A 72089-nucleotide genomic window follows, 5' to 3' on the forward strand; every position below is an offset into this window, starting at 1 on the left:
AATCGAATAAGGGGGGTTGATGACTTCGGACTCCGCGTCCAAATCACCATCTTTGTCATCTTTGGGTTCCTCCTCGAGACCTCCTTCGGCTTCCTCTTCTTACTGGTCCACCACTGCCTCAGCAGGTCCATCCTCGGCTTCTGCCTCAGGTTCACCTTCGGATTCCTCCTCGGGGTCTTCCTCGGGTTCCTCTTCAGACTCCTCCTCGGGGTCCTCTTCAAGTTCTTCTTCGGATCTTCCAACCATCCGTTATTCCCCTGATTAGGGAAATAAGGATCTCCGGGGTGATGGAAACCAGCCATGCTGTCTGCGAGAGCGTATAAATATGCTAGTATTATTCCTAAGGTGTTTTAATTAATGTATAAATTGAGTTGATGTTCTCCTCTTGGTGATAAAGGGGTATGCTTTTAGGTTTACCTACCATCGCGATTACCTCGGGGCATGTGATAGTTGTACCTCAGAGGAAATGTAGTTGATCATGCTACATTCACTCCTTAATACGACTATGAACAGTCCTGGCTTAACCGAGAAGCTAGCATTATCTTATTTGATTTGGTATTATGTTACTTTTCCTGTGTCTTACGAATAGGGGTGTTTTATCATTGTGTTTATTTGTTTTTTTTGTTCAGAGTTGTTTTCTCCCTCTTTGGTTTATAGTTGCATATCAATGTGTGGTTAGATATGCTAGTTCACTATAAACAGAGCTCTGATACCAACCTGTCACACCCCCGAACCAGACGGCGGAAACGTCCGCGGGCTCGTGTGACTTAAATTGAATATCATCACGATAAATATACATGAATCATAACATAAACATCACCATGCATCAATATATTACAACTGACATTGTTCACATCAAGTACATTGTTTTAACGTTACAAATCCATACATAAAATGTTTGATAGTTTTCAAAAGCAAAACACACTAACATACTTGGTACTTATTCCTCAGCTTACCTGTTACCTAAGAATACAATTTATTTTGAAAAATGGTCAACATATGGAATGTTGGTGAGTTCATAAGCAGGTTTGATATGAAAATGTTTTGTGTAGTTTGAACGAAAACAACCCAGAAAATCCGATATTTTCTGAAAAGACCATTGTTTATAAAATGGTGTGAAGATCCGTAAATATATGCATGATGATTTCAAAACATGTATAATTGAAAAACTTTGTATTAAACGTACAAGTGAAAATGTTGAACTTCCCCGGAAAACCCAATGTTTTCGAAAATAAAAATTATCATATAACGGTTTGAATGATTATCCATCGCGTGAATGATTTTGAATTACATTGATTACTTGATTTATATTGGATTTATTTATGTGAGTCGTTATAACCATGTATGATAATGACTAGTTCGTCTGTCTTGGCACTCTGGTGAACGCCGGAATCGATCTTAAGATTTTGTCACCCTAGGCTGGCTGAGTCTAACTGTAGCGAACAGCTGAGGTTTAGGGGAGTCACCCCCGTATAAATCTATACGCAAACTCTCGCTCTCCCTCCAGGAGACTTTGATTATAACTACAGACTACGACCGGCACATATTGGTGCCACCCATTATTACTCACTAAATCCTAATTGACTTTGATTACTATTGATTAACGACCTGTATTTGTTTACTAGGACCTTACTAGCAGTACTAATGGGCCACTAAGTCTCAATAGCACTTCAAAGCCATTGAGGGTCCCTTAAATATGAAATTGGGTCGTAGGAGGACCAATAACATTTATTACTATTCCTTGGGCCCAAAATTATGTTAATGGGTCACGAAGGCCCCAACAAGAATGATTGAACTTTCAAGCCCAAAGTTTGGATTGTTTACTTGTTTTTAGGAATTGTATAATTGTTGGAGGTTTGATAGGATGATTGTTATTTTGGATTGGCACGAGGCCGCTCGGTTGTTGTTAACGATTCTTGGAATTATACATATATTCATCTTCCAGAGTTGTAGTTTGTATTTTTTTATTTTTTTGACTCAAACATCTTGATAGTAAAAGGATTGATTCAAAAAGTTGGTTTGACCCATTTTAGCCCTTCTTTAATAAAGCTGACAATTTTAGTCCCTTTTATAAAAAAAGAGATTTTAAGTCCTTAAATCATTTTCTTGACACATTGGACCTATTGTTAGGTGCATTTCATGCATTCATTTTGTAGTTTTAGTTCATAAAAGTGCATTGCATTTAAGTTTAAACTCATGCATTTTGCATATTTTTCGGGATTTTTCATGATGAGATTCCATTCACACACTTTTATGATATTTCAGGGACTTTTGAAGGTTGGATCTTGATGGAGGAAGTTAAAAGGAGTTGGAGACAATGTTTCAGAATTTTTGGAGCATTTGAAGAGAGAGAATAAAGAAATAAAGAATTTGGCTTCATAGGAGTTTACACGGCCGTGAAAATGATAGCTTATAGTTTACACGGGCCGTATAAACGCATATACAAGAGCATTCTACTTTTCTTGTTTACACGGTCGTGTAAATGGCACCCTTTAATTTACACGGGTCGTGTAAACGTCTCGACAGTTTTTAAAGTAGTTTTACTCTCATATAATTCAGACAATCAGTTTTGTTGGAAGTTAAGTCAAATTCTGGGCAGAGAGAAGGCGATTTTCAGAGCTTTTGGAAGTAGATTAACACTTGGAATCACTTTAATTTCCTTTTTGTAAGTCAATTTGAAGTTTAAACTTGTTTGATTTGTAGTTTAACCTAGACATGTGTGGTTGATTTCATTATCATTTCCGAGTCTGAATTCTTAAGTATGTGTTGTTAGGTTGTAACTTGAACTTGATTTGTGTTTAACATCTAGTAATCTTTGATTTGATCTTAATCATGTGTTTGGTTTATTCTCTTTTTCACTTGATCAATGAATTAGGGTTTTTATCAATCTAGTTAATCAAATTGTAAAATTCGTATATGTTTTATGATTTGATGTTAGTAACATGCACTTAATTGATTGTAATTAAATCAAAATGAGTGTAATCAAAGATTAAATGTTCATAATCCCAAGCTTATGAGGAATATTGAATATTATCGGTAATTGTTGCAAGAACTTAAAGTCATTTAATGATTTGATGAAAGAGCTTATTTGAATTAAATCAATTAAATGAAGTTTTATTTTTAGAACATGTTTTGAATAAAACATTTTTTGTCAACTTGGATATTAGAGTTTATTAGTATCTAAATTACCAACCTAAATAGAACATAATCATATTCATTTCGCATTTTTCAACATAATACATGTATAAGAATCAGAATCGGAAATGTATTTGTTTTACTAAATTCTGTTAACAATCTTGTTTATTTATGAAGTTTAAATCTAGTTCAAACACAATCCCCCATTTTAATATTATTTGTATTATGTGTGAAAATATGGCAAGATAAGAAGTCATGTATTCATGTGGACCGACCCTGCTTACTCTATACTATCTTTAGTGTATGAAATAACAGTGATTTGAGCTTTATTAATATTATTTTATCCCATTATTTGTTGGTTTGACAGCCAAACAAATTGGCGCCGTTGCCGGAGATACGATAGTACTAATTGTTTATGCCAAGATCTTTTCGCACAGGTACACCTTTACCAATTTATTTGGAGATAGAGAAATCTGCTAAACAAAGAAAGAAGCAAGCCAGACTTTTAAAGAAACAACAACATTCTGGAGCTTCTTCATCAAATCCATCAACCCCATCTTCACCAACATCCAAAAGTACCACCTCATCATCTTCACCTTTACCTGAATCTGAAACCTTTATCCCTACTCCTACCATGGGAGACAACCGTGGCCAAAATCCTCCACGTCCACCACCTGAACAAACCTTTAGACAATGGGCCACTCAAGATGATGAGAATTGTAATCGAGAATTAGAAAGCAATGATGATTTAGATGAATGAGTAATGAATGATATGAACACCAGATCTAAATATTAATCAGCAAATTTTGTATTGAACAGAGAATTCGAATACAATACTGATTACAAGAATAAGCAGAAAGACTCATATCTCTACTTCTATCCTCAGTCCCTATTTATAAGAAACATGAGTGTACAAAAAATACTAAGTCTAGACATTAAGCTTCGACATTAAGTGACTTAGTAAATAAACATGCGAAATAGTCATGACAAGGCTTCGACTTAGTAAATAAACATGCGAAATAAACATGCGAAATAGCATTGTCCTTCGTATTTCAGAATACCAAGTAATTATCTTCTTCAGCTCCTTCCTGTCTCCATCATTGTTCTTGGTGCAGTTATTCATACGAACAATAAAGTTCGTATATTGCGAAGTTGTATATCTTTCAATATCAACAACTTGAAACAAGAATCTCTTTGCCTTTCCCCTTGTGTCTTTCCCTGTGAACACCATTGCAAATGGTTTGAGACAAATTTCACCAGCCGCATATTTCATCAACTCTGGTTGTGGCTTCGTAGGTTCCATAGCAACATTAACCTTTCTTCCAACACCTGAAGCGAGTTCTTCATCGGTTAAGGCCAAACAATCATAGTAATTATCTATGAATATCTTGAGATGCCCTAGACCAAGTATGAATACATCTAAATCAACCTCCTTCAGATGGTTTTCTTCCATATCTTTCAGAATCAGGGCTACTTGAATGAGATCATTGATATTCATCAAAGGAAAATTAGCAATTGAGAAATTAAATGGTTTGTTGTCAGCTCGAACAACAAAGTATCGAAAGTTCTGAAGTAGATTCTCAAACATGACATCTTTCTTGATAGCCGTTACTCTTTTTATCTTTACCAAAGACCAAACTTCATCTTGATCTTTCCCAAGCACAGCATGAAACCGAATTTTCAAGTATGTGTACTCATCAGGATCTTTGAATTATTCACTGACCTTGTACTGTGTTGTGATAAACATCATTTCGTTAATTGGGAAGTCAAGTTGGCACATGTCTGAATTTGCAGTGGCATAGCTTTTCCTTGGCTTTTTCTCAAAGGCATACACGTGATTCCCCAACACTCTGAATTCAATTGATTCGAACGAATATAACTTCACAGGATCTCCTTTATTCATTGTCGGAGGGTCATTTTCCCTTAGCCTTAAAATGCTTTGAATATGCCTCTGTTTCTCAATCTCATCATTAATTTCAGCTTTCTTATCCTCCTTCGACTTTTCTTGAACAATGCCTTTTCCTTTCCCAGTATTTGAAGTATCAGGCTTCGCACTTGAACTTCCTGTATTTGTTGAATCAATTTTAATTCCCTTAGGAATTACTTTTGTAATTGGTTTTGATGTTACAACTGTTGAAGGAATGGAGCTGGTATTCATAGGTAATGTTGTTTTCAGTTGAGTTGAATACACTTTCCCAACAACTTTCGCATCCTCCCCTTTACTTCCTTTTACTTCTCCCCCTTGCACCCCTGTGACAACAGGTGGGGCATTCTTTGGCAAAAGAGAAGTAAAATTTGCTATGGGAGCCAAAGCCTTTTGAATTGCCTGCTCCAACGAAGTGACTTTCAATGTAATAAATTCAAGAGTTAAAATTGTTTGCGAAGTAGGCTTGGATACAATTGCTTTTAGTTCAGTTAACAACTCAATGACCTTAGCGAACTGCTCCTTGTCATTTTTTCTCTTGGCTTCGATAGTTGGCGCAGTTGATTGAAAGTCTTTAACAATCTGTGTAAGTGCATCTGCCACAATATCAACCCGTTTTTGCACTATCAAATTTTGCAAAGTTATTTGTTGAAGCTCTTTTGCCATCTCCTGCTTTAATTCTTCGACTTTTAAGTTTACATCCTCCCTTAATTTCTTGACATCTTGGACAAAGAGAACATGGCGTTCTTTTGCAACACTTTTCAATTCTTGTAAGGCACCATCAAAGTTTTTTTCTTGAGCTTTAAGCCAAAGCTCATTGTTTTTATCATTGCCATCTATCTTCTCAAGTCGTCTTCTTTCAGCTGCTTTGATCATTGCATCAACCTCCATACCAAAAAGTGTATGCTTCGCACCAAAGTCAGCTTGTGACTGAAGGATGGTGTTTCATTTGCGATTCAAGATTTTGAATTGTTTTCCCGACATAAGCATGTGATCAGGTATCTCCTCCTCCTCTGAATTAAAATGTAGTTCTTCAAATGTTCCTCCGAAACCACCTCATTTTGTTTCATCATCGGAATGAGCTTGAGAATATATTGGTTGAGGATTCTCAGGGGATTGAGATGGGAAAAAAGTTGTGAAAGGATGTTTCAAAACGTGATCAAATATGGGTGAAGTTGTAACACAAGGGTTTGGAATGGGAAATGGTGGTAACGAAGTATTTAGGCTTTCAGATGAGATAGGTAACGAAGCGGACAAAACAATAGGTAATGAAGTGTCGACACTCGTGATAGGTACCCCCGTATCAGATACGTTGACAACCATATCAGAAGTACGTACCTCCTCATTAAATGATTCAGTAGAGACTACTTCGAGTGGAAATGTAGCTGTGGTAGAAACATGCGAAGTGATAGTTGAGGATATATTGGAAGTAGTTACCATCTCTGATGTCGAAATAATCGGAGTGTCAGGAACAACTTCATCTTCTAAAGAACCATCTCTAACAACAGGCTTCATTTTCTTATACAACTTCTCAGTAATGTTCTTCGCAACATCATGGGCTCTCTTTTTCTTAGACATTGGAGAAGTAGGTGCAGGAATTTCTCTAAAGACAATTCCCTTACTACTCACTTGAGTCTTGCGAAGCTTCTTTAAAACTCCTGATTTTGAAGGTATTATCTCCTTCGTAGCCTTGTCAGATCCAATTTCCTTCTGAATATATTCCCCCACTGAAGACTTAGGTAATTCATTCTTTGTTTGTTCTTCATTCTTCGACTTCTTTGCTTGCTTGGAAGATTCACCTTCAACATTCAACAAAACTCCAGTTCGAACATCTGGATTGATAGTCTTCATATATCTGATGAGCACTTTATGAGTAGAATGTACTTTGCGAAGCATTGTATCAGGAATTCTCGCAATGTTCGTAAAGATGTTTTAATCATCCTCCACAACCTTAGGACATTGGTACTTAGTAAACTTTGCAACCTCGACACCTTCAGGAAATTGAATGCCTGCTTTTTCATAAACTTTTTGAAGAATTAAGCTCCAATAACGAGCACATGAAATCCCCTTTTCAACAGTTGTATTTTCAAGACTCTTAATGAATTCCTTCCATAATTGAGTCCCATAATCCACACTGAGATCATAGTATAACCCATTACCATCGCATAAACTTCCATCCTGCCTCTGTCAAGACCTACACTTCGTCCTATTAAACATCGGAGGAAAATTCCAAAGAGAAAATTCTACATACGTGGAAAGCCTGACTTTCTGAAATCACTTATTTTGTCTAACGGTGGGTGATGTCCCATCTCATCGAACATGTGAACAATTTGTGCATTATGAGGTTTGAAGAAAGGAGTGGTGTTAGGAATCTCCAAGAAACTGATGAACATCGAATTTGTCAATCGAATCCTTTTATCATTCACCAAGTTGAAAGTGATGATGTTTGTTGCTTTGTTGTATGAAGCTGTAGAAGCCTCCATTGATAACCATGTCATCGGAACGGAAAAAGAATTAAACATCACCGTGGCTAAAGGTGATCTTTTCAGAGCAACAATTAGCATCTTACACTCCTATGGATACGTAGACACAACAACATCAACCTGATAATTGGTACTTTGAATTTTCATCAGAGGTTGTGAGATAATTTCTTCAGTGTTGGATTGATTGGCTGCCATTGTTGAAAACTTTAGAATATCTTCAGAGAAGAATTCTAGGGTTTTTGTTCATCTGAGAATTATGAATTGTGTAAAGATTGTAGTGAAAAATTCCCTTTTTATATATATATTGCCCCAAAATTGAACAGTAGATGAATTATAGACTAGGTTACATGTTCCTGAAAACTCGTAATTACGCGCCATTGTAATGATCATGCCCTATTAAATTCCTTGAAACTAGGGCCAACGGTTACTTTAAACCCTTCGCAATCTCAACTGTTAAAATGAACCCTTCGTTTTTGAGGTTAGGCTCTTTCGTTTATGGGATGTTAAACGAAGTCATATGCCAGACTTGTGAAATCGTCAGCCTAAGTTGGTAGTACTTAGAACCTCAAGGATTTCGTAAGTGCATGTGATCCAAACGAATGAGATAAGAAGCAATTTTAAGAAAAATTTGGGATTCTGTGATGTCAAATTTTATTGACACGGAGCAGTAAAACCCCGGGAAAAGGTTACTTTATTAATTACCAAGAGAGGTAATCAACTACTTTCATGTGTTCCCGTGATATATAATCGACTACTTATAGAGAAGTATCGAAGGGCTTCTTTTATAGGGTCAATTTGGTGGTTATGCGAATTTTGTTACATATCATCCTAAACATAAGGTGAGTAATTGTAACTGAAATTACTTGTTTGATCATTGAAATCAAAGACAAGTTTGCTTTGGATTATTTTGAAAAGTGACAATGGATTCAGATATATACTCACACGGAAATCATATTCATAAAAAAAAATTAAGTGTTGGATCCTGTTGGGAAACAAACCTCATGGGCTTCGAGCATTTGATCGGGACCACTCATGCGAATGAATATGATTCGGAGTATATGAAATATCAGGTACAGAAACAAAGGTTTCGTATAATTCTGGAACATAGTTCCCCGTCAATTCCTTAATGTGTGAGGATTTTGGGTTTTACTTACTTCACGGACTCATGAAATAAGATCATTAACACAGATTGATGACATGTTTAAATCACGATTGGTTTCATCAAGTGATCTCAAGGACATGTGTCTTTGTGTGTGCATTGTGTTAAGAAATTTTGTGATGAAAAAGATTGTTTGTAAGATCGAATGTACCTCTGTTATTTTTGGACCAAACAGAAAACTCTTAACTCATGTGAGAAGAGCAAGGTATCTCGTTGGACTTATGCGAATGTAAGCCGAATTGGGAAGAAACTTTCGTAAAAAAAAATTCATTAAGGCTTTCGTTTGATACACATAGAGTCATTTGAGGCTTGGGTCGACATGCAGCAGCATGCTTCTAGGGACACCCTAACTAGTATATAGTTCAAAGAAATAATACCTTCCCATAGATACCTAAGCATGTTCTCTTCGAATTTTGCTCCCACTAGTACTGAAAAACACAAATCTAAAAGAACAAAATTAAAAGAACAAAAATCTTTTTGTATTTTTTTTTTCAAAACAAAATTTAAGAAATTAAAAAAAAATTAAGAAAATGTTTTTGGAATTTTTGAATATTTAGAAAATGAAATACAAAGCAAAAGAAAATCTAACTACAAACAAATGAAAATATTTTTGGTTTTTCGCGTTTTCTCAATGCTTAAAAAAATTAATTGAAGTTACCCAAAATGCGAATGAGAATCATAGCGAAGCCACTTAACGCACAGTAACTTCTGAATGATTCCGACTTAGATCCGCTGACTGAACATTTCTTTACTTGACAAACTCCTTTCATCCTTGAGTGATGTTATTTGACACTGAATTCGCATCGAGCATTCCTAAACCTGCTAAAATTCTCACAAAAGATTTTTCATCAAGAGCTTTAGTAAAAATATCAGCAAGTTGTTCAGTGGTCTTAACAAAATGTACTTTAATATTCCCTTCCTCGACATGATCTTTGATAAAGTGATATCGAAGAGCAATGTGTTTTGTCTTTGAGTGCTGTACAGGATTATGACAAATGCGAATTGCACTTTGAGAATCACAGTACAAGGGAATCTTTTTCATATTTATTGCATAGTCACGAAGTTGACTTTGAATCCAAATAATTTGAGAAGTACAGACAGCAGCTGAAATATATTCAGCTTCAGCAGTGGAGATAGCAACACAAGTTTGCTTCTTCGATTGCCAACTCACCAGCTTCCCATCCAAAAGTTGACATCCACCACTTGTGCTCTTTCGATCTAAAGTACATCCCCCTAGGTCAGCATCTGAAAAAGCTTGAATGAAAAATCCCGAATTCGAAGGATACCAGAGTCCTAAAGACATTGTCCCCTTAAGATAGCGAAAAATGTTTTTCACTGCAGTTAAGTGAGGTTCTCTGGGATTAGCTTGGTACCTAGCACAATTACACACTGAAAACATAATATCGGGCCTACTTGCAGTTAAGTACAATAAAGACCCTATCATGCTTCGATAAAGTGTTAGATCAACAGCAGGGGCATTTAACGAAGGAGTTAGTCTTGTTCCCACTGCCATTGACACTCTAAGCTTTGCACTGTTTGTCATTCCAAACTTCTCGAGTAGATTCTTCGTGTATTTTTCTTGATTGATAAAAATTCCATCCTTATTCTGTCTTATATTCAACCCAAGAAAATTATTTATTTTTCCCATCATGCTCATTTCAAATTGACTTTTCATAAGATTTTCGAATTCAGTAGACAATTTAGGGTCAGTTGAGCCAAAAATAATATCGTCAACATAAATTTGAACAAGCATTAGATGATTACCCACTTTCTATCGAAATAGTGTGGGATCAACTGATCCTTGCTTACATTTTGACTGTTTCAAGAAATTGGTAAGAGTTGCATACCATGCTCGTGGTGCTTGTTTTAACCCATAAACTGCTTTGTCTAGAATGTAGACATGATCAACATAGACCGTTTCTTCTAGCTCCCCATTCAAGAATGCACACTTAACGTCCATTTGATAAACATCAAAATTTTTGTGAGCTGCATAGGCTAAAAATATGCGAACTGCCTCGAGTCTTGCGACAGAGGCGAAGGTTTCTTCATAATCAATTCCTTCTTGTTCTGAATATCCTTTTACTACAAGCTTAGCTTTGTTGCGAATAATATTGCCATCTTTGTCGGTTTTATTTTTGAAAATCCATTTTAATCCGACAATCAAAACATCAGAAGGTTTAGGAATAAGTCTCCAAACCTTGTTTCGTTCGAATTCAGCCTATTCAGATTACATGGCAACAACCCAATCTGAGTGTTCCATTGCATTCTTTACTATCTTTGGCTCTATTTTCGAAATAAAAACATTAAACATACACAATTCTTGATTCACATTAAGTACCTCATTTTTGGCACGAATCTGAGCTCTAGTCAACACACCTTCTTGAGGATTCCCTATGACCTGTTTTTTTGGATGACGTTTTTTCCATTTTTCCATTGGTGGATATGCCGGATCGAAGTCTAATGGTGCATCCTCATACACCTCTTCGTTTTCAGTTCTAGCAACTGAAATGTTGTCATCAACTTCATACTCCCCCTCAACTGAACCTTCAAGCTCCCCTCTCAACTTGATTATCTTCATTCCTTTTCTCCCCCTCGAAAGTATGTCCATCTTGAACATTGATTTCATCAGTCGTATGCTCCCCCTCCATACGAACTTCAGGCATGCTTTCGCTACTATTTGAATCAGACGTATGAGGAGAGTCATCAATATGTTTTGAGGGTTCTGGTGATTGATTATCAGCAGCATGAATTTCAACATCGATCACCCTATCAGGAATACCAAAAATTAATTCATAATCAAAATCAATAGTATTTTCATTTTCAACTGGATTATTTGAATCAGCAATGATGGGCTTTTGTTCAATTTTGCGATCTATCTGCTTAAGAAAATAGTCATCAAAGGTTAAGTTGAAATTCTCTTCAACTTTTTGTGTTCGCTTGTTTAATACTCTGTATGCAACAGAATTATGTGAATATCCTAAGAATATGCCTTCATCTGCCTTCGCATCAAATTTGGAGAGATTATCTTTTAAGTTCATTATAAAACACCTGCAACCAAAGACATGTAAAAATTTTACATTAGGTTTTCGATTGTTAAGTATTTCATATGGAGTAATATTGAATCTTCGATGAATAAATGAATGATTATGAGTAAAACACGCAGTTGACACAGCTTCTGCCCAAAGATATTGAGGTAAGTTTGCATATGTTAGCATAGTCCTTGCCGCTTCGCATAGAGACATATTCCTCCTTTCAACCACGCCATTTTGTTGTGGTGTATATGGTGATGAAAAAATATGCGAAATTCCCTTAGCTGTGATAAAAGAATCCAGCTTTTGATTTTTAAACGCAGAACCATTATCGCTTTTGATCTTGCAAACATTCTTTTTAAGACTCATCTCAATCTTCTTGATAAAGTCGATCATCATTTGAGCAACCTCAGATTTTAACCTGAGAAAAAATACCCATGTAAATCGAGAAAAATCATCAACATTAACTAAAATGTACCACCTTTTATTGAGTGTCTCAACAGTCGACGACCCACATAAGTCGATGTTAAGAAGTTCCAACGGTTCTACGATATTCAAATCTATAATGATTGGATGTCCTTTTCTGTGTTGTTTTCCCTGTTCGCAAGCTGCACATAAAGTATCATTATCAAATTTAAGCACAGGCAAACCTCAAACCAAATCTTCAGTGACAAGTTTATTGATATTGCGAAATTTCAAGTGAGACAATCTGCGATACCATAGCCAGCTAATATCATTTGAAGCCTTCGACAAGAGACACACTATTGGTTTTCCCACAATCGGTTTGATGTCGAGTGTGAACATATCGCCATATCTTTTTGACTTGAGAAGCACTTCATTTGTATTCACTTTTGATATGATGTTGCCTTCTTCATTAAACACCACCTGATTTCCAGTTCCCACAACAAGTTGCGAAACACTAATCAATTTATGTTGAAGACCTTCGACATAAGCAACTCTATTTACTGTGAATTGTCCATTTGTGACTTTTCCATAGCCCTTCACTTGACATTTATGATTGTTGCCAAATTTGACTACTCTAGCATTTTCCAAGCTTTTATAATCTCGCAAGTTCTCCTTTCTTCCAGTCATGTGACGAGAGCAACCACTGTCAATATACCATTTCGAATCATATTGTTTATCACACATCATCTACAATTAATGAAAAATTTTAGGAACCCAACATTTTTTGGGTCCTTCATTAGTATCATTAAACAGATTCTTAGAATTTAATAACCAGGTTTTTAGTTTTTCCTTCACACTTTGAATTAAATCAACATCATCTAATCTAGATATTGAAATAAAGTTGTTCGATAGTTTTGGGTTTTCCTTGATTTTCACCTCAGCATTTGCAACCTGCTTAACTTTCATAACTGGTTTCCATTTTTGTACTGGAATGGTTGAACCATTAGATGATAAACTTTCAGCATAAGATTCATTCACATATTTTTCGAATGCAGTCTTGATTTGTTGTTGTGAAAATTTGTCATTTTGAAATTGTTTTCCTTTTCCTTCTAGCCAACTGTTGATCGAATTTACATTAGATTTTCCTTTTGTGTAAGAAACTTTGGTTGGTTTTGTGATTGAATGATTTGGAAAATTTGGTTGTTTAGGTGAAAATCTTGTTTTTGTTTGGGATGTAACATTCAAAATTGGTGAATTATTCGTTGATTTTCCAACATTTTGAAACTTACGATCATTCACAAAGTTATGCGAAGTCTCATATTTTCTAATGTTATCATATTTTTGAATAAATCCCACCTTTTTATTTTTCAAATCCTGTGTTTTAACATCATTAGGCTTTTCGTTAGACACTATTTGCCAAAAAAATTGCCTTTCGTGCTTTTCTTTTCGAAACATTGTTTTCACATGAAAATTTTCCAACCATCACTTTAAATTCGTGAGAATTCAATTTCACTTCAGATTTTGTTTTACCATCTTTTTGAAACACTTTCTATTCTTTTGCATTTTTAACCACCCATTTTTGTGATGATTTCTGATTTTGAAAAACATAAGGGTTTTAAGTTAAATTGTTTTCTACCACGTTTTGATTTGCGTAGAAACCTTTGGTAGTTAATCGTTTGTTATCAATTTCAACCATTTTGTTAAATTCAGGCTTTATTTTCTCAACATTTCCAGTAGTTACGAACACTTGGTTTGGAAAAACCGTTTTATCAGTGCATGTAAAATTCGGATAGACAACCGTGTTGGTTTCCAAGTAGTGTGCACCTTTGGCATTAAGAACTTGGTGGAATTCCTTCGAGTCACCATATACTTCCTCAACAAAAACGCGTGTAGGTGATGTTTCAGTCGAAACATTCTTCTCTTTCTTACATTCACATGAAGTTTTCATTTCTTCATCATCATCAGTGTCATCTGTTTGGCTACTTCGAACTTCCACATCATCAAAGTCAAAAAGTTGCGAAGTTGAGGGTTTGTTAGTGTCAACCTTCACTATCGAATCAACTACAATTTCTTTACCTTTGACCTTAGATGTTATATTAATTACAGACAGTTTAGAATAATCAATCTTTTCTTCCTCTTCGATTTCACTAATTTCACTCACATTATCTGAATTATCATCGACATCAGCATAATTGAGTTGAGAATCAAGAGTCGAAATCTCAGTTTTCTTTAAGATCCTAATTTGTTCATTCTTTGTTAAACTATCATTTACAATATCTACCAATTCATCAGCATCCAGAAATTCTGACAATACCATATGCAAATCTATCATCAGGTATTTTGTCAAACTGAGCAATAGTATCTTCACAATCATAAGATATAACATCAACTTTTTCACGTTCAAAAGCAAGAAAAGGAAGTAATTTTCTATGTTGTTCTTTGCTTATTTCAGATGAATGATGTAAAGCAGTTAACCTTGCATAAAGTCTTTTAGCTGAATTACAGTAGATGTTTCGTTGAGCTAACAACAATCTAACGTCTTTATCTAACCTATCCCTATCAGAATTAACATTTTTCATCTGAAGTTCAAGATAGTCTACCCTGATTTGCTTTATGTCTAATTGTCTACGTGTCTCAGCTAGTTGTGTTTTTAGATTTTGAGCCTCAGTACTAGCAGACAAAATAACAGCATCAAAATAAGCAACAGTGTCATCGAAAGCAGTTATTTCAGCATCATAAGCAATTAAAGGAATATTAAAAGATTCAAGAATAGCACGTACCTTGGTGGTCATAAGAGACTTATCAGTGGATTTGGACACGAAGCAATGTCCAGAGATTTCTTCTTCTTCTTCGCTATTCTTCTTTAAACTAGCGAACATCGCACTGTGGGTAAGGTGCCTCATTTCTTCGTCATCTGAACCTGACGACCAGATTTGGTAGGTTCCACTTTCATCATTGTCCATCTCTCCCTTCGCAACCAAAGACAACCCTTTTTCTTTTGCTCGAACTTCCTCAAGCTTTTCAGCATAGTAAGCTTCATCTTTAACTTTGGATTTCTTTTCATCCTTCTTCCTTAACATGCAGTCAGCTGCGTAGTGGTTAGCTCCACTACAGTAATGACAATTGACTCCTGAGTCACCTTTCAGCTTTTTCTCTGCCTTCAATTCCTTCACATTTTCATCTACCTTCTCATACTTCTCATACTTCTTCTTTTCCTCACCTCCAATCTTTACTCCAGCTTTTTCAAAACTACTTCGCATCTCCTTGCATACTCTTTGGTTTGAATGGCTTCTTAAAAAAATTTCTTTACTCTGTTGTTAGAGTAAAATGGAACTGCCTCATCATCAGAATTCATCAGGAACCCCTCATCATCCGATCCTTCCTTTTCAACAGACTCAACTTCATTCATTTTCAACACCAATGCCAGTGGTCCACCCAAACTTTGTTTCGACTCTTCTAACATTTTAGCCACTTCGTTTTCGTGTGTCTTTAGCTGATTGTATAGATCATTCAAACTTGAAGTGTCAAAGCTCTGCTGATTCTTTATCACCATGCTCACACTTCGCCATTCTTTGCGAAGCCCCATGATGAATGTAAGATTAAATTCCATATGGGACCTTGTGATTCCATACCTGCTGCATCGATAAATGAGTTCATTCAGACGATCATAGTAATTTTCAATTGTCTCATCATCCTTCTGTCTGAACTCTTTAAGCTCAACAAGACATTTTTTAACAGAGTTGATCTTTTTCTTTTCACTTCCCTGGTATTTTTCTTTCAAAGTGATCCAGGTATCTTTTGTTGTTTTACAACCACGAATGTAATTATAAACCACAGGTGGCAAAGCACCTCTCAGCTCTCGCATACATCTCTTCACATTCTTTTTCATATGATCACCTTGATTACTGAATTGATCTGAAGTTCCAGAGGCACCTAATGTTTGAACATTCGTAGGAGGTAGAACTGATCCATTGATACAGTTCCAGAGCTCCTCATCAATCCCATTCAGATAATCTTCCATTCTGTCAGCCCATTGATCATAATATTCTGGAATCAACATTGGAATTTTAGTAGAAGAACCAAGCAAAAGAGAGTATAAGTTCATAGTGTTCATGTTAAAGTTCGCCATTGTTGAACACAAAGAATTTGATGAAAAACTTGAAAAACTTGATGAATTTGTTAACCGATCAAATGAATTGATCACAAATTGCTAATCGAATACTCGACTAAACAATTCAGATGCAGAATCAATTCAAATCTGAAGATCAAGAGAGATTTTCAGAACCAAAAGCGCGGAAATATTTTGAATAAACTTGTAACTCAAAATGCAAATGATTCTAGAATGAAAATCAGATCAATACAGTTTGAATCCTGCTCTGATACCAATTGATGAGAATTGTAATCGAGAATTAGAAAGAAATCATGATTTAGATGAATGAGTAATGAATGATATGAACACCAGATCTAAATATTAATCAGCAAATTTTTTATTGAACAAAGAATTCGAATACAATACTGATTACAAGAATAAGCAGAAAGACTCATATCTCTACTTCTATCCTCAGTCCCTATTTATAGGAAACATGAGTGTGCAAAAAATACTAAGTCTAGACATTAAGCTTCGACATTAAGTGACTTAGTAAATAAGCATGCGAAATAGTCAAGACAAGGCTTCGACTTTTATAACAATATGACTCAACACAAGATGTCACCCAACAACCTTTGTGCATAAATTACCCTGCAGCAATCAACTATGAACTCAAGTCTGGACTAATCCATTTATTACCCTCATTCCGTGGTCTTGAGAATGAAGACCCACATAAGTTCCTTAAGGAATTTCATGTTGTCTATGTGGGTATGAAGCCACATGAAGTTACAGAAGATCAAATCAAGTTAAGGGCATTCCCCTATGCTTTACAAGATTCAGCCAAGGAGTGGTTATATAATTTACCACCGGGGTCAGTCACAACATGGAATGAACTTGCAAGGATGTTTCTGGATAAATATTTTCCAGAAATGAGAGCTTCAGCTATACGCAAAGAGATAATTGGTATCAAGCAACAAAAGAGAGAAGCCTTGCATACTTATTGGGAACGGTTCAAGAAATTGTGTTCAAGATGTCCAAAACATGGGATTACAGAATATCAATTGTTGCAGTATTTTTGTGAAGGAATGTCATCTTGGGATAGGAGATTACTCAATGCATCAAGTGGTGGATCTATAGCTGATAAGACTCCAACAGAAATCAGAGTTCTTATCAAGAACATGGCAGAAGAGTCCAAGCATACAGTCCAAGAAGAAGAATAGTACAGTGATGCACCAAGAGGAGTGAAAGAAATTTCTACCCCAAAAATTGAAAGTCAACTTTCTGAGTTAACTAAAGCAGTGATGATGCTTGCAAAGGACAAGGGTGTGCAACCACCAACAGTTAGACCTTGTGGTATTTGTACACAAGTTGGATATCCCACTGATATGTGCCTAATGTTACAAGAAGATGTAGAGCTAGTTCAAGCTATGGGATTTTCAAGTCAACAACAAGGAAACTTCCAACCAAGAAGCAATCCAAATTTGCATCAACCTAATGCCAATTTTCAGCCAAAACCACCACCTTATCAACCAAGACCCCCATTTCAAAATCAAATGCATCACCAACAAAGTTATCAACTACATTTCCAGCCAACTCAAACTCCTCATCAATCTCAATTCCATCCTCAAAACATGCATCAAGGAAGTAGTTCAAGCGGATCGGGAATGTCTTTGGAAGACATTGTTAAGATTTTAGCCACAAGTACTCAAACATTTCAAAATGAGACCAAGGCGAGCATCAAGACTTTGGAGCAACAAATGACTCAACTCGCCACTTCTATGAGTAAATTGGAGTCACAAGGCAAACTACCCACGCAAACCGAGAAGAATCCAAAACATAGTGCATGTGCCATCACTTTGAGGAATGGCAAAGAATATGAAGGTCCTAAAATGATTGTAGAGGAAGAAGAGATGGAGCTAGATAAAAAAGAAGAGAAGTCAAAAACACCTTCAAAGCAAGTTCCTATTGAGGCAAAAGTCACTCCTCCCCTATTTCCTTCAAGGTTAAGCGAGTCAAAGCGAGAGAAGGAAGACAATGAAATTATGGAGATGTTCAGGAAGGTTGAGGTAAATATTCCTCTTATTGATGCCATCAAACAAGTACCTAGGTATGCTAAATTCCTTAAGGAATTATGTACATCCAAGAAAAAGTTGAAAAGGAATGAAACTGTTAAAGTAAGAGCAAATGTGTCTGCAATGTTACAGAAAAAACTACCTCAAAAATGTAAGGGTCCGGGTGTTTTCACGGTTCCTTGCAAATTAGGTAATCTTCATGTTCCACGGGCTATGCTAGACCTTGGAGCTTCTATCAATGTTTTGCCATATTCCATTTTTAAAACTTTAAATATTTGCACATTGAAGAAGACTGGGGTAATCATTCAATTGGCTAATAGATCTTTAGTACATCCCAAAGGTGTGCTAGAAGATGTGTTAGTCCAAGTGAATGAATTAGTGTTTCCAGCAGATTTTTATGTCCTTGACATGGATGATGATGACTCACCAAATTTGAGTTCAATTCTCCTAGGAAGACCCTTTTTGAAAACAGACAGGACAAAAATTGATGTTTATGATGGTACATTGTCCATGGAATTTGATGGGGAGGTGATAAATTTTAATATCTATGATGCTATGAGATATCCAAGTGATATTTCATCTTTGAATTTTGTGGATGTCATTGAACCATTGACAGAGGAGTGTTTTGATTTGTCCAATCTTGATGTGTTAGCTCTCATTTTAGACAGGAATCTTCAAAAGGAAAGAGTGGAAAAACTTGCCAATCTATTTACAATTGATAAAGAGATTATGGAGGTTGTGTCTTGCATGGATGAGAAGAAGAAAATGAGGTTTGATGTTCCAAAGCTGAAAATACCAATTTCTAATGAGAAACTTGTTCCTTCTATTGTGCAGGCACCGGAATTGGAGCTCAAAACTTTATCCGAGCATCTCAAGTACGCATATCTTGGAGACAAAGAAACTTTGCCAGTGATCATCTCCACCAAGTTGTCAACAAAAGAAGAGGAAGAGCTTGTCACCACTTTGAAAGAGTATAAAGAAGCTATTGGGTGGACTATAGTTGACATCAAAGGGCTAAGTCCTTAACTTTGCATGCACAAAATCCTTATGGAAGAAGACTACAAGCCTTCCAAAGAAGCTCAAAGGCGTTTGAATCCTCCAATGATGGAGGTAGTGAAGAAAGAAATTTTGAAGTTGTTGAATGCGGGGATGATCTACCCTATATCAGATAGCAAGTGGGTAAGTCTGGTCCAAGTTGTGCCTAAGAAGACAGGTATTACCGTTACAAAGAATGACCAAGGTGAGTTAGTCCCCACCCGTGTGCAAAACGGGTGGAGAGTTTGTATTCATTATAGAAGACTTAATTCCTCAACCCGGAAAGACCATTTCCCACTTCCCTTCATTGATCAAATGTTGGAAAGGTTAGCGGGAAAAACACATTATTGTTCCTTGGATGGGTATTCCGGTTTCCATCAAATACCCATTGCACCCGAGGACCAAGAAAAAACTACTTTCACATGGCTGTGTAAACTTATGCCTATAGTTTCCATGGGCCGTGTAAACGACCAGACCATAGTAGATCAGACGCAGCGTTTACACGGGTGTGTAAATGCTACCCTTTAGTTTACACGGGCCGTGTAAACGTAAAAACAGAGTTGGACGATTTTAAGGCTAAAACTCGATTTTTTTTACCTCATTCTTTTCACATAACCTGCGATTCTTCTCCTCCCTACTGCCCCTTTCGAAAAAAAACCCCTTCAAAATACTCAATCTTCCTCAATTTTGCATCAAAAATCAAGCTCCAAGGTATGGATTCTTCTCTTTTCTTCATCTTCTTTATCTTCCACCTCTATTCCACCCTTTTCACGGCCGATTTTGGGGTTTTTGAGCAAACCCTAGAATTTTTGAACTTCAAAATCTCGACCTAATGCTTGATATTTCTTGTAGGATAATCTTGGGGAAAGCATGGGGAAGCATTGGATATCACCCTACCACCATTTTCAAGCACAAATTGGTATAATTGTTCCAAACTCTTACTTTGTGCATTTAGATGAACCATATTCCTTTTTGGGTGATTTTTGGTGAAACTTGCGAGTTCTTGTGCTTCAATTGTCCTAAATTGCATGCAATACTTTGTTGATTCATTTGGGTAATGGCTTCCCGGGGTAAAAGACCTAGAATTGGAACTTCACATGATGAACAAGACCCACATCCCATGGATAACCCTTATGAATTTGGTATTATTTTTGAGACCAATCGACAAGAGATCTTGTTAGCAGAACAATGGGAGATCAAAAGTTTGTGGACATCCAAGCTCTCAACGATTTACATATCTATAAAGGTGTCCACAAGATCTTCAAAAACATAGGACGAGAAGGTCTTTCGAATCTACATGCAGTCAGTTATCAAACACCAATGTTGGAACTATTTTCCTCAATCACCTTTGACTATCAAACCCATCTCCTTACTTTCCGTTTGCTCAATCAAACCCATCAATTTCATGCCAACATCCTTTGTGATATCATTGGTGCTTATAAAGCAAGAAGGGATGTATACACAGCAAAGGGCAGAAAAAATGTCATTTTTGAGCAAAACTGTGCAAGTTTTTGGAGAAGCATCTCTTGTGAGTATGAGTATCATTCAGGCACAGCCAAAGCTTCTAGCATTATTCATCCGGTCTTGAAAGTCACCCACCGGATCATTGCTTCTCTCTTATTTCCTCAAGAAGAGATTAGCAAGGCTAATAAGAGAGAGTTAGATGTTTTGTGGTGTATGATTAACAAGCCTGTAGAAGTCCCTCATTTTGGGTGTTGGGTAATTCAGAAAATGCTCAGAAGTGCTACGAGCAATGGTGGGCAGCTACATTGTGGAGGCATGGTTTCTATTATTGTTGGGCATCTTGGCCTCCATCTACCCAATAACCCAACAAATATAGTCACGGGCCGTACTCGTCTATCAATTGATGTTATGGAAACAATGCATCTTTTCCACCGCCTTCCCACTGGGGATGTTCATTGGACAGTAGATGGGAAAGAGTATCTACGCATTGACATCAGAAACAAGAAGATACTCAATTTAGCCAATGACATTGCATCAACCACTTGGAAACTCAAATCCAACTTAGGTGTTGTAGTAGACCATATTCCTCCACCATCTCCTCCTACTGCTCCTACTGCTGGTGCCTCTAGCTCATCTCACCCCATTCTTTTTCCTGAACACAATCTTTACATGGGCGAGTTTGCATGCTTGAACCACCGTTACACCAGCATACAGCGGGAAGTCGGAGAAATTTATACGGGTGTCGCTGAAATCACTTCTGAATATTAGGACTACCGTAACTTGTAAGAAGAGCATTGGGCCCAACAAGAGCTGTGGTGGGCTGAACAAGATCAGAGATGGGTCGCTCAAGAGCAGCATAACCGCAACATTCATCACCTACTAAGCGATTGTTTGGTTGTCAAACCAACAAATAATGGGATAAAATAATATTAATAAAGCTCAAATCACTGCTATTTCTTATACTAAAGATAGTATAGAGTAAGCATGGTCGGTCCACAGGAATACAGGACTTCTTATCTTGCCATATTTTCACAAATAATACAAATAATATTAAAATGGGGGATTGTGTTTGAACTAGATTTAAACTTCATAAATAAACAAGATTGTAAACAGAATTTAGTAAAAGAAATACATTTCCGATTCTGATTATTATGCATGTATTATGTTGAAAGATGCAAAATGAATATGATTATGTTCTATCTAGGTTGGTAATTTAGATACTAATAAACTCTAATATCCAAGTTGACAAAAAATGTTTTATTCAAAACATGTTCTTCAAATGAAACTTCATTTAATTGATTTAATTCACATAAGCTCTTTCATCAAATCATTAAATGACTTTAAGTTCTTGCAACAATTACCAACAATATTCAATATTCCTCTTAAGCTTGGGATTATGAACATGTAATCTTTGATTACACTCATTTTGATTTAATTACAATCAATTAAGTGCATTTTACTAACATCAAATCACAAAACATATACAAATTTTACAATTTGATTATCTAGATTGATAAAAACCCTAATTTATTGATCAAGTGAAAAAGAGAATAAACCAAACACATGATTAAGATCAAATCAAAGATTACTAGATGTTAAACACAAATCAAGTTCAAGTTACAACCTAACAACACATACTTAAGAATTCAGACTCGGAAATGATAATGGAATCAACCATACATGTCTAGGTTAAACTACAAATCAAACAATTTTAAACTTCAAATTGATTTACAAAAAGGAAATTAAAGTGTTTCCAAGTGTTAATCTACTTCCAAAAGCTAGGAAAATCGCCTTCTCTCTGCCCAAAATCCGACTTAACTTCCAACAAAACTGATTGTCTAAATTATATGAGAGTAAAACTACTTTAAAAACTGTCAAGACTTTTACACGACCCGTGTAAATTAAAGGGTGGCATTTACACGACCGTGTAAACAAGAAAAGTAGAATGCTCTTGTATATGCATTTACACGACCCGTTAAACTATAAGCAATTTTACTCTCATATAATTCAGACAATCAAGTTTCAAATAGTTTTAACCTTAATTTTATTTTCTTTTATTCTATTTTATTTTCTCCAGTTTAAATCTTCTTGTTCTTTCTTGAGGACAAGAAAGGTTCAAGCCTGGGGAGATTTGTTAGCTGCATTTCATGCATTCATTTTGTAGTTTTAGTTCATAAAAGTGCATTGCATTTAAGTTTAAACTCATGCATTTTGCATATTTTTCGAGATTTTTAATGATGCAATTCCATTCACACACTTTTATGATATTTCAGGGACTTTTGAAGGTTGGATCTTGATGGAGGAAGATAAAAGGAGTTGGAGACAGAGTTTCAGAAGTTTTGGAGCATTGAAGAGAGAGAATGAAGAAATAAAGAATTTGGCTTCACAGGAGTTTACACGGCCGTGTAAATGATAGCTTATAGTTTACACGGGCCGTATAAACGCATATACAAGAGCATTCTACTTTTCTTGTTTACACGGTCGTGTAAATGGCACTCTTTAATTTACACGGGCCGTGTAAACGTCTCGACAGTTTTTAAAGTAGTTTTACTCTCATATAATTCAGACAATCAGTTTTGTTGGAAGTTAAGTCGGATTTTGGGCAGAGAGAAGGCGATTTTCAGAGCTTTTGGAAGTAGATTAACACTTGGAAACACTTTAATTTCCTTTTTGTAAGTCAATTTGAAGTTTAAACTTGTTTGATTTGTAGTTTAACCTAGACATGTGTGGTTGATTTCATTATCATTTCTGAGTCTGAATTCTTAAGTATGTGTTGTTAGGTTGTAACTTGAACTTGATTTGTGTTTAACATCTAGTAATCTTTGATTTGATCTTAATCATGTGTTTGGTTTATTCTCTTTTTCACTTGATCAATAAATTAGGGTTTTTATCAATCTAGTTAATCAAATTGTAAAATTCGTATATGTTTTATGATTTGATGTTAGTAACATGCACTTAATTGATTGTAATTAAATCAAAATGAGTGTAATCAAAGATTAAATGTTCATAATCCCAAGCTTATGAGGAATACTGAATATTGTTGGTAATTGTTGCAAAAACTTAAAGTCATTTAATGATTTGATGAAAGAGCTTATTTGAATTAAATCAATTAAATGAAGTTTTATTTAAAGAACATGTTTTGAATAAAACATTTTTTATCAACTTGCATATTAGAGTTTATTAGTATCTAAATTATCAACCTAGATAGAACATAATCATATTCATTTTGCATCTTTCAACATAATACATGTATAAGAATCAGAATCGAAAATGTATTTCTTTTACTAAATTCTGTTAACAATCGTGTTTATTTATGAAGTTTAAATCTAGTTCAAACACAATCCCCCATTTTAATATTATTTGTATTATTTGTGAAAATATGGCAAGATAAGAAGTCCTGTATTCCTGTGGACCGACCATGCTTACTCTATACTATCTTTAGTATAACAAATAGCAGTGATTTGAGGTTTATTAATATTATTTTATCCCATTATTTGTTGGTTTGACAGCCAAACACCTATAGACTTACTCAATTGATATTTTTAGCCCAAAATTTATTCTTTGACAGTTTCAGCCCTTCCAGAAAAGTATTTTTCAGTCAAAGCCCAAACTTTTGCAACTTTTGCAACTTTTACAATTTTGGCCCAAAATCCAAAAAGTTTACATTTTTGGTCCTTTTTAGTAAAGAAACGCATTTTAACCCTTGAAATAATTTTGTTTACCTTTTTATCCCCTGTTTTAAGAAAATTTTCAATTTAGCCCTTTGAACATCAGAATTTTCGCAACTTTGGGCTTAATGGGCCGAAAAGCCTAAAAATTGGCCCATTGAGCTATTATTTACATTTCAAGTCCTTTAAAGAGCATAATTTTCACAAAAACATTTATTTTAACTGTTTTGACTCTTTTGACCCTCCACAAAACCCTGAATAGCAACTTTTCACCCAACTTTTGTTTATTTGACAATTTAAGCCCCAAAATTTGTTTTATGTTACAATATGTCTATTTTAAATCTTAGAGGGTATTTTTCTTGACTTGTTTAGTGTGGTATACCTTAGATCATGTTTGTTTTCCTTCTTATGTCATAGATCTCGAGATTACTTCTCTTTTTGTTGCATATTTACCACATAAACACTTACAATCACACATACATGCATAAAATCATACATAGCACACACATACACATAGATCTACACATTTTACTTGTATTCTCCCCCACAAAGCTAAAAAACCGAAAAATAGGGGTATGAACTCACATTGAGGTTTGGATTTGTTTTGATGAAGATTTGAGAGAAGATTTCATCCTGACAAGCTTCCTTAGAAGTCCTTGAGCTTAGATTGCTTCTAAGGAGTATGATCATGAAGTTGAATGAATTAAAAGATGATTTTTGATGAGGTATAGAAGTTAAACTTTGGATTTAAGTAAGAACTTACCAAGACTTGAAGTGATTTTTGAATGAAAAACTCCTTGGAATGCTTCTAATTCTCAAAAATTTGGATGAAAAGGAGAAGAGAGTTCTTATGTGTTTGAGAGAGATTTTTGAGAGTGTGCATGTGTTTTTCCTTGGTACTCTCGGCCGAAGAAGAAAAGAGAGGGGAGAAGAGAGATATAAGGATGTGATGGATGCATAGGAACATGAGATGGTTACATGGAAGACCAAAATATAATAAGGAGGTGGCTAACCCTCCTTATTTCATCAATTTCCATTTTTTTTGTTTTCTTCTTCTTGGGCCGAGAAAGGGATAAGAGAGAAGAAGATTTGGGCCTTGCATGCTTAAGCCCATATTATGGTCCAATTAGATGATTTTTGGGCCAATTGGTCTTTGGAGAGGGTTCACGGCCCAAAATAAATCAAGGAATGATTTTTATGGCTCATTAGGGCTAATTAGGTTAGTTATGGCCCAATAAGGTCCATTAGGGTATTTTATTTCATTCTAGGCCCAACATGGCCCAAATTATTAAAATAAATGGAAGTGGGTCCAATTAGAGCCCATTTAAGAGTTCTAAGCCCAAAATAGTCAAATTGGAAACTTGTTGGCCCATTAGGCCCAATAAGGAAGTCCTAGTTTAAAATGGACTTAAACCGGGATTTCTAGGGTTTCCAATTCTTTGATGACTATTTGATGTGCTTGTATAAAGTGTTTGATGGGTGTTTTGTTGTTATTAAATAAGCATCATACATGCTTTCACATTTTTGGTTCACATTTGTTATCATTGTTGTTACAAAGCATCAAAATTCCTAATTGTGACATTTGATGATTGTTCTGTTGCAAGTTTGATTGGGTATGGTCGCAAGTTATGAGGAGCCCTTTCTCCACAACCTGAGCGCATCTTCTTGTTTGCTTGTTTGAATTTTTATACGCTATTTCTGCTGCACTTTGAATTCTACTTTCCTTTCCGCATCCTTTATTGCTTTGAACATTTGGAACATTGATGTCAATGTCTTTTGGAATAGTTATGCCCATAAGCTTTCCTACCTCTTCAACATCTGTCCAATTTTTCTGCAATTCATTTGTAGGATCGTTTTCATATTCCTTCAGCATTCTTTCTGTTTTCTTAATAAACAAATCCATTTTTTCCTTATTTTTTGTTACGTATTCCAAACATGCTTCAAAGTTGTAGTATGCTTGATTGACAGATCTGTTAATTTCAATGTCTCCTGTATCATATACATGTCTACCAAAATTATAATGTCTTGATATCACATCCTTTCTCAAATCGATTCTCAATGTATTGTTCAGGTATCTCCTTAATTCCATGTTTCATGAGTATGTTGAATGCATGCCTGCACAAAGTCCCAAAGCGGTTGAAGTCTTCACATGTACATTTTACATCATTTGTTGGAAGTCTTATTTCTACATGTTCAAAATAAAATTAAAGCATTAAGTGTTTTATAAACATAAATGAATATTTTTTATATTATGCGTTGATTCAACAAAAATTAAAATAAGAATATATTACCTCAAATTCTGTTTTTAGATCACTATTTTTGTTCAGTTGTTCCATTTTGTATAACTCCCATTCATTTTTTGTTGCAAGATGTTAATATTAGCAGTACCATGAACCTTTATAGATTTCTTTTTGTACTTCATAAAACAATGTACTTGTATAAACTTTTGCAGCATGTTTTTCTATTGATCGTGGTGAAATAAATTTATATACCGCCTTCTTTGTTTGATGATCAAGCTCTTGTTGTGTATTTCTTTGTTTTTGAATTGCTGTGTCATAGTTCATCATGAAATGTAAAAGTAAATTTCCAGATTGAGAGTAAGTGTTGAAGAAGGAATTCATGCTTTCTGATCTTAAAGTGGTTTTCATCAATCCAGACATTCTTGTGTCACTGAAGTATGCAGGTATCCATTTGTCACGTAATTCAAACATATCATTGAACCATCTTTTATCTTTCAGATCGAATTCATTAATAATCAAATCCCACTTCTTTTCAAATTCATCAGGTTTGATATGCATGTTCCAAACAAGCTTGTTAAATCTTTTCTTAAAGTCTTTGTTTTTAAATAAATCGTCAGTAACCTATGAATGAACAATTTTGCTTATATAAGTATAAATTATATACCTATTTCGATATATCATATATGATTACTGTAATATAGGATATATCATCTATGATTAATCATATATCATATATGTACTGTATATGATTATTTAATCATATATGATTAATCATATATCATATATGTACTGTAATCATATATTTTTAATCATATACGATTATATAATCATATATCATTAATCATATATCATATATGAGTAATGATATACGATTAATCATATACGATTACTGTAATGTAGGATATATCATCTATGATTAATCATATATCATATATGTACTGTAATCATATGTGTTTAATCATATATGATTACTGTAATGTAGGATATATCATGTATGATTAATCATATATGATTAATCATATATCATATATGTACTGTAATCATATATGTTTAATCATATATCATATATGTACAGTAATCATATATGTTTAATCATATATGATTATATAATTGTATATGATTAGTCATATATCATATATGAGTAATCATATATGATTACTGTAATGTAGGATATATCATCTATGATTAATCATATATCATATATGTACTGTAATCATATATGTTTAATCATATATGATTAATCATATATGATTACTGTAATGTAGGATATATCATGTATGATTAATCATATATCATATATGAACTGTAATCATATATGATTAATCATATATGATTATATATGATTATATATTGTATCATCATAATCATAGTATGATATATGATAACTTATATTATTATAATCATATATGGTTAATCATATATAATCATATATGATTATATAATCATATTATTAACATACTTAATTATATATCATTATATCAATCATATATGATTTATCATATATGATTAAGTATTTTAATAATATGATTATATAATCATATATGATTATATATTGCATGATCATATTACATACTATGTAATCATATATGTTTATATAGTATGGTATCTGATAATTCATATTATTAGAATAGTTAATCATATATGGTTATATAGTATGATATTTGATAAGTCATATATGAATCATCTGTCCTAATACTATATAATCATATATGATTATATAATGTATTTTTATTATACCTTTGCTTGCAGTTTTTTCATTATGTGCCACATGCATAGTCTGTGTCTTGAATTTGGTAAGACAGATTCCACTGCTTGTTTTATTGCTACATCTTGATCAGTTAGAACAATTTTTGGTGCTTTCCTTTCATGAGCTCTAAGAAAAGCTTTAAGCAGCCATTCATACGACTCAATTGTCTCTCTACTCAGCAACCCAACACCAACAGTAACTGATTTCTTGTGGTGGTCAACTGTTGTGAATAGAACAAATACCATTTTATACCTATATAAAGAAAATGTGTTTAGTACAATCATATTTGATTAATAGTATGTTTGAATTTATATACATTAACTTACTTGTTTGTTCTAAAAGTTGCATCAAAAGATATAACTTCTCCAAACTCTGCATAAAAAGCCTTTTCTCTTTCATCTACCCAAAACATAGCAGCCAACAGATCTCCATCACGTAGGAACTCAAATGAATAATTTGGTTAATGATCTCTACGATCTTTCATTTTGTTTATCATTATTTGAGCATCCTTGTAACATAAGATTCTATTTACTCCTCTCCTCAAGTTTTTGTAGTCTGTTACTTTCGCCCTTACATATTCATATCCTCCTTTCAAAACTGCTCGTATTTTGTGAGCCATTGTGGGACCAATTTTAGCTTTTGATGCACGTACTACAAACTCTTTTTCAGAATATGACATCTTTCTTGCCTTTTCGTATAAGGTATTTCCTTAATACTTTCCAGTGGGTGGTTGTGCATTTCAAAGAATTTCTTAACTTTGTAATCTGTTGTTCCATAAACATTTTCAAATATAATCTTTGTTGTACACCCAGTAATTATCTTGTTTGAATTTGGTTTCCTCTTGACAGAACTTGTAGCCAACGTATCACAAGGTTTTGGTTTATCCTTGTCACCCGTATTGCATATAACATATTTTTCTTTTATTATTTGGCTATTGTATTTTGATTGGCTACTCAGTCTTGTATGAAAACCTTCCATTTTCTACATAATCAATATACATTTTTACTGCCAAATTTAGTGATTTGAAAACACTGTTTACAATTGGTACAAATTCTGTAGGGACATCTGGTTTATATTCAGATTCTTCAATTATGTTACTACAATATGATTAATTTGTTGAATTGGAACTTTCATCTGATAAAAGAAGGGAATGAAAAATATGTTATTATATATTTTTATGTTGTAATAATCATAAGTGATTAACGATATGTATTTATATTTTAGTATAAAAAATCATATATGATTTTGGATATTAATATATTATTAGATGTTAAATCATATTTATTTGTACATTGTATTATATGATTGATCATATAATATAATGTGTAATCATAAATGATTATAGGTATCAATTTATAAATAATCATACTTGATATTGTTTAATCGTGTATGATTAATCATATGTATTTGTAGTTTTTAATATATGATTAATCCTATTTTATGATGTATAATCATATATGATTATTCATCCAAATGTAATATTAATATAGATTTCAATTTGAAAACATATATGATTAATCATAGATATGAACAGTCATATATGATTATTCATCCGTATATGATTAAATCACATATTGTATTGTATAATCATATATGATTATTCATAATTTATATTGTATAATAAAAGAATCAGAATGAAATGTAGAAACTGTCATGTAATTTGTAGTATTAAAACGAATTAGTTGTACCTTCAATACGAATCGTATTTTGAAGTTCTTCAGAAGTGAAAGAAATTGAATCGATTTGTTCGTCGTTAGGAGATGTATAATAGTATCAGTTGCGATCGACTCTCAGTTTCTTTTGGATGCAACATCATTTATGAAAATTGATTTTGATTCGATTTTCAAATGCTTTGTTTACGATTGCGAGGTGCTTGTTTTTTCGATTTGAGGTTTGTATCTCGTATTTATGAGGATATGAACTGATGCTCTGTTTCGATTGTTTTTTTCTCTTTGAAGATTGCGAATAATTTGATAACAGATTCAGTAAAAATAAGATCTTTTTTATTATATTGAATGAGTTGTTGAAGATTGGATGATATTATTACGTGACTGATACTGAAAATCGATGATTTAGCGATATGGTGGTTTTTAGAGAAGGAAGGTGTCCGCTTTCTCAACATTAATTTGAAGTTTACTATTATACCCCTTAATCATTTAACAGTTGGCGTTAAATTCCATTGGCTGATATTTAATCTCACAATCTCTAATTTTTTATTAATCTTAATGGAGTCATCCCATATATATATATATATATATATATATATATATATATATATATATATATATATATATATATATATATATATATATATATATCAATTAAGTTATAGTCGTTCAAAAAAATATAAAATGAAAAAGAAATAAAACATCTTTAATTATATATAAAAGAATTTAATCCTAATTTATGGCCTATAATATGTCTGCGGGAAATGTTTTGTTGTATATAGATTTTGGTCCGTGTTTTTAGAGAAGACACGCACATAAATATTGACGTTTATGGTCTTCAAACTTTTAACAGACAAACATTTTACAAGAATATACAAACATAAATGTCTTCTCACCTGCAGACATAAATTTTTTAAAAAAAGTTTATTTATTTATTTATTTTAAAAAAACACACACACATCACCTTACATATAAGTGAGAAATAACAAAGGTTTAACTAAACTATTCAAGGGTAAAAATATTAAAAATAAAATAAAATCTTTTTTACATGGTTTTATATTCTTCCAACTTTTGTAATAATGACATAAAAGCCTTTTAGTTTGACAAAAATGAATAGATTACCGTTTGTGGATTTTAGGTTCACTAATATCGGATACTTACAACTTTTTTTTTTCGATTTTACCATTTTTGCATATTTACACGGTAAAACCGAACATTTACTTAAAGGCTTTAATGAACCAGAAAACCAAATTTAAAGGTTTTTATGAACCATAAAAAAGAAAAATCCGAATTTTTCTATAAAATGTATGAGCTTTAATAAACCAAAAATACACAAAAGGATAAAATCGAAAAAAAAAAAAAAAAATAAAAAAAAAAATAATTGCAGATATCCAGTATTAGCAAATCTAAAATCCAAATAAAAGTAAAATCGTGCATTTCTACCAAGCTTAGGAGTTTGTATGTCATCCTGCGTATATACTACAAGAGAGGCAAAACAATTGGGAAGAAATTAACATATTTGAAGGATAAAAGCCAATGTAGAAATTATGGCAAAATACGAGTGACCGTTGTGTACATATAAAAGATCGATGCTAGAGTAAAACTATGGGAAAGATGAGGGGCCATTTAGAAAACAATTTAAACAAGTGAGAAAATTGTGGCAAAACAAAGAGTCACGCCCGAAGCCCCAAGGTTCCAAGTGCTTTAAATAAATAAAACTCGGTAATAAAATGATGAATCCGCTGGCTCTCCATTATCACGTCATCCCGATTCTAACAGAAATAACCGTCGTCAGCCATGAACACTGAAAGCCTAGTCCACTACGTTTCCGCAATCGTCACCGTCTTACTCGCTTCGACGCTTGTTCTTATAACCACCAGCGACGTAACGCCGCCTCCATCTTCGCCGCCGCCTGGAGGCTGTGCCGACTCCGTCATCTCCTTCTCGCCTTGCCTTCCCTTCATATCCGCCCCGCCAAATGATCTCTCCGACGAACCTTCATCCCAATGTTGCGACATCTTCAACGGAGCCTTTGCTTCCGGCAAAGCCGAATGTCTCTGTTATCTTGTTCGTCAGAACACGCTCCTCGGTTTCCCTCTTAACGCCTCCAAGCTGCTTTCCTTATCAGATCTATGTCTACTCAACAATGATACCCAAGCTTCCCACGCGAATAATGCTAGTACATCTCTCCAGTCGATCTGTTCAGGTATATCGGACTCTGTTTTTGTTCTTTCATCTTCATCGTTTTATTTGTGCGTTTTTTCTTTTCTGGAAGTTTCGACGAGTCACAGTGAAATAGCAAAATCAATTTCTATCAGCATTTACGAAGTATAAACTGTAGCCAATTGAGAAATTACGAACCTAGGGTTTTTGAAAGTTATCGACTGGAGCAAGGGCGGGATTTTTCATCTGAAATTTTGAGTTAAGAACAAATTCATATCCATGTATCAATGTTGTAGTTTGATGACTGAAAGAAACAAAAGAAAATGACCATGATATCCTTTGAATCAACTATTTGAAACGTTACATGAAATTTAGATATTGATTCCGTGTTTTCAAGATCAAATACAACAAAATAGTTTATTTCATGTCTGGATCCTCTTCTTGCAATTTGGGTGTTCATTTTGTTTCAATTTCGTGTTTGTGAATTTCAGTTCCATAATTTTGTGTTCTCTTGATTCAGGTTCAACAACTCTACCTCCTTTGATCAGCATCACAAGAAAACCCCGTTCAGGTTTCTATTGACAATTTTATCTCCCAAATCTTCTTCCCATTCTTTCATGGATCTTGTTGTCATCAATTTCAATTTTGTTAACATAAAGCACGACATTATTGCAGGTTCTACTGCCCGTCGCTCACCCCCTTCATCACCCACTCTCCGGTCTCCTCCTCCACCACCACCACCAACTTCCGCCTCCAAACAACCGATCCCCAAGCCACCAAAGTCAGAGCGGAGCAACAATGGTAACCATCTGGCACCTGCTGTTGCACTCATGCCCATTTACTTGGGGTTTTTTGTTTAAGTGTCTATGAAGATCTTGAACCATTTTACAGCAGGTATGGCACACTAGATGAGAGCTAGTAGTATGTTCTATTTTTGTATCAATTTTGGTACAATTTGTGAATTAGACCACAGGATGTAATGATGATTTGATGTATATGTTAAAGATGATGAGGATATGATATCTCAATGGGTTCAATAACACTGTTTTTGTTACACCGGATCGGATGATTAGATTAGACTGGGTAGTATTAATAACGAGTCGTGTAATTGTTTTGGTATAGAATTACCCATTAATAACCAAGTTTTTAGGGTTATTCACATCTTTTTCTTTTTGTACAGGTCAGATATGTTGTTCTTACTTTTTTGATGTGACAAAAAATTATAGTATTTGTGGTATTCATATCATTTTGTGTCCGGTGTACATCAAATACAAATACTGTACAAAGCCAATCATATAATGTGTATCATTTCATTTCATGCATAAAATATGCTATAGAAGATGCAATTAATTATTTAATTATGTATGAAGAGAGCCTTTTTATTATTCTGCATACCTTCCAAGTTCCAATAAAATCAACATCATGTCAATGGGTAAAAGTTTTGTCGAATATGGGCAATTCCCAATTGATGAAGCAATGAGATTATGACTTAAACCATTAGCAAATGGATCCTGATGTGGCTAATAATACGATTAATGTATATAGATAGATTTGGCGGTACAATGAATAGATTCTTTTACCATCCTATCCTAGATAGCTTGTTGTCATGGAGATGGGTCAAATCTGTGAAATTATTGATGTATCAGAATTTTAGGTAACTATGAGACTCCTATATAATTAGATTTTTATAATACTAATAGCAAAAAATATCAAAGTTTAAATAATAAAAAATAACCCACACTTGTATTCACTTGTATTCGGATGGGACGGATCAAATTCTTTGGTGCGGCTATTGTTATACCTAAATCACTTATGGGCATCCCGGATCAGAACACATGAAAATTTTGGAACTTATATGCATTTTATATTTGATTTTAACCCTAGTTTTTTTTCTTAGAACTCTTATGAATTTTTTTAACTAGGGATGAACATTGAAACTAGGTATCTGCTACCGGAACTATTGGTTTCAAAATTGGAACCGCCTTAAACGGTTACGATTCTGATTCTCATATTTTTCGAACCGATATCTGTTGGATACCTACCGGAACCGCTTTATATATATATATATATATATATATATATATATATATATATATATATATATATATATATATATATATATTGGCAAGTTTATATGCGTTAATGGTGGGTTCCTTGAGCACCTTTCTTTTTATTTTTTATAATAAGTTATGTATAATCAAAATATTGTGACATACGTTAGAAAATGAAAACCAAACCATCTTAATTTGTTGGCAAAAAGAAATATATAAATTTGATTTTTAAAACTCATATTTTATATTTTATATTTTAATAGCCCAATATTTTTAGGATAAAATCTAATATGCATAACCCAATACACATTAAACTAAAAAAAAAGTAAATCATGAATCCCAAAAAAGTAATGTTGTTAACGAGCACATGAAGTTTTATCTTTCATTCACAATCGCGGATCCTATTGCACATTACCGGTAAATTATTCAATTTTGTTAATTTTGTGAACATTAAATAAAATATATAGAAATTTTATTTCTAATTTCACGGGCATCAAAGTTGTCGGCGATCATTAATCAGTGATCAACAAATCACAAATTCCTTCACTATATGTTTAATTCATTAATTGCATCCATTGTAAGGTTTTTTTTTGTCTTTTTTTTTACTTTTGCTTCATCGTTTATTTGATATAATTTTTAAGATTGTTAATTGTTACTATTGTTAATATTGAATAACTTAAGAGTGAATTCTTTTTTCCACTTTTTTGATTGTTTTTTTCCCTAATTTTACAATAGGCTTTTTTATATTGTTTCAAATTTTCAATGTTACTTGATTATTTGATTGTTATTTGTTAATTGTTATTTGCTTATAGAAATTCAATCAAGAATGTCTTAGAAAGTACTTGTAATGATACAATTGTGAAACTATATCAAGATATAAGAGGGTATAATCGTAAGAACTTTAATTTTTTTTTTTTTTTGCTTATACGATTTGACCTGATCCGAACCCGCAAGTAGTATTTTTTTGCTATTTTTCTTTTCTATGTTTTTTATTTAAATAGTGAACCATATGGTTTTAGTTTTTAGACTAGCCTTTATATATATATATATATATATATATATATATATATATATATATATATATATATATATATATATATATATATATATATATAATATAGATTGTGAGATTAAACATCAACCAATTGATCTTAACGTCAACTTCCGTCAACTGTTAAATGATGCAGGTGTACAACAGTAAATCTCAACTTAGAAGAAAGCGCACATATTGCTTCTCTAAAAATTATCTTATCGCTAAATCATTGATTCTCAGTATCAATCACGTAATCATATCATTCAAGCTTCAAAAATCATTCAATATCATCTTAAAGTTCATATTTTTACTGAATCTGTTATCAAACTAATCGCAATCTTCAAATCGAAAAAAAACGATTGAAACAGAGCGTCACTTCATATTTTCATAAATACGAGACATAATCCTCAAATCGAAGAAACAAGCATATCGCATGCATCAACGCAATTCAAGAGAGCGACGGAGCATTTAAAAATTGAATCAAAATGATATCGACTTCAAAAGAAATTGACAAGTCGATCGCAACTGATACTATTGTAGCTGAAATCAATTCATCTTGTAACGACGAACAAATCGATTCAATTTTGTTGACTTCTGAAAATTAATACGAAGAACTCAAAATACGATTTGTATTGAAGGTACAAATAATTCGTTTTAATATTACATATTACATTACAATTTATAGAGTTCATTCTAATTTTTTCTATACATGCATAAACAAAAAACATAACTGATCTTGTATTAATAATATATTACAATGCATAATCATAAACGATTATATGTTGTAACTTATTATACAGTATAAATTATGATTAATTATATATTAGGATGTATAATCATATATGATTATACATAATAAAATTTGATTAATCGTATATAACAGTTTAAAAAAAACATATGATCTATCATATGTGTTCATAGATCTAAATATATGATTAATTATATATTAAATAGTATAATCATATATGATTATACAGTATAATATGTGATTAATCATATATGACATTATACAAACAAATATAACTTATCATATGTGTTTTCAAATTAAAATATATAGTAATCATAGATTAGTATAAATAATCATATATGATTATACATCATAAAATTAGTATAAATAATCATATATTATTATACATCATAAAATATGATTAATCATATATTACAATCTATAAATACATATGATTAATCATGATTAAACAGTATCAAGTATGATTACCTATAAATTAAGACGTATAATCATTTATGATTACATAGTACAATATATGATTAATCACATAAGACACTGTACAAACACATATTTTATCATATGTGATTCTACATTGAAATATATAATTATTAATATATTAAGATCTATAATCATATATGATTATACATCCTAATATATAATTACTATTATTTTATAAATTATAAATGCATATGATTAATCATAAATGATTAAACTAATATAACATATGATTAAGTATATATTACAACATATAATCATATTTATCATGCATGATTGTGCATTGAAATATATAACTATATATATATATATATATATATATATATATATATATATATATATATATATATATATATTAAATTCTATAATCATATGTGATTTTTAATCCTAAAATATAATTAATAATATATTACACTATATAAATACATATCATTAATCGCATATGATTATTAAAGCATAAAATTATATAATAACATATTTGTCATTACCTTATTTTATCAGGTGAAAGCTCCAATTCAACATGTAACACCGTAAATTTTCAAACAAATTTTTCATTTTTAAATCACATAATTCTCATAACACATTTTATAAAAATCTCATTTATTTAATTTACAAAACGCAACTCCATGTTTGTTTGATTAATAATCCAGGATCCTCGAAACATAACTCTTTCTCTGGTGTTTATAATCAAGTCGGTGCCTTCCCGCGATCCTGAGAAAACCTGAAACACATAACACATAACACGGTAAGCACGAAGCTTAGTGAGTTCCCCAAAATACCTGATACACATAACACATAACACATACGAAGCTTAGTAAGTACAAGACTAGGGAGGTCTTGGTTACATTAGAATTATAGTTATGTTACGACAAGATGAGTCTGAGATGGTACCCATGATTGAGACCCATGTTAGGAGTCACCTTGTTATCAAGTGAAAAGTTTTCGACAGAAATGAATGATCAGGGATTTTGTCTACCAGTGGAAACAACAAGGTAGTCCAGGGTCGGAAGGGTTTATGCTCAGTTTGGATTGCGAAGTACAGTCGATTTGGCAGTGATTCTAAATGGTCTGTCTATCGGGAAGTCAGACAAGGTTTTGGGATTCCATTTTCGGGAAGAGTAGTGATGGTTATTCTTTAGTGGTTAACGCTAGTGGGGTAAGGATTTATTCGTCGTTAGGGTATGAGAGCCTTGATAAGGTTGGGTTCGATTATAGTTTTGGAAGGTTGTTATATGTATGAGTCAACTTCTCAGTCTATATCGGGGTTGTGGGATTATCGTCCAGGTTGTCGGGCATTTGTAAGGTAGTAAGGAGTGATTTCGAGTAAAAAATCTAACTTAACTAGGGGAGAGTTGTAACACCCAAATCTTAAGGTACTCTATTTGTATTTAAATTATAATTTTGAGGATTGCCACGACGTGGTGGAGGTACCACCACGATGTGGCGAGGCGAGAAGGTTTCGCATGTTTCATTTAAGCCACCACGACATGGAAGTATTGGCCATGACGTGGTGGACGGATGATTTAAAAACCTTATTTTTACGGGTTTGCTCCCTATTTAAGGAATGGGGAGGCTAGGGTTTGCTCATCCTCAGCCTCCATCAGCCCCCTCAATCCCAAAAGAAAATCCTAACCACTTTCCTCCATTATTGAGTTAGTTTTGGTATTCCTTGAAGCTAAAGAAGGAAAGAGAAGGAAGAAGGAAGCAAAGATCAAGCAAGCAAGTCTCTATTCTTCACCTTAACACTCTTCTGGACCTTTGTAAGTGTCCAAGACTCGATTTTTATCATGCTAGGTTGCTAGATCTCAAGTTTTTTCCCATAAACTTCTTGTTCTTGTTAGTTGGGATGGTGAGATCTCTTAAAGTTTGCAACTTTATGAATCTCTAGGGCATTTGGTGTAATTTGTGCCTCGGATCTGGAGTTGGGTTTGGGTTTGCAATCCATGCATGAGATTTAGGTCATAAACCCTCATTTTGACCTAATATGGGTTCAAAACATGCATTGGACATGCATGTATATAAAGCACCAACTTTTAGGTTATGTTTGGTGCTAGAATCACTTCTGGAAAGGATGGACTTCGGAATCTATGGAATAAGTGTTTATTGGCTAAGTTCTTGCATTATTAAGCCTTTTGGGGCTTAGAAATTTGGGTTTTGGACCTTTTGGATGGTCCTAGTGGATAAAGTTAGAAACTTTATCCTGGTAGATCACATTTTGGACCAGATCTGAGCTTTCGAGCTCATAGAATCGAAGAAAACAGGTTAATATATTAAGTTGTTGGAACCTCGGCTACTACAGCATGGTCCTAGGTCACCCTAGCGTGGCGGATGGGATTTTCCTGACTATTTGGTCGTATGTGGGCCACGACATGGCGGTCAGCTAAAGTCAACTCTGGTCATTGACTTTTGGTATGGGTTGACTTTTTGGTTAATCTATATTTTTAGAAGGAAGACTTAGGGTTTGCCTTGTGTGAATTGTTAAGAGGTGTTTTGCACCTATCTTTTGGCAGGAGAGCAGTTAGCTATGGTCGGCACGATTTTGAGTTGTGTGGTAGTCGACTTTGTGATTCAGGTGTGTCTTCTCACAGTACTTGTGGTTCGAAGGCACCAATGCCGGCCCATTTGGATTATGTTATAGTATGCTAGATGTCTTTGTGACTCTTACATGTATTGTATGTATACCAGGCGGGGCCTGATGAGTGTGTTGGGTGGGGCCCATCGCATGTTACCTGATAGATCTATTATGGGCGTGGCTTGATGGTTGTCGGGAAAGGCTCATTGTATGTATGGTATGTGGTATTTTGGGGGATAGTGACAACTAGAAAATTTTGGGTCAAACAAAGTCTAAGGGGTCTTGTGTATAAGTGTATCCACAATGTATATCTATGTAACTTGATGCAATAATGTTATTTGAAAACCAAGAGGGCACCATTTGTATGATTAAAGATAATATACACTTGGAAATTCATGTTGAATTAAGCCTTGGAAAGTTCATGCAAATCAAACAAGAATCAAATAGTTTTAACATAACAACATGTATTTATGCAAGGACCTTGAATTCTTGAGTTCTAAGGCCATCATCCTTGTGATCTATATTACTCAAGACCGAAATCATAATGCCTAGGAAGTGTTAAGACTGAAATCAACCCCAAGCAAGCCCACTAGGGCCGAAAACACACATTAAAGATCCACTAAGGCCGAAAACACCATGGGAAAAGGCCTAGGATCGAAATCAATTAGTGGAATCAAGTCTAGGACCGAAATCATGTATTATTACGGTCATGATAAAGTATTTAGAAGTGTTTGCGGTCATGGATGAGGATAAGACAAGAAACGTTGACTTTAGGAGTTGAAAGCTCACCCGTTTCCAATACAATCACAGTAAACCGCGTAATAACCACCAAATAACAATGCCTTAACCTCCAGTTAACCAAACACACATCTTATCATCTCCATCCTTTTATTATGGACAAAAACCACTCCCTCACATACCACAATTCCATTCTACTTACTGTGAAACTCCATTGCTCTCAAGAGGTCGACTTCCAAGCATTAAGAGGCTTATTTCTTCAAGCATTCTTCTTAGGTTTGGTAAGTAAATTCAAGACTTCTTAGCATCCTTTACACTCTTATGTTTAGATCATTCCATTTACACACTTTAAATGTGTTAAAACCTTAGGATAACATTATTCTCAAGGAAGTTCATCAACTCCATTCAAGTATTTAGGCTTGAAAAACTTCTCAACACCTCTTCAAATCAACCAACAAAACCACTCAAGGTGAGTTCATACCCCACCTTTTTCGAGATTTCTCATGTTTTTTTTGGGGTGGGGGGGTGGTGGGGTGTAACGCCCATAGATCCGGGCTAGTCAATTTAGGGACGATAAGCGTCAAAAATGACTTTTTGATGGAAGATTATTTTGAAGGAATAATCTTAATTAAGTTGTAGTATATGTTACAAGGATTCTGTACATATAAAGAACGTTGAAATCCGAGTTATAACGAAGAAGTTATGACCTGTCGAAGTTTCGCGATAGAACCAGCACGACACAACGCGACGTAAAAAGTGAATTTATGTTAGAGTGATATTTAGCATTATCGATCTAAACGAATGTCGTAAAATACGTTAAACCGAGAGTGTGCATAAAAAGAACGTCTAAATCTGACTTCGTATGAGGAAGTTATGATTTTTCGAAGTTTCAACATTATCAGTATGCAGCCCGAAACTCGAGATTGAGGTCGAGTGATATTTAGCCAAAATTTTCTAAATGAGAATTGAATATCTCATCAATAGTAGTCCAACGATAAAAATACAGACGAAAACGGAGTTCAGATGAAGGAGTTATGAATTTCGAACGGAGTTTTCCTGTCCCGGCCTACTAAAAATAATATATTAATAATATATTAAAATTAAAGTCAAAATTAGCCAACAGAGTCTAAACGAGAGTTGTAGAGCATAATCTCACCTACGCGTGGATATAAAGAACGTCGAAAACGAAGTTCGTATGCGAAAGTTATGAATTTCTGAAGTTCGGGGCGCGAAACCCCAAAACTGTCAGAGTTCACGACGTGAATACAGTGTTCACGACGTGAACTCAGTATTTATGACTTCTGGAGCCTAACAGATGCAATTGGCGATGACGCACCTGATGACTATTGAATTCACGACGTGGGAACTTAAAATTCACGACGTGAGAGCTGAAAAATGACCCTATAAATAGAAATCGAGGGTCAGCCAATTTTGATTTCTCTATCTCTTCTCTCCCACTCCCGATACACCCTCTAAGCCCTATTTTAACCCCCCGAAGCCTCGATATCATCCCGAGACCTGAAGCGAGTCCCGAAGCCCGATGATCCCGAGAAGTGAAATTCCCGAGCCGAAGTCCTCGTGAAGATCTTCCAGATCTACCGAATAATACTACTTTTACAAGTCGTAGTGTTGTCCGATCATCTTCTGATCAAGTGAGTGTATAGTTACTTTCTTCTAACACATAAATATAAAGTATTAGCTATGAAATACGTGCTATGTGTTATATATTATTTGTCTATTTGAGATGGGTTTGGAATTGATGTTTTTATATGGGTGTTAAATGATTTAAATTGTGCTTGTATTTATATCTACAAAAATGTTGGGTAGAACATGGGTAGATGAAATAGTTGGTGACGATGCGACTTCGTGCCTATTAAGTAAAGCTTAGGTGACGATGCGACTTCGTGCCTGTTTGATAAACCTTGGTGACGATGTGACTTCGTGCCTGTTGTATAAACCTTGGTGACTATGAGATGTAGTGCCTATTTTATGAACCCTGGTGACTATGTGACGTAGTGTCTGTTGTATAAACCGTGGTAGCAAATGGACCTTGTGCCAATTCCTTAGGTAAATCCTTAGGAATGAATGAATGAAGGATAGTGGATTCTTAGGGTAAACCCTTGAGAAAATAAAGGAGATATGGGGATGGGTATTTGGGTTGATTGTTTGATAATTGAATATAATAAATGTATTATTGTGGGTTGAAAACCCTACATGCTCACCAGGCTCCCAAGCCTGACCCACTCAGTTTTCTTTGCATTAGGTAATGGCACAAGGGTATAAGTTGGTGGACTTGACGAGAGATTTTGGATTATAGATCAGTAGTTATAAATAACTATTGTAAGGTTTATTTTATATTGTTTATGCTTTTGGTCTGTATCGAACATGACATCCCGAGGTTTTATTATTTAATAAAAATACATTCTCTTTGAGAAATGTTTTGATAAATGGTTATCATATTTTTGTTTTTGGGAACAAATTCCGCAACAATTTTCTTTAAATGATTACTCTGATTTTAAAAATAAAGCATAAACAAATCGGTCTTTTCTAGCCGTGAAATTTGGAGATGTCACATGGGGATACAAGCCAAACTATGTTATAACAAAATGTTGGTATATGTTTCCATTTATATGTTGTGTATAAGGTTTATGTGCATGCTATGTGATTTTATTAGTTTTTTCCAAACTTTCATGCATGATATGGGTTAGTTATGGCATATAACTAAACAAAAACAAGTTTAAATATATTACATGAACACAGGGGAAAGATTATGACTTTTATGATAAAAGAAAATTTTCTATCAAGAATGAGTTTTTATAACTAATCTAAGACTATATTCTTTTGGGTTTAACCAAGTTATGAACTTTGTAAACCTATTATTTTGTATAGTAAAATGAATAATTGGGTTTACCTTTCTCTGACTCTACAACTTTTTCAGCTAAACTATAATGGGTATAGTTTGTGGTTCATTTAAACTAGTTGTCAGTTTTTGGGCTTATTACAGATAATTATTTCGAATTATAATAATGTCACTCTATAAACTGCTAAGAAAAGGGAAATACTTCCATGTACAAAAACGATTTCACTACATTACACGTAAACCGTTGGTACAGTTTGTGAGACACACTTTCTTCATGTGCTTTACCTAAAGTACACTTTAAGTCCTGCATTATAACCAGAGTCTCCTGGAGGGAGAGCGAGACCGTTGTGTATAGATCTATACGGGATTGACAACCCCATACATCAACTGTTCGCTAATCGCTACAGTTAGACCGGCAAGTCTAGGGTGACAAAATTATATCGAAACTGACGCCTGAAGAAAGTCGCTTAGGCATATCAGTCACATTAAGCATGGTTATAATAACTCACATAGAGTATTAACAATCATTTGGTTTACGGGGCTAATGCCTCTTCATTTGGTTTTATAAAATATATAAAACTATATGATACTACTTTACAATACGACACTACTTACATTTTTGGTCTTAGGATTTTAAGACTACATTTTACACTTAAGAAAATATTGGATTTTCTAGAAAACTTTACGCTATCATTTACAAGGAAACATTATTGATTTTATTCATATAAAAATGTTTATGAACTCACCAACTTTAATGTTGACGCTTTTCAAAACTGCTTGTACTCTCAGGAAACCAATGAGCAAGTATTACAAAAACATTTTGAAGACAAGCATCTCTACATCAGGATTTCTACTTTTCAATTATTTGTACTTAACTTGTAAGTAAACAAGGTCTGTAAACAATGTAAACTTGTATTCTCAATGTATGAATGTTTGTAATGCTATGATTCATTTGTATTCAATTGTTATGATACTATACATGAAGTCACTCCATCTGCCCTCAGACGTTTCTGCCGTTCTGGTTTGGGAGTGTGACAGCAACTCACTAAGCTTTGTGCTTACTGTTTATTTTTATGCTTTCAGGTACTTCCGGTTCGAAAAAGAAGGACCCTGCGTGACTACACAACATCCCCCAGAGTTTTCCGTATAGCAATTAATGAAGTTACTCTGATGTTCAAATAATATATTCACTATGATCGGTTTTGAAACAACTCGTTTGTAAGATTTGTTGTTTTTCTCATAGCGTAACCCGTAAAAACTTTGTTTAACCCCTAACTTTTCTTTCTAGATCTGCCACTGATAAATATAAGCTTATACATAGAGTAATTGTGACGATTAGTAAAGAAATTAGTCACATAGTTCTTTTAATTTACTAAAATTGTCTATTGAAGTAACATTAAAGTAACGTTTTATTTTTTTTAATTTAACGTGGTAGTAACTATTAACTAATGCGGCTAAATGACTTATATCATGGTCTTAAAAGTGTAAAACACTAAGCACAATTGACAACTGAAACATACGATTAGTAAAGAAATTAGGTTTCGTAACCAAACGCAACCTAATTTTGTGACTTGTTTTTAAGATTTTGCATTCATATTCCCCTAGACAGAAAAATGTCATAGCAGCCAAACCAAACCAAACATGTAAGAGATTTTAACCCTTTAATTCCTTCATTGATTTAAGTTCCTTATAAATATTAAACCAAACATGTACGAGATTTTAATTCCTTCATTGATTTAAGTTCCTTGTAAATATTCTAGGAACCAAACAAAACGTGTCCTTGGAATTCAAATGTTAAACCTAAAGCATACAAAATGTAATAAATAAAAGACGATGCGATGTGAAACCCCTATTATTAACAATTGGGTCTCAAAAATTCATTAACCAATTTAAAAACAAAACAAAGCAACAACCTCTTTTTGAAAATTAAACTCATAACCAGACTCAAATTCACAGCACAGTTTCTAAACCTTTCCACAATCACCAGGGACAGGGACAGGGAGAGGCGATCCTTCCCCCCAATTATCAGCTTTGGCAGCAATCTCAGGGGTGTCTTGACCCCAATTATCAGCAGCAGCAGGGTGTTCCCCCCAGCTATCAGCCTGTGTAGGGTTTTCACCCCAATTATCAGCTCCTGGCACTCCCTCCCCCCAGTTATCAGCTCCACCACCCCAACCATCGGGAATCCGATTCGAGTAGTCTTCCCAATTATTATCTCCGGCAGGTGGCTGAGGATGGTATTCTCCCCAATTATCATCTCCGCCGTTGAAATTTGCATCACCATCCCCATCCCAATTGTAACTAGTGTTGTTGTCCTGCTGTGTTTCAGTTCCCAAATCAACAACGTTTTCTTCCTTTTCAGGAAGAAAGCAGCCTTTATAAGAATCGTTATCAGCACAATGCCATAGAAGTTTGTTCCAATGTTCATCCTGCCATGCCATTTTTATTTTCATTATTATTCAATTTCATCACCCACAACCAACCATTATAGAATATAAGCTTTTTGGAATTGCATCCCACTTGTTCCAATGTACTTTCCTTTATTCTTCTTATTACAGCATTGTACTTTCAAATTACCCCATTGCTATAATGGGTAGGTAGTTTATTCAAAGTAAAATGCCATTTGATAATAAGAATAAATGAAAGTACACTAACATTGAACCTTCAATTCTTTTCTTCTTTATTACAGCATCTTATGTATATTCTCTATTATGGCATTGTACTTTGAAAATTTTACACATCATAGCAAAATAGCAATGTAGTAGGTTAACATTAATGAATGCTAGCTATAGTAAGATTAATTTGAAAGTAGAATGCTGTAATAAGAAGAGATAGGGATAGAAGGTTGATTACCTTGCAGATTATATGTGGATTCCCAATAGCAATCAACAAGGATCTTGCTCTAGTAATGGCAACATTAAACCTTCTGGGATTACTCAAAAACCCCAAACAATGTCTCTTATCAGTCTCGTTGTGTTTGATAGTGGATCGAACAGTAGATATAATGATAACTTCACGTTCCTGCCCTTGAAACGACTCGACTGTCCCAACCTTAATCTCGGACCCCACAAAAGTTTCAAGTGCTTTACTTATCTTAATCACTTGTTGTCTATACGGTGTTATAACCCCAATATCATGTCCCCTCACCCCCCTCTCAATCAAATCCATTATAACCTCAACTACCTCACTAGCCTCAATCCGATTAAACCAAGATGGGTTATTCCCTTCCCTCTCATCAACCCCTTGAACACCCTTAAAAACCACTGGGAATTCCGGTTTCGGGAGAAAATCTTTCCAATTCAAAGGGTATAAAGTATCCGCTTCTTTACACGAGATTAACTCCGACTGATAAAACAATTCCGAAGGAAGCGATAGAATCTCCGGGTGGCATCGGTAATTCCGGACCAGCTTCGTCACGTAATTCCGATTTCCATTCTTGTAAAACTTCGATTCACAGAGCCTCTCCATATACGATCTCCCTAACCCGTAATTTTCAGCATCTTTAGAAAAAATCACCGGCCCGAGCTGCACCGGGTCCCCCGCAAGAACAATTACGGTGTCCCGTCTGTAAAAATGTGAAATCGGAATCATGGATTCCGGCTCGGATGCCTGGCCCGCCTCGTCCAAAAAGATATGCGAGAAATGGCCCATTTGGAGACCTTCCGCGTAAAGAAGAGACGCGCTTGTGTAAGTGGATATTATAATCCGATATCTCACAAGATTTTCAAATGTCGGACAACTGAAGATCATCTCTTCATCATCATAAGAGCAAAACTGGAGATAATCGGGTTTGATATCATCTAATGACCGAGCTTGTGCATTAAGCCGAAGTAGATCGCCTTTTCGAATCTCAGCTCCATTTTCTTCAACTATGCGATCCAATATATGATCCGCAGCGTTATTGGAAGGGGCACAAACAAGAATCTGTGTGTTTCTTCGGTTTTTGTAAAGCTGAAGAATGGCTTCGGTTAGAGTGACGGATTTTCCGGTTCCGGGGGGGCCATGGATGATATAGGGGGGGCCACCACGGCAACCGAGGATCATTTCAACTGATCTTGTTTGTTCTTCATTGAGGTTACATGATATCGGAGTTAATCGGCGGGTTTCTATGGATCTTTGATTCAAGGCAAACTCCGGAAAGAGAAGGTCGGAATCAAGCTTTCCGGCGGCTTCTATGGCTTGGTATAATCTTCGCATGCCTAATCTGTTGTATTCGAATTGTACGTCGTAACGATCACCTTCCGAATGGTAAAAGTGGAGATCATCGTGAAACGATAGGTGAACTTCTTCTGCCTCCACACGTAAGATGTGCCCCTGTTGTCAACATTATACATTTATAGTACTAATATGCTAAATGAAAAACAACAGCTAGCAACATACTTTTTTTTTCTGTATTTATTATAGTATCCTACTTTCAGCCTTCTTTATTCAAATGAAAAACTGCTTTGTATTTGGATTACGTTGCATTGCAATAATTCGTAAAACTTTTCAGAGACTACTCTGTTGTAATAGGAAGAATTAGAAATGAATATATAGAATGTTATAAATGAATGTACGTTGCTATTTCTTTCATTCAGCCAAATTCATCCCTACTTCTATTTGTTTCTATTACAGCATTGTACTTTTAGTATATTTTTCTAATCGAGCCATTTTACATCCTTTGAAGGATTTAATTGGTAATATTTTCAACGTACAATGTTATAATTGGAAATAATAAACAGATTAATGGAAGTATATTGCTATTTCTTCCATTAAACCCTAGGAGTCCTAGAACATGTATTTTTTCGAGATAATGCAGAGGTTTATTTTTTTAGATATATAGTTTATATGAGGTTTCATCTTTTGACCATATAAATATAATACATGCATATAATAAGATCCTACTTTTATTTACTTCTGTTACAGCATTGTACTTTCAATCACTTTATTATTTAAACTGTTGTACTTTGATAAATGTATCCAATTATAACAATGTACTCCCAATTTTTTCCTATTAGGACATTATACTTTGAAAATAAATCTAAACAATCATAGCAAAGAAAATTGTTTTGTATTTGGATTACATTGCTATAAAATAATTGATAAATTTTTCAAAGTACAATGTTGTAATAGGAATAAATGAAAGTAGAATGCTATAATAATAAACAAACGAATGAAAGTTCATTTCAACCTATGAAGTCAGTCATAGAATATGTATTTTTAGAAATCATATTAAGTAAAATTTAGTTTTATGAGATGAAACAAACCCTATACAGAGGATATGCATTGTCTTCATTTAGGGATGAAGGCTTTGCAATAATGAAATCTCCCTGAACAAGCGATGGTCTTCTCTCAGCAAGACCTGGGACTTCTAAAGCAAGGAACCTGTATTTTCTTTTCAGAGTCACATTTTGCATGTCATACATTCTCATGTCATCCTGAAATTTAAAAAAAAAAAAAAAAAAAAAAAAAAAAAAAAAAAAAAAATCAACCATTTTAGAGCTACTAATAAAACATCATATACTTCTTCTTAGGTGCTTTGCTCTTTCTTTTTGAGTTAATGGACTTAATAAGAACAGGTAAGCTATATATATGTTAATATGTGTGTTTCTTTTTTGACTTGAAGCAGAATGAATTGTTAAGAAATAAAGACAGAGTAATGAGATTTACCTCATTCATTCAAAACCTATCCCTATTAAGCCAATTCAGTAATTTAAAAAAAACAAAGTTGTGGGATACTGGGATGTTACCTCCAATTTTATTTCCTCCATAATAATCAGCGTTTTAAAGAAGGCAACATAATTTTTTCTGGATAAACCTTCCATTAACGCATCAGGAGTGGTTTTACTTTCAATCATATCCCTAATATTCTTAGGAATCACATAATCTGGAAGCTTATATCTGTAAGATCGACCAGTAGCCTTAGCAGGACGAGAGGTCCTAATAACTTTAACCCCTGCATTATCTCCTCCAGGGGTATATAATTTAGGAAGTAAAGGCTTATTTCTCCTTGGTCTATTATACGGCTTGTTAGAAGTTAATGAACGCGAAATCTTATCTTCTGCCATTATAAAACCCACCCTTTCTATCCTATCATCATCCACATTGAAGTGAACAGCAGTTGTGTGCAGACCTTTGCTCACTGGTTTACATGATAGCCAAATGGTCAAAGTTTTGCCAGGTAGCAAAGTCCTGTCTTCCAATGAAAATGACTCTACAAACGATTGGTCATCTGAATCGGGTGAGGGGGGTTCCATCACCGAGAGGGTAAAACAGTCTTTTGGCTTAGAGTCGTATATCTCAACTGACCATAGAGTTACTGCTTCGGTGGTTGTGTTCCTGATAGTGACTGGATTGAAGATCCTTTCATTTACTGCTGCTACAAACTGAGGCTTTCCTTCTACTAAAGGAAATGGAGCTGATATGATGATTGGCCCCTTGGTTTCTTGATCATAATTATAGAAAGATCCATCGTTTGCAAAATCTATATTGCCAATATCTCCAACATCACTAATCACAGACCGTGTTTCATCATTGAAGTTTACTGAACCCATACTTAGATTTTGAGAAAACCGAGCTGTGTCTTCTGCAAATAATAAATGGTTAGCATCTACACATTCTTGCACGTATAAAAAACAAAACCTTACTAAGAATTACACCAACAAAGCAAATAACTGAACTAAGATTTTATAGCATGTAATACTTGTTAACTATATGATTCTTCTTTCTCCATCCATGTATAAGCTCAAGCATAAATCAAATATAAGCTTGAATGGCTAAACACCTACTCTTTTATTGCAAAAAAGCCTATTGATTTATCCACAACAACTTGTAGATAGTAAAGGCTTCTCTTGCCTATCAATGATGCATAACTTTATTCTTATAACGAAATACATGATGAAATTTTGTGATGATTGTGAACTATGTAAGTATGAACCAGCATAGGTGTGGATAGATAGTATAGATAGCACATTTGGAAACGATAGATTGAGAATAAGAGGTTTGATCAGAGCAATAGCCCTTTGATGTGTTATGAGTTGAAGACTTTGAACCAATGAATTCATGTGTCATTCCCTTGTGTTTGGGATTCATTGCTAGAATCCCTTCTAATATGATCCGATTTTCAAAAGCTGTCCAGAAAATGAATATGAAGAAATCATAGGATGAAGAATGATCCTTGGCTGAAGATCATCTTAGTCATGATTCAAGCCCTAAAGAAAAGAAATATCCTAGGCAGTTTAAGATCTTTGGATTCACGAATAAGCCTTTGTAGGTGCCAAAAAAACAGATTAAATAAGATTCAAACTCGAATCTTAATCAAAATTCCGATGAATTTATAGATACAGAATGTAACCTAGCTAAGTGATCCAAGTCCATTAACTTAATATTCAAAAGAAATCGGCCTTCAGAAATCAGAAATCTAACCAGAATCAACTAGAGGCTCCAGTTGAACTAAACCTGAAAAATCAGTCTACAAAGATTTTTAAGGGAAACCAAAGGTGGACAGAATAAATTAATAATCAAATCCGTAGATTCATTAATCCCCTACTTTTGGAAGCATGCATACTGCGTATGGTTTGGCGGGGTAATGTAAATTTCTCATAAACGACAAAAACCTAATACAGTAATGAAGAACTAGAAAACCTTTTGCAATGTGGTTAGTACGTCTTCTTCGCTAGATCGATTCCTTTATATGCTTCATCACTTTCACACTCAATTCATGATTCTTGATTCACTACTGGAATCGCGTGTAGAATGAGAAAAATGTTAAAGCGCTAACAATTTAGGGTTATTGTTGTTCACTGCGGATGAAGTGCTGAACTGGGGTGGTTTGGCGGAGGGTGTCAACGTACGGGGGTGAATTATTCCCTCCTCTATGGCATGTAAAGACTTCCTTCTTTATTTTATTATTACTTTTATTAATTATTAATATTATATTATAAAGTATTATACGAGTATTTTTAATCATTATAAAAAATCGATATCAAAGTATTGTTTTTTACAATATTATATGACAACTACTGCTGGAGCCTGTAAGTATTGATGGCCCATCTACAGCCCAAAATGTTATTTCAGTGACACTGGACACCATCATAGGCCATGTTTTTGAATATCAATACAATTAGGACCAAAAATAATTTTCAAAATTTGTAATTCAACTCCATTGTTTATGGTTTCAAGAATTCATACTTGGAATTAATCTTGATTACAAGCAAATGTAAGATTGCTAAAATATAGAATAATTTTGCTTTATTTTGTGATTTTTTAGACAATAATTAGGCTAGTGACAATGCACTTTTCATGTGTATCTCTTCCTTGTAGAACCGAACATCTTTATATAGAGAGAGAAGGAAAGAAGAAAGTAAATGTTCGGTTATTTTTACATGGCAAAGTCACAGTTTTTCCTATCAGTTGTGACGATTGGTCCTTGTGGGAAACTAACTACCGACTATATATGTAATATGTGGATTCGGTTTAAGGATGGGGCATTTGCCACATATCATTTGCAAGGTGTAACATCTACTTTTTCCCATGTATTTGCGTTTAAACCCTTAAGTTATGAGATGTTTGCAAATTGGGACCCCAAGGGCAAGTTTGTGACCTTTTGGTGCAACTTAAGTACGTTGAGCGTACTAAGCCCCACGCCAGTATGCTGCGCGTACTCCTGTAGGTCAGGCGTATGTGGTTCAGACCAAAACCCTAATATTTATGGTTTGTGCACTACTTAAGCACCATTATAGCCCCAAGACCTTTCCCTTTATCAGCCTCCATCCCAAGATCGATCCTCCTTGCAAACCCTAGTTCATTTTGAGCATTTTGAGTTTTTGGAGTGATTTTTGTGCTTCATTGTTTGTGAAGAAGGACCTTCAAGGAGTATGCTTTGCTCTCAAGATTTTGATCCAACATCTTCTCTTCATTGTGCACCATTTGGAGGTATAAAGCTTCAAACTTGGCTTATGTTTCTTTAGATCTTAGTTAAGCCTTGATTTTCTTCCTTTTTGTCCCAAAGTCTAAAGCTTAGTGAGTATGAGGTACTCCAAAGCCTTTAAGGTGTCCTTTAAGACGTTTTAAGGCATTTTAAGTCATAAAAATGCAAGCTTGGACCTTGATTTGTCCCCATGCAAGAGTTAGGGTGTAGAAAAAGGTTAAATAAGGTCCCGTTTGATAGTTTCTGTCTGGGAAAGTGTTGTATGGTAAAGTGCTATCTAGGAAAGTTTTCTGACTGGGAAAGAAACTATGTTGTTTGATTGTACATCTGATTGACTGTGCTGAATGATGAAAAAAAGTAATAAAAAATAAATTTAAAAAAAGTTATTTTAAAAAATTAATAATCCAATAAAGAAAGAAAGAGGCGGGGTTTGGTGTATAATTGTCTTTCCAGCCCATTCAGCCAGAAAGATATGATTTTGGGGCTTTCTGGGAAAGACATATCTTACCGGAAAAGACCCCTTCTTTTATGCAAATCAAACAGTCTTTCCGGTCCATTCAGCCAGAAAGATCTGTTTGGACCTGGAAAGATGCGTATCAAATGGGGCCTAAGTTAGGTTTTTAGTGTTGGGCTTCTTCTAGCCATGAAAAGTCATAAAGTTTGCAACTTTATAGCCTTGGGGGTCTTAGTAAGTTCATATATGAGTTTTGGTCGTACGGACTTAAGGCATTAAGACCTTAGCATGATTTTTGCCTTAGGGGTGCGTACGTTGGGTGTAATTCACCCCGTCGTGATTTTCCCGCTTCGGTCAAGTACATTATGTGTGCCGGTTGGTACGCCAAGCTTATGGCTCGATCCAGATTCGATGATTTTGGGCCTTTATCGTTGGGTTTTGCTTGCTGAGCTTGGACCATATATTTTTATGGTAATTTGCCACTTCTGATTTTGGGCCCATTTTGGTCTTTGGATGATCTTTAGGGTTGGGCCTAGGATATTTTATTGGGCTTAAAAGAAAAAGGATTAATTGGCCCTTTTTACTTTGGACACGAGGCAAGTAATGTAGATTCTTAGTTATGGGTTATGTCCCAATTATTAATTGCGACTTTATTTGTTTAGTTAGCACGAGGATTTTTCCATTCAGCAGCCCGAGCATTTGTCTGGTTTTTCAGCAGTTGAGGTGAGTTTTCCTCACTAGATCCACGGGTCTAAGGCACCAATGCATGCCCTTTTGCTTGTTATGTGGAATTCTAGTTGTCTTGTGACAATTGCATGAAATACCAGGATCTGGCCCCTCTCACTTGTATGTAAGACTGGGATTTGGCCCTCGACCTTGCAAGGAAAAACCATGGTGGTAGCCCATGGTACTTGTATGTTAGACCGGGATGTGGCCCTAGGTGTTGCAAGGAAAGACCATAGGGGTAGCCCATCGCACTCGCATGTAAGACCGGGATTTAGCCCTCGCATTACAAGGAAAGACCATGGGGGTAACCCATGACACTTGTATGTTTTTGTATGTGGTATTTTGGGGAACTCACTAAGCTTTATGCCTACAGTTTATGTTTATTGTTTCAGGTAAATCCAGTTCCAAAGGGAAGGGATTGGCGTGATGGCACAACATCCTCCCCTCATGGTTTCTGTATTTGAAATAATTTGTACTCTAATGTTTTAATACTATGATTTAATATAGTTTTAAACAATTAATAAATGACTTGAATGACTTTTAAATGAAAATTTTTATTACTATTTTTGGTCGTTACACAAGGGTAGTTCATTTAACCCCGTCATGGGTGTTATCCTTGGAACCTCACAATTGGTGCTGACCCGACCCATGTGTTCTCGATCTCAATTTGCCTTACTTGAGTGTGCATTTCGCACCTTGAAACTCATATTGTAGCTAAGGCTTAATTGATTTTGTCTCGAGTTAATTCTGACCATACTAAATAGATTGATGACACTAAAATCACAAAAATATAAGAATATGTGGGTATATTCTAAGGTGTTATTCGTTTGGTTTAATCGGCTATCTGTTTAGTAACATCCATAAATTAAAAAATAAAATAAAATAAACCTTTTCAAACATCCAAAAATCATTATTTATTACAAAATGTTTCCAAAATAGTTTCATATCAGAGTATCCTAGAAATCAAAATCAGAAAATATGAGGCGGTGCACGATCACGCCTTCGCCTTCTCGCGATCATCCGAAGTACCTGAAACAAAATCCAAAATTGTAAGCCTGGAGCTTAGTAAGTTCCCCCAAAATACTGATACATAACAAACAACACACATAATAACAACATGTAATGGGTCCACAGCTTCATAGACTGGATTACCCCCGAGCCAACAACATGAGTCTGGCGTGCCTTTCAGGCCCACATCTCACATCTGGCTTGCTCTCAAGCCCACATCATATGTCTAGCTTGCTCTTGAGCCCACAACTTATGATTGGCTTACACCTTCAGTCCTAAGGTTGGAATCTAAATCACCAGCCCTCAGTGAGAGTCTGGCATGCTCCCATGGCCCTTAGCTCACATATAGAATGCTTAAGAGTCCTCAGTATGAGTCTGGCATGCTCTCCCTGGCCCTCAGCTCATATCTGGCATACTCCGGGATATGTTAGTTACCGCACGGAGCAGTGTAACCTCAGCCATTCCCACACAACATAACACAACATGTCGACATGTAACAGCTAAATGTGCATACAGATAATCAGACAGTATCACTGATAATCCTACAAACCTACCGGATTAGCATAGCAAACTAGCATGCATAACTAACTCATACTCTGCATATCAACAACTAACTAATAGGATATCAGATCCAATGGGCCAGCCTTGGTGCCTTCGACCCCTAAGTATAGTGAGGACAACTCACCTCACAATGTCGAACTGAACTGGAAATATCAAAATCCCTAAACACAGCTCCAAACTCAAACACCTACAACCACCAATGAACCAATTCCATCAAGTCCCAAATTACCAAAATACCCTCATAAGTCAAACTTGGTCAACCCTCGGTCAAAGTCAAAGTCAATAGTCAAGTTCAACAGTCCATGTTGAGCCAACTCGTCGAGTTCCTCAATGTCCAGAAGATCAGGAATACCCTAACCAAATCGTCGAGTTGGCTATGCAGCTCGTCGAGTTTATTCAGCCCTTTTTTCATTCAAACGCTTTTAAGCGAAACCAAGGCTCCAAACTGTAGATCTAGCCTCCTAAGGTGTAGTTACCACATAAAGTTGCCACCTTTACGTGTATGCAAGGCCTCATGAGGTTAAAATGATAAAAACAAAGCTTAATAATACATGGAGAAGGGCAAATCTTTGATAAAGTCGATGACTTTTTGACTATGGGGCCTAAAGGAGTCCAGATCTGAACTCCTCACTTCAAAACGTGCTCAATACCAGAAATGCCTCAAGAATAAGCTAGAAATGACCTTAAATGAATGAAGATATCTAACAAGATGATGATCAAGGTAACAACTTTTTACCGTCAAATGAATGCCAAAAGAAGTCGATGTTGGATCTACAAGCTCTTTCTCGTTCCAAGCTTCTTAATCTTCAAGTCTCTTCAAGAAATGCACCAAACATACACTCTTTAGCCTCACACACTCAAAATAGGAGGTTAGCTCGATTAGGGTTTGTTTATGGACGTGAAGGTGGTAAGGGAGGCTGGAGGGAGGACATAAGGTCCTTTAAATAGGGTGCAAACCCTAAAAATTAGGGTTTTCGTGCACAACATCTACTCGTCGAGTTGGAGTCCTCCAACTCGTCGAGTAGGTTCCATAAATCACGCGGCCTAATCAGTCTCTACATGATGAGTTGGGGCATCCAACTCGTCAAGTAGGTCTAAAAATATGAATATAAAGCCTTGGATTTTATACCTGGGATTCAGGATGTTACAGTTCTCCCCCACTTGAACTAAACTTCGTCCTCGAAGTCTGCTGCAATAAACAACTCCGGATAATGCTCCCGCATCTTTGCCTCCAGTTCTCAAGTCCACTCGGATCCCCTCCGATGTTCCCATCATACCTTTACCAAAGGTACCTCCTTGTTCCATAGAACCTTCATTTTCCTCTCCATAATGGCCACTGGCCTCTCCACATAATTCAGGCGCTCATCGACCTGAATATCATCTAATGACACCACTGCCTCCTCATCTAATATGCATTTTCCATAATTGCGAGATGTGGAAACTATTGTGAATCTAACTGAGCTCCTCCAGAAGATCCCCCTCTTCCTGAAGCGGAACATACCCTTCCAGGGTGAGACCTTCAGCGATACCATATCGCCAACCTAGAACTCCAACTTGGCTCGGTGTCGTCGGCATAACTTTTCTGCCTACTCTGAGCAGTCTGCAACCGCTTCCTGATCTGTTGAATCTTCTCGGTAGTCTGTAGAACTACCTCAGTCCGACCCATCACCCTATGACCAACCTTGCCCCAACAGATCGGGGTACGACACCTCCATCCATACAACAGCTCGAAAGGTGGAACACTAATGCTTGAATGATAGTTGTTGTTGTAGGCAAACTTTGCAAGGGGTAGGTGGGAATCCCAACTCCCATCGAAGTCAATGACGTAGGGCCTCAACATATCCTTGAGGGTCTGTATGGTCTGCTCACTCTGGTCGTCTGTCTGCAGGTGATAAGCTGTACTAAAATGCAGCCACATGCCCAGCTCCTCGTGGAACTTCTACCAGAAATGGGAGGTGAACCGAACATCACGGTCTGACACAATAGAGACCGTAACCCCATGGCGAGCAACGATCTCGAGGATATACATGCCGACCAGCTTCTCGGCCGATGAGCTCTCCCGGATGAACAGAAAATGGGCACTCTTGGTCAATCGATCTACGACGACCCATATAGCATCATATCCCTTCGTCGTCCTTGGAAATTTGGTGATAAAATCCATCATGATTTGCTCCCATTTCCACATGAGAACCTCCAGAGGCTGTAGCTTTCCATGCGGCCTCTGGTGCTCGGCCTTGACCTTCCTGCAGGTCAAGCACCCCTCGACGTACCAAGCAATCTCCTTCTTCATGCACGGTCACCAGTAACTTAAACTCAGATCCCAGTACATCTTGGTGGCCCCCGGGTGAATAGAGAAGCGAGACTTATGAGCCTCCTCCAGTACAATATATTTGACCCCACCAGACATCGGAACCCATATATAACATCTCAATTTTCAAGACAAAAAATTTCATTTATGATATAACGATTTAGAAAAAATTTATAATAAAACATCATCGAGTCACATCATTTTATAAAACCATGATCACATGTTTCAAAACATATCATAAAAATAGTAATAATGTCATAGTACAATCCCAAGAATCTCATAATGCATAAATCTTTTGTGTGTGTGATGCGCTGCTATCGTGCCGGCTCCTTACCCCTTCGATGAAGAGGTACCTGAAACAAAATTAAAAATTGTAAGCACAAAGCTTAGTAAGTTCCCCCATCATACCACATACCATACATAACACATACTACATAACATAATTGGGTACTAACTACCCCTTCGGTCCTGTCGACCGGTACTTTGCCTAGCATATTCGGGTGTTGGCCTCCCCTTTGGTCCTGTCGACCGGTACCTTGCCTAGCATATCAGGGTGTTGGCCCACCCCTTCGGTCCTTTCGACCAGTACTAGGGACTATTTCACCCCTTACTCTACCACATAGCATCCTAGTGCATAAACATACAAGTCATATACTACCTAACTTATCTGGGTGCTGGCATACCCCTTCGGCCCTATCGACCGGTACTGGGGTCTATACTACCCATTCTATCACATATCACATAACATCATAACATACTAGCACAGAATCATATTAGATAACAATATACCAGATAATTATCACAAAGACAATTATCTCTACTATAACTCTTACTAGTGGGTCGGCTTTGGTGCCTTCGACCCACTTCTACTGGAAGGTAACTCACCTCAATGTCGTGAAGTGTATGAATTGTCCTTGATGTTGGGATCAACTCCTCTTAAACCCCTACACATAACAACCTTCCTTAGTTACCATTTCATACTCTTAATCCTTTCAAGGGTCAACTCAGGTCAAAGTCAAGGTCAACACCATGGTCAAAGTCAACTTTTCGTTAAAGTCAACATCTGGTTGACTCAACTCGCCGAGTTGGTCTTACTCGTCGAGTCTTTCAAGAACTCGTCGAGTTCTCCTTCATACAAAATTAGGACCTTTTGCTCATGAATCGTTAAGCTCATCCTTGAACTCGTCGAGTCCTTTTTCATAAAAGTTGAAGTTTTTAGTCCTTGACTCACCGAGTTTTTCCTTGAACTCGTCGAGTTCTTCTTCATATAAGTTGGGACATTACCTTGAACTCGCTGAGTTCATCCTTGAACTCGTCGAGTTCTTTGATCTTCAAGTCCATATTCACGTCCATCTTGTTGGGTCCTCTTCTAGACACAACCAGATCGATCAGAAACAAAAAAGGTTGGGGAACCATAACCCGACTCGCCGAGTCCCATGAACGACTCGTCGAGTCACCCAAAGTCCATGTCTATCCAGTCGATTTCCGACGAGCTTAATGCATCCAGAACATAGATCTAACCTCCTAGGGTCGATATAGCACGTACAATTACAAACTTTATGTGCATGCATGGGTTAACTAGCTCATAAGGACCCAAAATGAACTCTACAAGGTGCATGGGACTCCCATGGCCATAAAGTTGGCACCTTTATGCCATGGGAACCCACAAAGGTTCAAGATCTGAAGTATAACCCCACTGATACACATAATCCCGAATATGGCTTCACTAAGACTTAGAAAAGGTAAAAAAAATAGCCCTAAATAGAGATCTAAGAAATGAATAGTCAAGGTATCAACTTTATACCTCAACTAAGCTGGAAATGTGCTAAAACCTCTGGATCTACTTGCTTTCTCTTGATCTCCCAAGCCTCATCTTTCTTCTCAAGCTTCAAAGACTCACACAAATGGCACAAAATCTCAAGAACACTCAATAATCAATTAGGGTTTCGAGAAGAGAGTATGAGGGTGATGGAGGCTGGAGTGGAGACCCTATAAGTTGTTTAAATAGGGTGCAATCCCTCAAATTTAGGGTTTCATCCAGACAGGTCTACTCTTTGAGTCGGGGCTTCCGACTCGGCGAGTAGACTCTTCCTCCTGCGTCCAAATTTCGCATCTACTCGACGAGTTGGGCCACCAAGTCGTCGAGTCCCATTGTAAAAGTGCAAAAACTTATAATAAAAATACGTACGGGGAACCGGGAGTTACAACTCTCCCCCACTTATTTTAGACTTCGGCCTCGAAGTCTGTTGTTGCATCTGGAAAAAGCTCGGGGTAGGGCTTTCTCATCTCGTCCTCCGGCTTCCAACTCCATTATGAGCCCTTGCGGTGTTGCCATTGCACCTTCACCAGCTCAACCCTCTTGTTTCTCAGATCCTTTGACTTCTTGATGAGGATAGCTACTGGTCACTCAATGTAGTTCAGGCTGTTATCCACCTGAATATCTTCTAGAGGCACCATTGCAGAGTCTTCTACCAGGCACTTCTGCGGCTGGGAGACGTGAAAGGTACTGTGAATCTGGATAAGTTTGACTGGCAGATCCAACCTATATGCCACCTTACCCACCGGGGCTGTAACCTTGAAAGGACTGGTGTACCTGGAGCCTAACTTGCCCCGCTTCCTGAACCGGATGACACCTTTCCAAGGTGACACCTTCAGGAGAACCATATCCCCGACCTGGAACTCCAGGTCTGAATGGCGCTTGTCGGCATAACTTTTCTGCCGACTCTAAGCAGTCTAAAGCCTACTCCGGACCCATTGGATCCTCTCCATCATCTTGAGTACCACTTCGGTACTCCCCATGACCCTCTGTCTAACCTCTCCCCAGCATATTGAGGTCCTGCACTTCCTCCTGTATAACATCTCGAAGGGAGGACGGTCAATACTCGCATGGTAGCTATTATTGTAGGAAAACTCTACCAAGGGAAGGTAGGTATCCTTGCTACCACCGAATTCTAAAACGCACGCCCGCAACATATCCTCCAAAGTCTAGATGGTCTGCTCGCTCTGACCATTCGTTTGTGGGTGAAAAGCAGTGCTGAAGTGCAGATGAGTACCCAACTCGTCGTGAAACTTCTTCCAGAATCTGGAAGTGAATCGTACGTCTCGGCCGGAAATCATAGAAACCAGCACTTCATGTCGTGCTACTACCTCTCAAATGTAGATGTTGGCCAGCTTCTCGGCCGAAATGCTCTCCTGGATCGGAATGAAATAGGCGCTCTTGGTCAATCGATCCACGATGACCCAAATCGAATCCACTCCCCATGTGGTCCTTGGAATCTTCGTTATGAAATCGATAGTGATATATTCCCATTTCCACATATGGATAACCAATGGTTGTGTCTTGCCGTGAGGCCGCTGTGTACATCTTCTTCGTCTCTGGATGGATAGAAAACCTGGATTTGTGAGCCTCATCCATCAAAATTTGTCATACTCCACCCCGGTATGGAAACCAGACCCTCCCATGCAGGGTCAACAACCCACAATTGTCATAGTCAAACGAGGCCACCTGGCCTATGATCCACTCGCACTTCTAGCGCTCCTCCTTTATGCTCTCAACCTGCGCCTCTCAGATCTTCTCCAAAAGTGGAGTCACCACCATCATTCTCAAGCAAATATCTCTGAGCGGGGCTGCCTTGTGACTAAGTGCATTGACCACAACATTGTCCTTCCCAAGAGGATCTCACAATCGTAATCCTTCACCACATCTAGCCATCGACGTTGCCTCATGTTTAGATTCGGCTGATCCATGCGGTACCTCAAACTTTTGTGGTCCGTGTAAATGGTACATCGGACCCTATAGAGGTAGTACCGCCAAATCTTGAGGGCGAAGACAACTGCCCCAACTCCAGATCATGCGTCGGGTAGTTCGCCTCGTGAGGCTTTAACTACTTCGAGGCGTAGGCGATAACATGCCCCCTCTGCATCAATATCGCACCCAAACCTGAAATGGACCCATCGCAATACACTAAAAAATCCTTCACGCCCTCTGGCAGGGTTAGGATCGACGCCTCGCATAGTCTCTGTCTCAATGTCTCAAACGCTACCTGCTGCTCAGGCCCCCAACGAAAGACCACGAATTTCTTCGTCAACCGGGTCAAGGGCACGACTATCTTGGAGAAATCCTGAATTAGCCTCGGGTAATAGCCTACCAATCCCAGGAAACTCTGAATCTCAGATGGAGACTTCGGAACCTCCCACCTCATCACAGCCTCCACTTTGGCCGGGTCGACCAAAATACTGTTCTGGTTGACAAGGTGCCGAAGAAACTGCACCTCGTGGAACCAGAACTCACACTTGGAGAACTTGGCATACAAGCTCTCCCTCCTCAGGGTAACCAAAACCCCTCGCAAGTACTCCTCGTGTTGCTCCTGTATCTTGGAATAAACCCAGATGTCATCAATGAAAACTATCACACATTGATCCAACATCGGTCTGCATACATAGTTCATGAGGTCCATGAACGCGACATGAGCATTGGTGAGCCCGAATGGGCATCACCACGAAGTCGTAGTGGCCATAGCGAGTTCGGAAAGTAGTGTTCTGTACACCCTCGTCTCTAACCCTCATCTGATGATAGCCTGATGTCACACCCCCAAACCAGAATGGCGGAGTTCGAGGGCGGATGACTTCATGTAGTATCATAACAGTTGAGTAAATAGTAAAGAAAGCAAACACAACCATCATAAATATAATTTAAAAAGTTACATTGTTGATTGTATTACATGTTTCAAAAGAAATTACATTATGATGATATAATAAGTTTGAAATTGACGCCTTAGCGTCCTTTCCCAAAAGCTGTTGTTTACCTGTATTACTGAATCCCTGAGAAATACAAGTAGTTTTGAAAAAGTGTCAATAATTAAGTTGGTGAGTTCATAAGCGTTTTTGTATAAGAATTGTATGCCTTTTTGTATAAAGTAACTGAGTTTGTTTCTAGAAAATCCAATATTTTCCATAATTGAATAGTACTTTTAAAAGTTCCAAAAACCGGAATGCATAAGTATTTTCCATACCTAAAATAGTGTAAGTAGATTTATATATGTATATATAACCACTAAGGCGTTTGATAGCCTTGTAAATCAAATATTTTAATACTTCATGTGAGTTTTATAACCGTACTATTGACCAAGACTGCTTGTAACAACGTTCTTCAAGCGTTGGAATGATATGACGTTTGTCACCCCAGACCTGCTGGTCTAACTATAGGTAACAGTTTAGGTACAAGATTGTCAATCACGTATAGATCTATACACAAGTATCACGCTCTCCCTACAAGAGATTATGGTTTATAATACAGGACTTAAAATGCGTACTTGAAAGTATGTGAAGTCAAATGTCTCACAAAAGTTTGTATCAAATAGGTTTACGTATGAAAAGTCCATTTTTCTTGTAAATGTAAGTATTTCCTTTCTATACTATTCACAGAGTGTAAAATATCATGAATATCTCGTAAACTATACCTATTATAGTTTTTCAAAAGTGTGTTTCATTTGAATGACAAACCTTAGTGTATTACCAACTTTGCATGTAAAGTATAACATTTGTAATAACGTTATTTTACTTATTTAACATTTATACACAAAGTGTGGATAAAGCATTAGAAACTGTATGTAACGATTTACATTTTAACATAAGTTTTTCTTGCGTTTCACTTGCGTGACAACTCGAAATTTCCATTCGATCAAAACCTAAAAGTCAACCACTTCGTATCTTAAGTCAATGTCATTATTTCTTATTTTTAAGAAATATAAAGTTCGTTTGATTATTTTAATATTATTTTTAAACGAATGGGTGAAAGAAAGTGTCGTCTCGGGTTTTAAATTTTAAAAACCGCAAACACCTCGCGTCTCAGAAATTCCCGGTCAAACTTTTAGGTTTGGGTTGACAAATCACCCAAAAATTGTGAACTCATACCTGTGTATGAGTTTACTCCCCAAGACTAGTCATTATTGAGTTTACTCCCCAAACACCAAAAGAGTAAACTCCAAAATATCCTTTCAAGTATCATCCTTGATTTTGTTCTAGATCTTCAAACTAGTAAGTGTTCTAACCCTTTCAAGTTAGTATATCACTTAATCTAGTGATTGTACATCCTTTAATCCATTCATTTATGTGTTTTGACTAGTTTTTCCAAAACACCAAGAACACACACTAGTGTTCTTGGACTTAAAGTTCATTTCAAGCTTCCACAATGTAAGTACTTCTATCCTAGAGTCATTTAAAGCTAGCTATACATGTTTATACCAAGGAAAATTCCCAAGAACAAGGTGTTCATGGTTTTGGGAGTCTCCCAAAACCGTAAACACCAATTATAGTGCCTTAGGGTACTTTAAGGTGTCTAGATGCTTCACAATGTCTTAGGGACTTGTCTAGATCCATCCTTGATGAGTGTATCACACAAAAAAACACCAAAATCATATATTTTTATGTGTTTACGGTTTGGGGAGCTCCCAAAACCATAAACACCTCAAATGAGGTGTAAAAGTCCCATAAATGTCCCATGGATGTTCCTTGTGCCTAGAATCTAACCTAGACTAGTGCCATGTTTGAGCTAAGGACTTGAAAACCGCCAAATACCAAACTTAGGAGTTTAAGGTAGTAAACTCATGAGTTTAAGGTAGTAAACTCATGGAGAAATGGTCCTTAGACCGTAAACTCCATTTAGGAGTGTTTTGATGCCACACAACACTTCCTAAGGCTAAATCATGAAGTACGAATGCTTGGAATAGTTTAGAAGACTTCAAAATAACAAATGGTCAAAAGGTTAGGAGTTTACGACCGTAAACTCAAGGGGTGTTGATCCTTAGGGAGTAAACTCATTTTAAGAGTGTTCCTTGAACCCCAATCATACTAGCCTTTCCCTACAACACTTAGATGCACTCCTGAACACTTATAACACTTATACAAAGTGTTTGTCATGACCTAGAGTGTCTTGACTTATTTATTAGTTGTTTAAAGACTAATTGTTCATATACATATATCCTTATATGTTATTAGGATCTTTGTGCGTGTCTAAGTCTTCACTTGACACCAAGCACTTATTCGACACTTCCTTCCGATCCACTTGCTACAGGTGAGTTCATACCCCTTAATCAATGTTTTAACTGTTTTTAAATGTTTTATGGGGGGGATACAAGTAGAATTATGCTAATTATTATATCAATCACTTATGATTAATAAGCAGCATTCAAATGATTGGCTACTCATTAGCCGTTTTACCAAACAGTTTCCTTCAAATGTTTTCATAAACATTTTATATGTTTAAAACTACTTATTAAACTGTTTATTTTACTCTGTATGTTACATTTCAAACTTATTTACAATTATGTTTCAAACAAATGTTTCCTTATACTTAAACTGTTTTATCAAACCCATGCCTTCAAACCATTTTATAGATTGACATCAAGTCGATCTTTTCTTAAAATAATAATTATGTTCAAAGGTTTTACATAACTTAATTATGCTTTTATATTTGCATGCCTGTATATGTATAGTTATATAAGAAATGTTTAAAAAACTTAGGAAGGCTATCCACCCTATTTCCTTTTAGCGCTTGAGATGTGGTTTGGTGGGATATTGGGTACTCGTCCGAAGGTCGTTTAAATATTATTTATATAACATATGTACATATATAGTCATAAAGGCCCCTCCAATTCATCCCATGCCCTTGGGTAGCAAGGGTGTACATCCATGTCCATACGTACCAGTTAGATTACTAGTAAACTACCATATGGGTAGTTTAGGAAGATACTAGAACTATTACTAGAATTGTGATATCATACCATGAGTCAGTTCATTCATGAGTCAATACTTGCTAGATAGAGAGAACATACATTACTATGAGTACATATACAATTATACTAGGAGAAGAACATATACAACTATACTAGAGGAAGAACATATACAACTATACTAGAAAGAGAACATATACAACGATACTAGAACGAGTAACAATACATTACATATACATATATACATTGACAGAATTGTGATCCACTGTATCAGAGCATGCCTTAAATGTCATGGCCCGAGTTGTAGCCAGAGTTTCTTCAAGGGAGAGCGTGAGTTTGCGTATAGATCTATACTAGATTGACTATCCTACACCTTGCTGCTAGCTACAGCCGGACCTGTAGGTCTGCGGGTGCCAAACGTCATTTCTTTTTACGACCTACATTTGTCGTTGTTATCCAGTCGATAGTATGGTACAATCAATCACATGATACCTTAATATAAATCCGGTTTAAGGTAGTCAGTACAGCAGTAGTTCTTATAGCACTACACTACAGTACTACATTAATTTTCCCTTTTCATATATTTAGTGATCTTTTCACTTAAGCATTAAAGGTAAAAACTATATTTTGTTAATGATAGTTACACTTGGGAAAATTACACACTTTTACAAGAAACGTACATTCAGAACAGTTAGGTCTTGGTAGAAGACTACATTCAGAGCAGTTAAGTCTTGGTAGAAGACTCTCTTTTATAATAGTAGGAATCATAGGGATTTCTAGGGTTTTTCAAACGTTTACTGTTGTTTTACAAACATTTTTATACTTACAGTTCTTATACATTTTCAATACTACAGTTCATATACATACAAATTCTTACATACAAATTAAGACACTAAAATACTTATGATCTCACTAGCTTTAAAGCTGATACTCGCTTTCAAAATTACTTGTATCCTCAGGTCAACCATAGACAGGTACCGATGCAAGGTTTAGAGAAGATGGAGCTCGTTCAAGACTCATCTTTCATTTTGATTTATGCTTTAGTGTTTATCAAAATTTGACAGAACACACTTGTATAATAATCATATTATTAATGCAATGGATGATGTTGTTGCTTGTTTACTACTTTACATTGTTGTGATATTGTACATGACGTCCTCCGCCCCAGAACGTTTCCACCGTTCTTGGTTTCGGGGTGTGACAACTTGTATTTCCCCCCCTAAAATATAGTAAAAATTCGAAAATATAGGTGTATGAACTCACTTGGAAAGTGTGATGACTTGAAGAAAACGAGACTTTTCTCGGGCAGCACTTCGACCGGAAAGTGGAAAAGTTCTTGGGAGTTTCGGACCTTCGGACCTTCTTCGTAGCTTGGATACGTAACCGGGGCGTCAGGATAGTTTCGGGAGGCTCGAGAGTGAGAAAATATGGGAGAAATGTTGTGAATTAGCAAAAGAAGTCGGAACCCTCGCATCCTATTTATAGGAGGGGAGCTTGGCCTCGTACGTTGGGCGTACTCCAAAGTACGCGGGGCGTTCTTCGTACGCTAGGCGTACTCGCGTACGCGGTGCGTACGTCATGCGTGACGCCTTCCTCGGTCGCCGAACTTCGGATGGGACGGGATAAAGGGGTATAGGGGAGATGTGGTCGATCTGAGGCCCCGTATGGCGTACATTGGGCTTACCTCCTCAGCGGTCAACTGCAAAGCTCGGCTCCTCACCACCAGAGTATCTGCCTTGCCCTGCAGGCCATTCGTAATCCGTAGGGTCGCTGGAGCTGGCGCCGCCACTGGCGCTGCTGCTGTTGTCAATCTCGGGCAGTCGGGCTTTTTATGGTCCTTCTGATTGCAATGGAAGCAAATCAGGTCTGATGTCTGGAATGTGGGGGTAGGGCAGTACAATCCTTGATAAAGTGCCCGGTCTTGCCACACTTGTAGCAGCCCGAGGATTCCAATCTATAAATTCCCTTATGGCTCTTGTCGCACTTCCCGCAGCGGCCCCGACCCTTTTGGCCCTTCAACCTAGTGTCGGATCCCTTGGGTTTCTTCCCCGAAACCCCAGTAATATGCCCATCCCCTGCCTACCTCTTCTTGAGGTGTTCTATATCAATCTCCCTATCCCTCTCCCTTGCAATCATGTCATCCAATGTCGGACATGCCGAGTAGCTGACATGTTTCCGAATGTCAGCTCTCAACATGTCATGATAGCGCGTCTTCCGCATCTCCTCATCCACTGCATACTGAGGCACCAATAACGCCCTCTCCCAGAACTTGACGATAATCTCCTAAACTGTCTCAGTAGTGTGTCTCATGTCAAGGAACTCCCTGGCCAGCTGCTGAAGCTCCACAACCAGCACAAACTCTGCCATAAACCTGGTCACAAAGTCAGACCAGGTCACAGTCTCAATAGCTGAGACTCCTAGAGAATCACCGACCGCCTCCCACCAATCTCGAGCTCGGTCCCTCAAACAACATGTCGCATATCGGACCTTTGACCCCTCAGGGCAAAAGCTCTTCAACTGAGCAGACTCTATGTCTACGATCCACCTCTTGACAATAATGGGGTCCTTCACCCCATGGAAGTCTGGCGCACCACATCCCCTGAAGTCCTTGAAGGAGAATGTGTGTGTCCTTTCCTGGCCAGATGCCATGTCGCTCCTGAACGCCCTGAATCGATCCTCCATCAGCTCGATAATAACTTCCTTGATCGACCTGAATATCACCGGGGTCAACTCAAGGATGCCTCTCATGATCTCATACGCGATGAACTCGTGTAGTCCCTCATCAACTAGCTCGGAACCTGAACCCGATCCTCCTGCTCCTTGACGCGTAATCACAACCATTCTGAAACAAAATACATAAGTGTCATAGTCATAACTAAGTCCCAAGCCCAAGATTGACAAGGTTCACAACGGTAAAATCTATAAAATCCTACTAATGGCCCAATTTCCAAATTAGGCCTAACCCCTCTAACGGGCCTTACCCTAAAGCCCAAACATATTCTTAACCTAAGTTATCTGATTTTCTGATGGCCCACAAAGGCCCAAAGTATCAAAGTCCAATGAATGGACCAAACCGAGGCCAACTTGTGCAAAACCCACTCTGACTGAGTACGCAGGGCATACTCAGCTGTACATAGCGCGTACTGGGTTCGTGACCTGTACGTTGCGTACCAGCTTGTATGCCCAACGTACTCCTTTGTTAAGTCCTTTTTTCCATCAAGCACTTAATGCTTTAAACCAAGGGACCAAATCACAGATCTGAGCTCTACTTAACATCTAAACCCATAAAGTTACTGACTTGGTGACTTTGCATGCCCCACATAAGCCCAAACTCCAAAAATGACATTCTACTTCCATGAGAGTGACCTCAACTCATGCATGAACACATCAAGACCTTCAAGATGGCCACTTTCTGTCTTAGGGACTCAAATAGCACCAAGGGAACCCCTAAGCATAGAAAACGGATTTGAACCATAAAGCTTCATCCTTGGGACCAAAAAGGTCCAAAAACCCAACACAATAGATCTAAGGAAAGAACCACCAAGTTTAAGACTTTATACCTCAAATGAGAGTCAAATGTTAAGGAGGTTCTGGATCTAAAAGCTCCATTTTCATCAATGAACCTTCAAGAGTGAACACCTTCTTCAAAAACACCAAAACAATCTTCTAATGGACTTCTAATCTCCAAGAACACACAAGGAAAGGTTAGGGTTTCGTGAGAGCTGCCTAAGGGTGAAAGTGTGTCACACCCCAAACCAGTACGGCGGAAACGTCTGAGGGTGGATGACTTCATGTACAGTATCATAACATAATGAATAATAGTGATAAAAGCCATACAACCATCATATTGGTAAGTAAGAAGTTTACATTGTATCCAAAACATTGTTTATTTGATACCAAATACATATGATAAAAGTAAATGACGTGACGCTGCGATGCCCCATCCTCAAAACCTTTTTGGGTACCTGTCTACTGATTTCCTGAGAATACAAGTGGTTTTGAAAAAATGTCAACAATTAAGTTGGTGAGTTCATAAGAGTTTTGTATGAGAAAAATCGGTAACTTTTCCTTGTAAAAATGATAGAGTATGCTGTCAGAAAATCCGATATTTTCTTTAAAAGTGAGTTTATGTCTTAAACCCAAAGACCAAAATGTAGGTTGCACTGTACTGGAAAATAGTATTATGTAGTTTTATCATTATATAAAACTCATTGAATGTATATGAGCCCCGTAAACCAAATGTATTGTTAATACCCCATGTGAGTTATTATAACCGCGCTAACGACTAATTGGCCTGCTACGACGTTCTTCAGGCGTCGGAATGTTAGACATTTGTCACCCTAGACCTGCTGGTCTAGCTGTAGCTAACATCTTAGGTGCGGACTTGTCAATCCCGTATAGATCTATACACAACTGTCACGCTCTCTTACCGAGACTCTGGTTAAAATTCAGGAACTTTAGTATGTACTCAAGTAGGTACGGTGAAGGCTATGTCTCACAAAATTGTATTAACTGGTTTACGTCTAGTGTAATGAAAAACCTTCTTACGAATGAATATATTACCCTTCCACAGTGGTTACATAGTGTAAAAATAGTTATACTTTTAAATAATTATATGATTCGTGCAAAATGATGAAGTAGTATTTGTGACCCATAAACTATACCAATTATAGTTTATTATGAATGTTTGTTTATGTCCATATATATATATATATATATATATATATAAGTGTAAGTTATCATGTCTAGATGTTTTAAAAGAATACTTACATCTAACACAAGTATGAGAACATTTGGTATGAAAAAGTCAATTTCTAGTTTTTGCACATTTTAAACGATATTTACCGGTATCTAGCAAAATATAACTTTGTAAAACTTATTTTTACCATTTTTGGGATTTTTAACTCGAAATAACTTTATATGTTTTAAAACCATATATTTTAGTTAAAACCCACAAAATGATGTCATAAACTTGTTGTGACCACTTTTGCTTAAAAATCTATTTTTACATAAAATGATAGATTTTTGAGTTTTCTTTTGTAAAGCTAACTCCTTGGTATTTTCGTCTAGTTTTCAAAATACATGTCCTAAACAACATATTTTGGGTTTTATCCCACAAAAATGGTGAAAGAACTAAGATCTAACCATTTTTGTTAGAAAAGTCATATTTTGACTGTAAAATCCTAATCCTTGTAGCTTGGTAGTTTTAAACTTTTCTAAAGAACATATAACATAGTTTATGTTTGTTTTTCTTAGATTTGCATCACAAACTAACATACCACAAATAAATTTTCTACAAACAAGTAATAACCACATTTCATGAAAAATGATGCTTTATACACCATATAGAAATGAAACATGCAAACATTTGTGTTATAAATCAAACTTTTCTTGTACCCCCCCCCCCCCTAAAACATGAAAACTCGAAAATATGGGGGTATGAACTCACCTTGAGTGTGTTTGTGGTTGGATAAAGAGATGATGGTGATGATCCTCAAGCTTAGAACACTTGAAGGTGGTTGAAGAACTCTTTGAAGATGGTATTATCCTATGGATTTTAACACATGATAATGTGTGTAAATGAGATGAAACTAGTATGAAAATGTGTAGAAACACTAGATTAACAAGGAATGCTTACCAAAAATCCTAAGAACCAACTTGGAGGTATTGATCTTTGGAAGAATTGGACTTGTTCTTGAGAGAAAAGTTGTAGAATGAAGATGATGAGGGTGAGGGAGACCCCTCTCGGCCGCAACCTTTAATGGGGGTAGGAGGGGGTGGGTGGGGGGGGGGGGGGGGTGAGGTGATGTTTGCTTGGTTACATGTTGGATAATATGTCTTGTGGGGAGTTGGAACTAGATGTGACCAAAATTAGGGTTTCCATGCACCCAAAGTCAAATCTTTTATATTTTATAAAAATGTTGGTATTTTTATAAAAAGAGTGTTAATTTAATAAAAAGTGTGGCATAAAAGTGTATCACTACTTAATTTGAATCATAAAAATTCAAATTATTAAAAAGGGGTCATTATCAATAAAGATAATAGCCTAATGTGTTGAAAATATTATTTATACCAAAATAATATATGTTGGAATTATCGAAATTAACGTTGTAAATCCAAAATAGGATTTTTATTCAATAATCGGCGAAACGAGAGGTATTTCATATTAATACTCGGAAATTGTACATTAGGGAACATCAAGATTCACCTAAAATTATAATATGGTTCGAGTTGACTTTCGTTAACTTGTTGACTTTTGTTGACTTGTTTGACTTCTATTGGATAGAAAATTGGCAGTTGTCATAGAGGGAGGCTGATCTTTAAGGATATAATGTTCTTTATCTAGTGCTCAACCCTAAAAATTAGGGTTTAGGGACTCTGAACGTACGTTGGGCGTACTTCCTATATGCTGGGCATATGCCTCCCCCACCCACGTCCACTTACCTCTCCTACATTGGGCGTACTCTCGCACATGCCACCTTGCATACATGGGATTGCCTTGCTATTTATCTCCATTAGGGACCAATATTGCCAATAACTTCAAAGTGTCATAACTTCCTCATCCGAGGTCCATTTCCAATGAACCTTATATCCACGAAAAGGTGGCGAGAAGCCCTATGTTCCTAACAACACGCCCAAGACTTAAAACCTTCCGAATAAAACGAAATACCCATAAAAGGCTGAATCACCAGGTTACGGTTATATCCTTGGCCTCTGAAGACAAAACCAGATACTTGGACCACTTATACCATGACACCCACATCCGAACTGGGCCAAATCCTTCCTCTCCCAAGGCCATAAACCTTATGAAAACTGATGATTAGGTCGTAGCCCCAAGCAACAAAACACTTTCAAAAACTGGGTGTTACAACTATAGATGTGTGTTAAATGTGACTTGAGAAATTGGAGCATTTGGATCATGTTCATGAAGCATTTGGAGCACTTGGACCTCAATGGAGCCCTTGGGGTTCATGGAGCATGTGACAAAGGAACGAATCTTCTAAGATAGGAATGGATCATCAGACAAAGGAATTGATCAAGTGCCAAAGGAACAAATCGTGTTCAAGTGGGTTTGGAGCACCTGGAAGGAGTTTGGAGCACTTGGAAGAGGTTTGGAGCACTTGAAACGTATATGGAGCAACAAGGGGTACTTGTTGCACCACATGATGAAGAGATGTGTCAAGAGGGATGATCTTGCGCCATCTTGTTCTCCTCTTGATCCATCTTGTTTTCTTGTTGAGCCATGCATTTGCCTGTTGCCCATGGTGATGTTGTTGCTCCAAGATTGATGTTGTGCGCCATACTTGATGCTCTTGCGCCATTTAGATCCCTATTGCGCCAACTAGGGTTGTTGTTGTGCCATGAAGAAGCTATTGCGCCATCATGGACCATCTTGGTACATGATGCGCCATATTGATTCCTTTGTTGTGCCATGTTGATCCAAGTATGCCTAGAAGACAATAATGCTCAAGAATGTCCAGAAGATGCTACATGGCGGATTGTATTGGTTGACACCCTTCATAGGCCTATGGGCCAATGGGCTTGGCTCATTAGGGTTTTAGGTCGATCCCTCAAGTATAAATAGGGATGCATGTTAGGTCATTTAGTATCTTGAATTCTAGAGTGATAGGCGAATCTCT

At 36.1% G+C, this 72089-nt stretch overlaps 2 protein-coding genes across 2 annotated transcripts; one reads left to right on the top strand and one right to left on the bottom strand.

Annotated features, from left to right (window-relative positions):
- Positions 1-31832: 31832 nt before the first annotated feature.
- LOC145073831 (Bifunctional inhibitor/lipid-transfer protein/seed storage 2S albumin superfamily protein) lies at positions 31833-33529 on the top strand. The gene is made up of 3 exons (XM_079020315.1): positions 31833-32321; positions 32799-32849; positions 32954-33529. Exons 1-3 carry the CDS (start codon positions 31913-31915, stop codon positions 33136-33138), a joined length of 645 nt encoding a protein of 214 aa, XP_078876441.1. The 5' UTR covers positions 31833-31912; the 3' UTR covers positions 33139-33529.
- Positions 33530-44464: 10935 nt separating this feature from the next.
- SDE3 (P-loop containing nucleoside triphosphate hydrolases superfamily protein) lies at positions 44465-50612 on the bottom strand. Its single transcript, XM_079018520.1, has 5 exons — positions 50378-50612; positions 48484-49319; positions 48001-48171; positions 45608-47068; positions 44465-45183 (listed from the first exon to the last, which is right to left on the bottom strand). The coding sequence occupies exons 2-5, from the start codon at positions 49285-49287 to the stop codon at positions 44719-44721; spliced, it is 2901 nt and encodes a 966-aa protein (XP_078874646.1). The 5' UTR covers positions 49288-49319; positions 50378-50612; the 3' UTR covers positions 44465-44718.
- Positions 50613-72089: the final 21477 nt, after the last annotated feature.

This window comes from Lactuca serriola, chromosome 9 (assembly GCF_051521515.1).
Source record: "Lactuca serriola cultivar US96UC23 chromosome 9, Lser_US96UC23_V15, whole genome shotgun sequence".
Taxonomy (NCBI): Eukaryota; Viridiplantae; Streptophyta; class Magnoliopsida; order Asterales; family Asteraceae; genus Lactuca; species Lactuca serriola.

Bases quoted from the DNA above. Each gene is read 5' to 3' on its own strand.
- LOC145073831 (XM_079020315.1), top strand. From the start codon at position 31,913: ATGAACACTGAAAGCCTAGTCCACTACGTTTCCGCAATCGTCACCGTC. The intron at 32,322-32,798 runs GTATATCGGACT...CTCTTGATTCAG, and splicing joins TCTCCAGTCGATCTGTTCAG to GTTCAACAACTCTACCTCCT. The intron at 32,850-32,953 runs GTTTCTATTGAC...ACATTATTGCAG, and splicing joins CACAAGAAAACCCCGTTCAG to GTTCTACTGCCCGTCGCTCA.
- SDE3 (XM_079018520.1), bottom strand. From the start codon at position 49,287: ATGGGTTCAGTAAACTTCAATGATGAAACACGGTCTGTGATTAGTGAT. The intron at 48,172-48,483 runs GTAACATCCCAG...TTTAAATTTCAG, and splicing joins TGGAGGAAATAAAATTGGAG to GATGACATGAGAATGTATGA. The intron at 45,184-45,607 runs GTAATCAACCTT...ATGGCATGGCAG, and splicing joins ATCCACATATAATCTGCAAG to GATGAACATTGGAACAAACT.